Source organism: Scomber japonicus, chromosome 1 (genome assembly GCF_027409825.1).
Source record: "Scomber japonicus isolate fScoJap1 chromosome 1, fScoJap1.pri, whole genome shotgun sequence".
In the NCBI taxonomy this organism is placed as follows: Eukaryota; Metazoa; Chordata; class Actinopteri; order Scombriformes; family Scombridae; genus Scomber; species Scomber japonicus.
In genome coordinates, this window is record NC_070578.1 from 38,427,713 (window position 1) to 38,492,383 (window position 64,671).

Genomic DNA, 64,671 nt, shown 5'->3' on the forward strand with positions numbered 1-64,671 from the left:
GCTGGGTAAAATCCTCGGCCAGGAAATGGAGAAACGATAATGATTCAACTTCATGTCCTTCATCAAGGCGATGTCATCCTAAAAAAAAACAGACAAACAGGAAATGTGTTGAAAATCATGCATCGTTCCAGTCGGTGATAAAAAGACAAATTAAAAGCCAAAACTACCACAATCAGACTTTCTAAACAGCTGTTTTACGATATATAATTTAGCATATAAACTACTTCCTATAACTGAAAAATCTAATTTAACATCTCAGTGATTGATCGTACTATAACTGTAATTATCAGCATCATCATGTCTATATATGGACTTATCATATGATACATGGACATGACCTTTGACCTCAGTATTGCCACACTTCACATTAGCAGCTAAGAGGCTATTCATGTCACATTGGCTAAGTGAGTAGTGTCCTCCATTCCAATCATCATCTCCAGAGTGTCTTCATATTGGTCTTACTGGTTCAGTCTCTAGAATATAGATATTAAATGTCTTTCAGCACTGATGTTGTTTAACTCTCCTGTTGTCCTCGAGTCAAGAAAGGAAGGGAGGAAGAAGGAAGGAAAGGAGAAAGAAGGGAGGAAAGGAAAAGAAAGACGGAAGGGAGGAAGGAAGGAAAGGGGGAAAGGAAAGAAGGAAGGGAGGAAGGAAGGAAGGAAGGAAGGAAGGAAGAAGGGAAGGACGGAAGGGTGGAAAGGAAAGAAGGAAGGGAGGATGGAAAGGAAGGAAGGAAGGAAGAAAGGAAGGAAGGAAGGAAGGAAAGAAGAAAGAAGGGAAGGAGAGAGAAAGGAAGGAAGGAAGGAAAGAAGGAAGGGAGGAAGGTAGGGGGGAGGAAAGAAAGAGAGAAGGAGGGAGGGAGGAAGGAAAGGAAGGAAGGAAGGAAGGAAGGCAAGAAGGAGGGAGGGAGGAATGAAGGACAGAAGGAAGGAAGGATGAAAGACAGAGAGAAGGAGGAAGGAAGGAAGGAAAGAAGGAAAGAAGGAAGGAACAGTAAAAACAGACAGTATTAGAAAGTAAATGGTAAATAAATGGATATAAAGGCTTCATTCCACATCTTCTGAATTTGGATGCATGATAAAAGAAATCACCTTAAAACTTAATATAACTTATAATTTTTCTGCTGGTCACCTTGAATTTGTAGTAGCCTTCACACGAGGAGTCTCCCGTATCGTTGGAGAAGATTTTCCCCTTTTTGTGAGCGAACGTGTCCCAGATGCTCATTCCTTTCCCATCGATGTTCCACGCTCCTTCGGTCTGATAGGCGGAGCTGCCGGCTCCCCACGAGAAACCTGCACAGGAGGACAAAACTCAGTGGACTGTGCATCAGACAACACTTATATATAATCATGATGGTTATTTCATTGGTGTTTTATTAAGCCGTAATTAAAATAATCATTAGTTGTGGCTCTATTATCCATACAATGTATATTACAGTATATTATTATTATTCTTATGATTATACAGTTTATTCTCAGTATATATTGGAGTTAACATCACAGTCCCATCTATATTCTCCATTCTCTTAGTTTCTATTTTATTAGATTATATATTTTTTATGTTTTTTTAAAGTGTATTTTATTGTATTTATTGGTCTCATCTATCTCAGATTGTGATTAGTGTTAAGTGGCTGCTGCTGTTACCATTTTAACTTTTGGGATTAATAAAGTTCATCCATCCTAAATCAAATATATCACAATATTTTTGATGAAATACGGCAAAACTCCAACGCCACTAATGCAGCCTTTAAAACCAGGAAAATACTTATACCCTATCACAATATTATGATATCTCATATCATGACATCAATATAATATTTATATATTACTCAGAACTGATTTTAAGGTCCTTTTAATTACATATGAAGCTCTAAATGCTATAGCACAGTCATATATCTGAATTTTTAATATCCTATAAGTGAGTAATGTGTTTAACCTTAATGTTTATTTTAACTTGCTGTACTTGTTTGAGCTTGTTTTATTACTTCAAATATAAAAATAAAAGACTTTGAGCTGCATTTAATGTATGAAAGCTGCTATATAAATAAAATTACTATTATTATTATTATTATCATTAATTCGGCAAAACTCTAATGTAGCCTTTCAAACCATGAAAAGACACTTACAGTATACTATATCACAATATTATGATATCAATATAATATTTATATATTACTCTGAACTGATTTTAAGGTCTTTTTAACTTACTACAAAGCTCTAAATGGTAATATAGCTGCATTTTTAATATCCTATAAACCAAAGAAAGCTCTGAGTGAGTAATGTGTTTAACATATACTGTTGATTTTAACTTCCTGTATTTGTTTGCTCTTGTTTTATTACTTCAAATATTTTAAAAAAAGCACTTTGAGCTGAATTTAATGTATGAAAGCTGCTATATAAATACAGTTATTAGTATTATTATTATTCGGCAAAACTCTAATGCAGCCTTTCAAACCACGAAAAGACACTTACAGTATACCATATCACAATACTACGATATCTCATATTGTGATATATCGATATATTTATATATTACTTTGAACTGATTTTAAGGCCCTTTTAAATACCTATGAAGCTATAAATGCTATAACACAGTCATATATCTAAATTTTTGATATCCTATAAACCACATAAAGCCCTGAGTGAGTAATGCAAAACTCCATATGTGGATAAAGATCATGTTAAATGATCTAAAGCTTCAGAAAAGCAACCAAACAGGCCTTCTGGTGAAACTATTTAACTTTCTAGCTCAATCAAACCCATATTTTCCAGCTATATTAGAGTGTATTTTGATATGAATAGTGTCAGTATGAGGACTGTTTTCTTATTAAACTTTGTGCCGTACCGGTGGGGAAGGTGCCATAGTAGAAAGACGACTTCTCGTTCTTGGTCCAGTCGAAGTCTTCACTGGCCGAGACGCACAGCAGCAGTGTGAGCACACGGCACACGCTCAGGACGCAGCGCTGCAGCAGCATTATGATCTCTGTCTTCAGTTACACCTGCACACACACACACACACACACACACACACACACACACACACACACACAGATAAATATACTTTATTGATCCAGCAGCATCATTACACACAGTGATAATAACAACATATAATATAAGAATATAAAGAAACAAACTATACATCATAAAATAGCAAATATACATATACATACACACACACACACACACACATATACACAGCCACACACACACAGACACACACACACACACACACATACACATACATACACACATATATATACACACACACGTACACACACATACACACACACATATATACACACACACATACACACACACTCACATGCATGCGCACACACACACACACACATACACATACATACACACATATACATACACACACACGTACACACACATACACACACACATATATACACACACACATACACACACACTCACATGCATGCGCACACACACACACACATATACACACAGCCACACACACGTACACACACATACACACACACACACAGCCACACACACATACAGCCACACACACACACACACACATACACACACAGCCACACATACACAAATACACATGCACACAAACATACACACACACAGACACATATAGACATAGACAGTCACACACACACAGAAATCATTAAAAACACTGATGATGTAAAAAAGGAATAATCACACATTAAAAAAAAAAAAAAAAAAAAAAAAAAAGCTCCTTAACCTTAAAATGTGCAACTTTTATTCTCTCAGGTCAATTTTAACTCTTAATAAATCATAAAGTATAAATCATCTCCCAAATATGTGTTTTAGTCATTTTACAGTATTTTAGTTTTCTCTGTTTTAGTCAACTTTAGTAAAACTTTACTCTTATTTTTTGGGGATTTTTTGGTTAAGCTTCATTTAACCTTTAAAACAGACCGGAGTGGAACATTTTTATTTACTTTGATTTTACTAATTATCTCATTTACACCTTAATAAACATTTCCACAAATAACTTTAAACATATCTTGTATATTTTAGATTGTATGAGTTTTTAAAACCAGGATATGTTGCTCTTATTAAGGTATAAAAAACCCTTAAACAGGCAACATGCAGCAGGATAAACAAACATATATACATTATTTAAATACCTTAATAGGAGCAATGTTTCCTAAAGTGGAGATACAACTCATAAAATCTAAAATATACAAAATATTTTTAAAATTATTTGTGGAAATGTGAAGTTTTTAGATGCAAATGAGATAAACTAGTAAGATCAAAATAAAAAAAAAAAAAAAAAAAAAAGAATAATTTTCACATCTAATTTTGGCACTCTTGGCTGTTTAAGGGTTAAGTTTAGGAGTTAAATGAGATTTTAGCTCATTTTAAGTTAAAAATAAAGAAAAAAAAAGGAATTATTTTAACTAAATTATTGAGTTTAGTGAGGATACAGTATTAAAACCAAGTTAAATATTTGAACGGCAGCATTTAATCACAGCTGCTGTTTATAATAAAGCATAAAGTATAAATTATCACCTGATTCAATGAAAGCAAAGAATATATAATATGCATGTGATTTCCAGACAATGCAATTAAATAAATCCACATTATATATACATTATAAAAAGACTAAACTCTAAACTTTCTAATTTTAAGGGTTAAGTTTAGGATTTAAATGAGATTTTTGCTCATTTTAAGTTAAAAAAAAAAAAAAAAGGAATTATTTTAACTAAATTATTGAGTTTAGTGAGGATACAGCATTTAATCACAGCTGCTGTCTGATTTGACTGATTATAATAAAGTATAAATTATCACCTGATTCAATGAAAGCAAAGAATATAATATGCATGTGATTTTCAGGCAATGCAATATTAAATAAATCCACATTTCTGGCATAAAAACACTAAACTCTAAACTTTAAACTTTCTAATTTTGGCACTGCTGGCTGTTTAAGGGTTAAGTTTAGGAGTTAAATGAGATTTTAGCTCATTTTGAGTTAAAAATAAAGAGAAAAAAGGAATTATTTAAACTAAATTATTGAGTTTAGAGAGGATACAGTATTAAAACCATCTTAAATGACAGCATTTAATCACAGCTGCTGTCTGATTTGACTGATTATAATAAAGCATAAAGTATAAATGATCACCTAATTCAATGAAAGCAGTGATAGAAGGAAAGAATATAATATGCAAGTGATTTTCAGGCAATGCAATATTAAATAAATCCACATTTCTGGCATAAATACTCTAAACTCTAAACTTTAAATTGGAGGAAATGATTAGAAACTATTGAGATAAATCAGAATAAAGTGAATCATTCAGTAACTCACTCCGAAGCGTCAGGTGTCCAACCATCCTAACTCAACCCCCAAAAAATCTCAGGAGTCATTTCTTCAAATATCCTCTTTTTTCTTTTTTTTTCTTTTTTTTTAAACAAAAACAACAAAAACACCAAAAACAACCAACAAACCAACAGTCAAGAGTCTCAGTTTCTTTTCATCCAGCCGTAAGACACACTGACACAGAACGCTATGAGAGACAGGAAATAAGCCAGCTTGTCCAACGCAGTCAGGATCAGCGACATTTCAATGAATCAGGGAATCAAAAAAAAATCAAAAAAATGGGTTAAAATTTTTTTCCTTATGAGTCAAATGAGAAAAAAAAGCTCTGTGCTGTTTCTGTTTCTTCCCTTTATCGCTTTATCGCTTTATCTCTTTATCTCTTTATCATCTGCCCCCCTCTTCCTCTTCTTCTTTTTTTTTTTTCCTCTCTAAATTTTTTTTTTTTTTTTTTTTTTTTTGTCGCTGCTGCTCAGTCTCCGTCCCAGTCCCCCGTCTCTCCGTCTCCGTCTCAGCCCCCCACCGCCGACACAACCAACACATATAGATGATAGTCTGACCTGCTGCTCGCGTCCCTGCATTTGTCTCCTCTCCGCTTTACGAAACTGCTCCAAAATACAAGAAAGGTCCCCAAGCTTCTGGACCTGGTTCACGCTCACCGCTGTCACCAGCTGGGCCCGTGCCAACCTTACAGAAACAAAACACAGTGAAGCATCCAGGACATTTACTGCTATTCATCAACCCACACACACACACACACACACACACACACACACACACACATAGACACACACACACATAGACACACACACACACACATACCAAATACCCCTCCATTTGAACTCAGTGAAGTGTGAGGGTAAATTTGCTGGGGCAATCAGATCTTTTGGAACAAGGAGAGGGATTTTGACACTGTAAGCAAAGTGAATGTGAGTGAGTGAAGCCCCCCCCCCCCCCCCAACCCCCCCTCCCCTGCCTGGTGTATTTGCATTTGGGTCAGGGGTCGGGGGGGTCTCGTAACACTTTAAAAACTGTTAAAAAGCTTTGTTGCAGGGTTGATAACTGTACAGGCCAGGGAGAGAGAGAGAGAGATAATAATAATGATAGGGTTCATGTGTAGCAGACGAGTTAAGAATGAAAGGATTAAAACTGTTCCAGAAAACAAGAGCAGCAGATGACCTGCACATTAAACACCTGGACACACTTATATAACCCTAAATATATATATACTGACTGTACACTGTTATATAACCCTAAATATATATATACTGACTGTACACTGTTATATAACCCTAAATATATATATATACTGACTGTACACACTTATATAACCCTAAATATATATATATATACTGACTCTACACTGTTATATAACCCTAAATATATATATACTGACTGTACACACTTATATAAGACAATATAATAACCCTAAATATATATATACTGACTCTACACACTTATATAAGACACTATAATAACCCTAAATATATATATACTGACTCTACACTGTTATATAAGACAATATAATAACCCTAAATATATATATACTGACTCTACACACTTATATAAGACAATATAATAACCTTAAATATATATATACTGACTGTACACTGTTATATAAGACAATATAATAACCCTAAATATATATATACTGACTGTACACACTTATATAACTAATATAATAACCCTAAATATATATCTACTGATTGTACACTGTTATATAAGACAATATAATAACCTTAAATATATATATACTGACTGTACACACTTATATAAGACAATATAATAACCTTAAATATATATATACTGACTGTACACACTTATATAAGACAATATAATAACCCTAAATATAAATATATATATATATATACTCAATATTTTACCTTTGTGATATTTTAAATGTTGGATTATTTAGTTGATAAATGTGATTTTCGTCCCTGACAGTTGATAAAATTATACGATTTTTCTTTAAATTGTAATTTTAAATGATCTAAATTGACGATGTATGAACCACAAACACATTAATATATATTTCAATACATCTGGATTTTAAACTAGGGCTGCAATTAATTATATATTAATGATAATAATTTATTAGTCAAGTCAAGCTTTACTTATAAACTGCTGCACAGTTATTAAAATAATATAATATAATCATACACAAATATAATAATACATAAAAACAATAAAGGAATAGTAAGAGCTCAATTTAAAAAACTAAAATTAGAATAAAAAGTAATTATTATTAGTTGTTTGGTCCCTAAAATGTTTCCGAAAATACAAAGTAATGGTTTAAAATGTCTTGTTTTGATAAGTGAATCAGTTTATTGTCACAGAAAACTAAAGAAACAGGAAATATTCATGTTTAAGAAGCTGGAATTAAAGAATTAGGAGTTTCTCTCTTTAAAAAAAGTCAATTAACTAATTATCAAAATATCAATTAATCAATTAATGGACTAATCGTTGCAGTTCTAGTTTAGTTGCAGTGGAAGAGTGAATATAAAACATATTATAGAGTATAATATAAATCATAATTATAGTTATCATAGACACTAATGCACTAAAATAAATAATAATAGAAGTTATCCTACAACCAGGTTAATACAGCTGCAGATAACAATTGTTTTAAATAAAGAATAATCTGTTTATTTTGTGTCTCAGTTAATCATTTTGTTTATATAATATAAGTTACAGTTAAAAAAAAAGCATATGATGATAAACCTTCATTGTTTCAGTGTTACAATGTTTAGTTTTATCCAAAGTTATCCAAATATATTCAGTTTAATATCACATATGAGAGAGAAAAGTATTAAATCCACATGAGAGATGCTGGAAACATTCATTTTTGGGGCATTTTTGCTTAAAAAATATAAAACATTATTTTATTATTGAAAATATCTGCAGATTAATTTTCTGCCAAACAACTTAATGATTAATAACTGCAGGAAATCTAGCAGAAAACATCATTATATGTTATTTATAAATCCTTTATTATCAAGATTTATATAACTTTTTTTCAGGAGCCTCTTTATTTAATCACTTAAAGGGAAATTGCACAGATTTTACCATCAGCATGTGCATCAGAGGTTTAGGAGAACTACAATAAAGGAGTATTATAAAGTCTTTAATGTGCTGTGTGATAAATAATCTGATAAATGACTCTGCTTCAACATCAACAAGTTTAACAGTTTAAAGTCTGGAGGTGTGAAGTTAGCTCATCTCTGCTGGAAGCTACATCAGCTGCTACTAGCATCACACACCAGCATGTCTGACATTAAAGTGTAATTGAATTATGGGTAATGTAGGCACCGTGTTAGTGACAATGAAGAGGAATAAAATAAACAATATATTTGATGTTTCTGCATCAATTTACATCCTTTTTCTTTCTTAAACTTTGAGTTAGACTTTAAATATTATAATACTAATAGTTTATTGTTGGATTAAACATCTCTGCCGGATTATAGCAAAGCTGATAACTTGCATCCGTAGTCCCTTATATATTATATTAGTTATTATATAGTTTTGGGAGAGCTTTTCCTACTGTGTCATATATTCACATTGTAAAGCCTCCTAAGGTGATTTTCTAATTTTGGGCTATATATATATAATACATTTACTTGACTTAACTCTCAGACAACATTGTATTAAACAGTATTTAGTGTTTGTAGAAACTAGAGGGATTCATTCATTCAGCTCTCTGGGAAGTATCAGGTTAATTAATTCCTAAATACTTTATTTACATTTGGAAGGAAGCGAGCATTTAAGAGACCAATATTGGGTCAAAATCCTCCTTTTTAAATCTGCTTTTAATATTTAATTGTTTTTATTTTGTTAGTTTTCTTTCCTTTCTTTGATTTTCTAATTTTGGGCTATATAATAAATGTATTTGACTTAACTCAACATTGTATTAAACAGTATGTAGTGTTTTGAGTATACAGACTTTCTGGAGGGATTCATTCATTCAGCTCTATGTGAAATATCAGGTTAATTAATTCCTAAATCTTTTATTTACATTTGGAAAGAAGCGAGCATTTAAGAGACCAATATTGGGTCAAAATCCTCCTTTTTTAAAAGTATATTTTTGGGGCTTTTTGCCTTTATTATACAGGTTAGAAGATCCTCCTTTTCAAATCTGCTTTTAATGTTTGATTATTCTTATTTTATTAGTTTTCTTTCCTTTCTTTGTTTTCTGTGATCTAAAAACAACAACTCCCAACATACAGTACAGACTCTCTTTTGCTTTAACTTTTTACTCCTTAATTCTGAGGAAATTGTTTTATATTGTATTATTTTTACCGATAAAACTAAATAAAACACATTTTTAAAAAAGCAGTATATTGGTTTTATGAATACATTTAAATCACTTAGACTTAAATTCAAACCCAGACCATCAGAAGCTGGTTAGCAGTGACACTGATGTGCAGCAGCCGCGTCTAATTCCTACGTTCAGGTTCACAGAGGTGAAACAGACATTTGTTTCTATAGTGGAAGCCCCCCTATCTGTCCCTCTATCTGCCCCCCCCCCCCCCGCTCTCTGTCAGTACAGCCCCCCCCACCCCTCCCTCCCCCCCTCCCTCTCTCCCATCGGGGTCACGACCTCTGCTAGTGAATACAGTGTGCTGGAGCCACAAAGCATGAATACAACCCAGTAGCACCAGTATCATAAGGTGCATTGTTTACTGACTATTGTTGTAAAAAAGAAAAAAAGAGAAAAAAAGAAAAAAAGAAAAAAAAGAAAAAAAATGCTGAATTGTTTAAAAGCTAAAACTGTTGGCACTGCACTCTCTGCTCGGGTCCACACATTTACATGTTAGTGTGCAGTTTGTGTGTGTGTGTGTGTGTGTGTGCAGAAACTGTCTCTCTCTCTCTCTCTCTCTCTCTCTCTCTCTCTCTCTCCTTGTGTGTGTATATTTTGCATGCACACACCTATTTCTATTCTATTGCATGTACATGTGTGTATTTTTTCTTTTTGTGCACTACATGCGGTTACAGTGTTTTGCAGCACCCCCCCCCCCCCCGCCCCCCCCCCCTTCCTCCCCCTCCTATGATGATGCATGTGTAGAAGTGTGTATGTGTGTTTTTGTGTGTGTTTAGCATATGAATGGGGACTGTAGCAGAAGCAGTGTGAGCTTTCTAGTACCTGTGGGCTCACCTCACCTCACCTGCTCTGTATTTAAGGGGATTTCTTGTGGCGTCGCAGAGCTGACATGAACATCTTTACTAAGGTCCCAGGATTAGCCCAACAAACCAGGTATGTTTTGAGAGCGCCGTGCACCAGCCGAGGGTGTGTGTGTGGAGGTTGGGTCGGGGTGTGTGTAGGTGGGTGGCTCCAAATCCCACCATCACCATCACCACCTCCTCCTCTTCCTCCTCCTCCTCCTCTTCCTCCTCTTGCTGCTGCTGCTGCTGCTGCTCGTTCTCCTCTCTCTCTCTCCAATGCCAGTTTCCCCCAAAAATCATCTGGATACAGTGATGATGGTTGTAGGAGACATGCACACATACATTTTAGGTGCAATAATGATGTTTTTTTTAAATTTTAAGAGATTGAAAGCACTGAAATACTTCTGTGCAGAGACTCTTTAACATCATGTTAGGAGCATGATTGGTTAATGTGGTTGTTTAATTGTATATATGTGCCTTTTCCTTTTTTTTAATTAGTTGAAAAATGGTATAAAAGTAGTATGATTGAAGCTTTATACTTATAAAGTCAGTTTTGAAACTAGTATATGTGATATTAATGACTAGGGAAAACAATAATGTATCACTTTACTTTATCAAAGCATTTAAATTTGACCATTATGACCATTTTATACCTTAATAGGAGCAACTTTTCCTAACCCTAAACCCATAAAATCCAAAATATACAAATTATTTTCCACATGTCATTTCCCACTCCTGCTTGCTTAAGGGTTAAAACAGTATTATTTCTAATGTATAGCAGCTGGGAATAGACAATTACATGAAAATTAACTCAACAAAAGCTTCAATTTCACTTCCACACATGATTTAAATATGAACATTAGTGGGAGAATTCATTCCTTTTAAGTTTCTTTGTGGTTTCCATCTATATGTATATATATGTATTTTACTTATTGCATGGTGTATTTAGGGTATTTACATTATAAATGCTTCTATATCTACAGCAAGCTGGGGTCTGTGCTCCAACGTGCCTTCTACGGGTCCAGTGGGAGGGTGAGTCTCATCACTATGTAGAGATGTTTACTTTTATTTACCTGAACAGATGATATTTTTACTGTGTGGAGCTGAACTGTGAATATATATTAAGGGAGTTGTAGATGAGTAAATTAGAGGTGTATAGAAATGATTCTCATGATAGTAAAAACAGGCATAATAGCGAATTTAATTATGATTTAAAGCAGATTTATACACACAAACGATAGCTGGAAAGCACAGTTTTTAAGGTAGTAGATCCATTTAATGATGCTTTAAGATTTAAGATGAGATTTAACATTAAGAAATAAATATTCAGTCTGGTTTTCACTCTAGTTTTTTCTACTTCTACTGTCCTTATAACATTTACAAATGATGTACGTTCATCCCTAGACCAAGATTATTTAACCAAGATTTTCAAACTGTCTGACTGTTATATTCTTATGATAAACTTTATGCTATCAGTGTCTCTAAAAAGTCATTATTTAGGTTTAATATTTACCTCTATAATACATAATTAACTGTTAAAGTAGGCGTACCTCAAGGATCTATTATAGGATCTTTACTTTTCTCTATTTTTATTAACTTTCTGTTCTGTTATATGCAGACGACGCCATTATATACATCTGATTCTGATATAACTCAAATTCAAAGCTCTTCACCTCAATTCAGATGGAAATATTCTTTTTACCTTACACATGTATTAGGTTTCAGTTTGAGATTGAACATGAAGAAAAAACATGATAATCTTATAAATATTCAGTCTAGTTTTCGTTGTAATTTTTCTAATGATGTAATCTCATGGCTAGAGAAAGGTCAATTTCATGCTATCAGTGTCTCTTTCAAACTAATTTACTTTAACTATGCCTAAAACTTGTGACCTCAGTGTTTAGTTGGTGTCTATGAGTTATTAGCAGTTCAACCAAAACAGTATTTTACCCTCTAAACATCTCGCATGGTTTCAAAATACCAGTTTGAGGCCCAAATACATCAAATTATTAAGTATTTTTTACGATATCTGGAGGGTTAACCCACAGTAAGTAAGTGAGTGAGTAACGCAGGTACCAGGTCAAAGGTCAGGTTTACTATTTGACTGTAGTTATTGGCATTAAAGAAACATTAAGATCTAAAGAGTGAAGACCAGAACAAATGGATAGAAAAGCTCTAAATTAAAAGTATACAAGTAAAAGCTCAGATCTTACTAGAGTTGCGTTAAGTTGGTTAGAAACACAACCGACCACAAACCTTCTTTAAATCCCAGAGAGTGTAAAACTTCTTCTGGTAGTGAAGAATAAACGTTAAAAAGGTTGGATTTTGTGCAGGTCAATGCCAAATTGTGTATATATCTTCAGCACAAGATGAAAGGGGAAGCTTTCCACATACTGAAATTTGCAAACACCAACAATTTTATTGCAGCATTTTGTAAAACGTTGCATTAAAAGCTTGCAAACTTAAATGTATGAACAACCTTTTTCCATCTTTAACCCTCGTGTCATCCTCCCGGGTCAAATTGACCCCATCATCTTTCCTCCCTTCCTTCCTTTCATCTGTACTTCCTCCACCCCCCTTTCTTCCCTCCTTCTTTCCTTCCTTCCTCAGTCTCTCCTCTCTTTCTTTCCTCTGTCCTTCTTTCCTACCTTCATCCCTCCCTTCTTTCCTGTCCTCCCTCCCTCCTTCCTTCCCTTCCTTCTTCCTTCCTCCCTCCCTTCCTTCTTTCCTTCCTCCCTCCCTTCCTCCCTCCCTTCCTCCCTCCCTCCCTCCCTCTCTCCCTTGACTCGAGGACAACAGGAGGGATAAACTTGCACTTTCATTTAAAACACCAGCTCTCTTCTTTATACTCATCATTGTTCTTCTGCTTACCGTATATCTCAGGTGACCCTTTTCGAGCAGAGGAACTTCGCTGGCAGGCGGCTGGACCTGAGTTCTGACTGCTCCAGGCTCAGTGAAAAGAACTTCCCAGAAAGATGCAACTCTGTGCAGGTGGAGAGCGGAGCGTAAGTCAACACCGCCACCTAAAGGAGACGACAAGCCACTGCAACACAGAGAAGGGGAAAAGTTAACAGTTATAGTATCTGTAGTCTTCATATGACCAGAATGAACTAAAAGCTGTAAAAGTAGATTTAATTAATACATCAGACTTTAAATCCAGGCTGATTTAATTGGTTTCTATCCTGCTGTTCAGTCTAATAAAGAGCAGATTGAACTCTAAATTAGTTTATATGAAGTTTTAATGATCAGATTAACTTTAGGCTAAGAAATCATAGCGATCCTAACGAGGGATTCTCCTCAAAAAGACAGTTTTAACAGTCTTGACTCATTATTTAATTAGGTGATTTGCAGGTGAAACAGTTTCTCAGCATCAAAGTAAAAACTGGATTTAATTTAAAGGTGCACGGTTGCTTTTATTTTCTCCTTAAAGAGAGAAATAGATGAAGCAGCTGCAGAAAAAACAGACATATAACAAAAAACACTACATATAATTTGCATAAACACACTTAATTGTAGTTTTTTTGTAACTTTGATGTCCAAAAAATGTCACTTATCAACCAGATTTGGTCCAGTTTTAACAAGACGGAAGGAAAGGAGGAAGGAAGGGAGAAAGAAGGAAGGAAGGATGGAAGGGAGGAAGAGGGAAGGAAGGATGGAAGGGAGGAAGAAGGGAGGAGGGAAGGACATAATAAAGAATGAAGGAGGGAAGGAAAGGAAAGAAGGACTCAAGGAAGGAAGGAGGGATGGAAAGAAGGACAGAAGGAAGGAAGGAGGGAAGGACATAAGGAAGGAAAGAGGGATGGAAAGAAGGACATAAGGAAGGAAGGAGGGAAGGAAAGGACATAAGGAAGGAAGGAGGGAAGGCCATAAGGTAGGAGGGAAGGAAAGAAGGACATAAGGAAGGGAGTAGGGAAGGAGGAAAAAAGGACAGAAGGAAGGAAGGAAGGAAGGAAAGAAGGAACAGTCAAAACAGACGGGGTCAATTTGACCCGGGAGGACAACAGGAAGGTTAAATCTTTCCTGCAGCTGTTTGCATCTGTATTTGACACCTTCTCTCTCTCTTTCTCTCTCCCTCTCTCTCTCCCTCTCTCTCTCTCTCTCTCTCTCTCTCTCTCTCTACAGATGGATCGGTTTTGAGCATGAGAACTTCCGGGGCCGTCAGTACCTGTGGGACATGTCCGACCGCGGAGAGTACAACTGCTACGATAAGTGGTGTGCTCAGATCGACCATGTCTCCTCCGTCCGTGCCGTCAAACAGGTGAAAACAGGAAGTCACATTCAGTCAGTCAGTCAGTCAGTCAGTCAGTCAGTCAGTCAGTGCAGAAAGACTGTTATGCATCATGTTAGAGACATTTGCAGAGTTTAGTACTTCTTCATTAACACACATGCATAAAGCTCAAATCTTGCAAAAATAAGCTTCTATAAGTCTGCACACATGTTTTAATTTTGATATTTTAAGGTTGCAAACATAGATTATGACTCTATTTGTGCTCAAGATGAAATAAATTTGAGCAAAGAAATGCTCAATAATCTCCAGAATCTAGAGTTATAGTTAAAAATATGGTTTAAAATCCGCAAAAATAAGTTTTTATAAGTTATAATTTAGACATTTTACGATTGCGGACTTAGATTATAGCTGATTTTGTGCTCAAGAAGTTACTTAAGCAGAAAATGCCGAATAATCTCCAGAATCTAGAGTTATAGTTAAAAATAAGGTTTAAAATCATCTTAAAATCAGACGTATATCAACAAAAGTCAGTTTTTTAAATACAGTAAAATACTCAGAAACAATCTCAGCCATCAGCTCACACTCACTAAAGGTGTATCTGTATATTTATGTGTTTTTCTTCTCAGGATAATAACCCTGCCAAAGCTCAGCTGTATGAGCGTGCCGGTTACTCTGGTAAGAAGATGGAGATCCAGGACGACATTCCCAACCTGATGAGCCGTTACAGCCTCAACAGAGTCGCCTCCATCCGCGTGCTCGGAGGAGCGTAAGTACAACATCTCTCCGGGTCACTCTGAAAAAGATCAATGAGGGAAACGTTAATACAGTGGGAGGAAGGAAGGTAGGAAGGAAGGAGGGAGGGGGGAAGGTAGCTTCCTTCCTTCCTTCCTTCCTTCCTTCCTTCCTTCCTACCTTCATTCATTCCTTCCTTCTTACCTTCCTCCCTTTCTTCCTTCCTCCCCCTTCCTCTCTTCCTTCCTCCCTTCCTTCCTTTCTTCCTACCTTCCTAATTTCCTACCTTCCTCCCTTTCTCCCTTCCTCCCTACCTTCCTTCCTCCCTCCCTTCCTTCCAACCTGCCTTCCTACCTTCCTTCCTTCCTTTCTACCTACTTACCTTCCTTCCTACCTTCCTTCCTCCCTTCCTTTCTCCCTTCCTTCCTTCCTCCCTCCCTCTCTTCCTTCCTTCCTTCCTCCCTTCCTTCCTAACCTTGTCTGTTCTGTTCTGTGTTTGATCTGCAGCTGGGCAGTTTATCAGGAGCCAAACTACAGAGGACCTCACTACATCCTGGAGAAGCGTGACTACAACAACTTCTCTGACTGGGGCAGCCAGAACAGCACCGTCGGCTCCATGCGTAGAGTCCGCTTCAACTAGACGCCCAAAAAACCAAAACAAACACGACGCCGATGCCGACGCCTCTGACCTACAGACGCCCGTAAATACGACTTCCCCTCAACGCCACACTCATGGAACCTGTCAGCTTTACACACTATAAAACCTATTTTAGTAATAAACTGTTAAAAAAACACAAACGCTTTTTGAGTTTTTATTGTTTTGAAGGAATTTAAATTGATGGAATTTTTTTAATGCTTTTTGTCGGTGAAATGTTAAATATTCTGCAAGCTGGTCAAGTTTAAGACAGTCTAGTTATGAACAGGAGTGTAGTGTAGAGTCAGGGGTGCTGGAAGGAAGGAAAGAAGGAAGGAAGGAAGGAAGGAAGGACGGAAGGAAGGGAGGATGTAAGGTAGGAAGGAAGGAAGGTAGGAAGGAAGGAAAGAAGGAAGGGAAGGAGGGAGGGAGGGAGGGAGGGAGAATGGAAGGTAGGAAAGAAGGAAGGTAGGTAGGTTTCTTCCTTACTTCCTAACATCTAAGTCCAGCTGTTTTTCATGGATACTGACATGATTTATAAGGAAGATCATTTCTTATAAAGCAACATTTGTCTCTCATTTGAAAATGTATTCATTAGTTCATGTAGATTTTGGAATATAAAATAAAGATATTTGATGAATAAAGTGGATTTAATTGATACTGTGACTCCATTTAAGCCCATGTGTGTTCCAAATAAACCCACATCATGATTTATTTAATAAATATAAACAAAAATATTGATTTCAAAGAATTAAAAACAGCAATTAATGTATTCAGTAACATGTTAAATATTAAATAATGAGGAAAAAACCCTCCTGAGTGAAATCTTAAAATTTCAGATATAACCTCCATCAGTAGGCTAACTGTAGCCTAATGTAAAGCTACTCTTACCTTTCTTGCATTTCACACACAGCACATTGAAAAGACTTGAGCAGCAACAACCCTCCTCCCTCCTTTGGTTCACTGATTGTTTGTTTAACTATAACCTGTTTATTGATTTATGTAAATCTGGCGGCATTTATAGAATTTAAACGGCAGTTATAGCACTCGTTAGCACTCGTTAGCATTATGCTAGCTTATTTCTATAACGGTCATAACGGTTTTCTGTTATCAGTGCCACAAATAGCAACAACTTATTTTATCACCATTAACACATTAATACATTACTTTGAGAGAAATTATAATGTTTATTGATGTCAATTCTTATGTTTATTTTACTATGTTTATATTATGTTAATGATTTACACGATAGCCTCCAGTTACTGTTGTATAGGCCTACCACTGTTGCCATGGTGATTAACGTTACCTTTCTGTTATATAGTTTCCAGCCACATAAACACCCAAATATCATCATATCCTCACATCATCCACCTCCAATCATCTATATACCATCACCTGTAACATCTGCTGATGAAGAATTATAATTAAATGTTCATTAAATGAAGACCTCCAGTCCCTTACTCGTTAATGGGAGTGAGTCTCTGTCCATATTACCGCTTCAACTAGTAAACAGTATAAAGTCTCCTGTTCAACCAGTAAACAGTATAAAGTGCAGAAGAGCTGCTACAGAAGTTGTATGTTAGATTATGCAAAATAAAAATACCTTTCAAGCAGAAACTCCGCGATTTCATCCCTTTTTAGCTCTGGATGAAGCTTCATCAGACTCCTCCATCACTGATGTTGATTCTTGTTTTAGCTCTTGTAGCATCGAGCTCTTTCTTTGTGGCTTTTTCTAATAAACTTTTCTTTTTCTTCCCGTGGGAGCGGCTGGAAGTGGAAGCCATGTCCCGCTTTTGTCTGTCACTGTCAGTCGTTACTGTCTGTTAACGGCTATCTCCGTGTATCATGGATGTATTAAAATGCCGTGGACCCGCAACAGACTCTCTTCCGGGTAGGGGTGCGCGCACGATTGCGTAATGCGGAAGGGTAAAACAGGCAGGTCGCTCGGCCAATCTTATCATTCGGACAGAATAATATGATTGGTCGGAGGTGGATTTCTCTAACATTTTAGAGTGCCATTACCTTATTAATAGCATTTTAACTTAAACAAACATGTAACAAGTGTAAAAATGTAACAAAGGTGAGGGTAGCTTTAATAACTAGTTACTCATAAAGTCACAATTAGCTTTAAAAGGAAACCAGCGGTGCTTATTTCGGCTTTATTGAAGCTTCTTTTCTATCTGATAAGATGATAAGAGCTGCTGAAGTCAAACAATCACATCAACATGAAATTAAATTAAACAAACATCAAACAGTACAAAAATAAAACAACCCCTAATGGAAGGCTGAGAAAGAAGCAGAAGAAGAAGAAGAAAACAGCTGCCAGGATTTAAAGGACAAGTCCGTAATATAACATTTTAATTATTGTGAACAAATCTCTTTAAAAGACCCGAATTCAGAACTAAATGTGTTTCTAAAGTGTAAGAATGAAATATATGATTATATCTGAGCATTAATCTATACAGCTTCGTCCTTTCATATTGTAAAAAACCTTTAAACTGAAATGAAGAATGAACCAAAAGTACTTTAAAGAGATTAAATCAAATGTGTGGATATGAGTTTTTTTGAAAATGTTCCTTTCAATAAAAGTCGACTAAATAAAAACTTTAAAGTCAAGTTCAGCTTATGATTCGAGTAACTCCACTTTAATTAATGTGAAAATTCCTCAAAATCTTCTTTTATAGAAGCTTTCTGCTATTTTTCCATCTACAACAGCAAAAGAAAAACCCAAAAAACAACAAACCTTTTCTCACATTCTTAACTAAAGGAGTATTTTTTATACAAACTTCATGAATCTTTTTATACAGAGAAAATAAATCACTAAAATCCCTTTATTTGTAAATTGTAAAGACAGTATCAGTCTAATAATGTTTTTTTATTTATTTAACCCTTTACATACTGTTCATATTCTGACTCATAATTAGTCTACAGTAAACAGAATGTATTATATATTTATTTATAGGGATGAAAAGACTTTTACAATCACTATTTTATGGTCTAGGAGAACATTTGATAGAATATGATGAATTATGAATGATTGTTTAATAAACACAGGTCACATTTGGACATTTACACATCCAAAAATGTGTAAAAGCTGCACAAAAATGATGCACTTTATTCCATTATGTGTATATTTAGGGTCTCATAATGAAAGTCCAGCTAAAATAAATGTGTATTTGGTGTTTTTACAGCTCTCAGATGTAAATAATGGGTCAGATTTGACTCATTTGAACATTATGTAAAGAGTTAAAATGAGCAGGTGACTAAATAAAAAGTTGAATAAATGTTTATGATAATGTAAATATTAATGTTTGACTTGCATCAGATTTTAAAAGCAGCAGAACAGAAACTAAAAAAAAAACTCAAATATTTGGTGAAATTGTTCCTGCAGATGTTTTACTGTATTTCCTCTTTTAAGTCAGGGAGGTTTAATATGAGGCCTGTGGACCAGAACAGGGCCACCGAGGAGTCCAATTTGGTTCACTTTCCTTCCATCTGTCCTTTCCTTCTTTCGTTCCTTCCTGTCTTCTCTTCCCTCCATTGTTCCTTCCTCCCTTTCATCTGTCTTTCACTCCTCCCTCCCTTTCATCTGTCCTTTCCTTCCTTCCTGTCTTCTCTTCCTTCCACCTTTCCATCTGTCCTTTCCTTCTTTCGTTCCTTCCTTCTGTCCTTCCTCGTTTTCTTCCTTCCATCTGTCCTTTGTCTTTTTTTCCCTCCATCTTTCCTTCCTCCCATCTGTCCTTTCCTTCCTTCCTGTCTTCTTTTCCTTCCCCCCTTTCTTCCTTCCATCTTTCCTTCCTGTCTTCTCATCCATCCTTCCTTCCCTCCATCTTTTTAGTAATCCTTCCCTCATCAGATCAGATTCTTCTGTATTCGGCCCTTTTAATGAATTTGACTTCCTTCCTGTTTTAAGGTGTCACCTGTTTATTGTGTTTTCTTAAGGTGGAATTTTAAAAGCTCAGAGTTTAAAATCATACAGTAGAGTTTTTAATCCTTTTTTAAATGACTGGCAGTGTTACAGAGTTTCACTTTTTATATATATATATATTTATATTTATAAAACATTATGAGACGGTCCCTTCATTTATCACCTTATTATTTATGCTGATGTGGAGACATGATGATGAGATATTTAAAAAAAGAAAGAAAAAAACAAGTTTCTTCCCCCAAATAATTAAAATAAAAAGCACCAGACAGACGGACTTTGGTCCCGTTGCAGGATGAAGAAGGAGACAAACGATGAGCCAGCGTCTCTGGCCTTAACATTTATTCTGTTGGGTTTGTGTTTTTATAAAAATCAGTTTCCGTTCTGGTTCATCTGCAGATAATCGTTGTGAAGCTTCTCCTGAGTCTCGTAGAGCTTCCGCAGCTTCTTGGTTTGTCCTTTGCTGATCTCTTTGCCCTCGGCGTCGTGAGTCGGGAAACCCTTTCAAAATAAAATACAAGATGATGCTTAGAGGCTTCGTTTAAATATGATGGTTATAAAAATAGCTTAAGCTTCCTGTCGTCCTCCCGGGTTCAAATTGACCCCGTCTGTTTTGACTGTTCCTTCCTTCCTTCCTTCCTTCCTTCCTTCTTTCCTGCCCCCTCGTTCCTTCCTTCTTTCTTTCCTTTCATTCTCCCGCCTTCCTTCTTTCCTCCCTCCCTCCTACCTTCCTTCATTCCTTCTTTCCTCTGTCCTTCTTTCTTACTTCATACCTTCCTCTTTTCCTTTCTCCCTCCCTCCCTTCATTCTACCTTCATTCCTCCGTCCATCCTTCCTTTCCTTCCTCTCTACCTTCTTTCCTTTCCTCCCGTCCTTCCTTCCCGCCTCCCTTCTTTCCTTTCCTCCTTTCCCACCTTCCTCCCTCCATCCCTTCCATCCTTCCTTCCATCCTACCTTCCTCCTTTCCTACCTTCCTTCTCCCTCCCTCCCTGCCTCCCTCCCTCCTTCCTTCTTTCCTCCATCCATCCTTCTTTCCTTTCCTTTCCTTTCTCCCTTCCTCCTTTCCTTTCCTCCTTTCCTACCGTCCTTCCATCCTCCCTCCCTTCCTTCTATCCTACCTTCCTCCCTTTCCTACCTTCCTTCTTCCTCTCTTCTTTGACTGGAGGACAACAGGAGGGTTAAAATCAATATACAGACTCATATTTTCAAAATAAAAGTCTTACCGTTTCATCAAATTTGGAATATTTGTCGGTTTCTGAGCGAAACATTTCACTTGCAGGCATCTTCATCTTAGCAAGTTTAGCCATCTGGAAGAGAAAAGAGTAAATTAACATTTTTATACTTAAATAAAACAAAAAAAAGGATTAAACTTATAATGGGAATCAGGTTTGTTGTGTTTTTTCTGACCTCCTGTTCTTGTTTCTTCCTCGCAGCTTCTTCCTTCTTCATCCTCTTCTCTTCTTCCATCTGTGGAAGAACAAAAAGATAAAAATGATTTATTTAAGATCCAATTGTTTATGTCCAGATGTTAATATTTATATACTGGTGTTGGTTTATTCTGTTTGGTTTTTATGCTTTTTTGTTGATGGAGGAACATGAATTCATGAACATGAACTTGAATTAATTATGTTAAATGTGAAGAAATGTGCACACAAACATTTTTAGAAAGGTTAATGTAGAACGTTATTATTTCCATATTTGTTGTATATTCTAGCTCATTTTGGGATAAGTCATGTTACAGTATGTGTTGTATGTACTGTAGCAGCCCGTATTGTCCAAGACAAATTTCCTTCGGGACTAAATAAAGAAATCTTGAATCTTGAATCTGAATTTCTGGCTAAAAGAGAATGTTTTTAAAAGGTGTTTTTTTCTTCTCTCAATTGTAAAGGGTTAGATTTAAAAATAGGAATAACTTCATAATGGTAATAATAATAATAATAATAATAATAACTTCTGCATCTCTTACTTTCTTCTTCTCTTCTTTCTCCTTCAGTAATGTTTCCTTGTCCACCAGTTTCACCACCGTAGGAAGACCTGCAACACAGTCACATGATATATAATAATAATAATAATAATATTAATAATAATAATAATAATAATAATAATAATAATAATAATAATAATAATAATAATAATAATAATAATAATATCACTAGTTACTCATAACCTGGTATTAAATTAACTAAACTACAATACATACATAGCACTTATTTTTCAATAGCAACAACTTTATGTTCACTAATTTAATATTTATATACACATGAAATAAAAAGGTTTATAACACACGATAATGTATTTATAAGAAGATATATTTAAGAGTTTATTAATGTAAAAGGATTTGTCTAATATTATATGTCTCCTATAAAGACGTATTTTATATTATTATAGCCGTTTTAATATAAATATAATCATTTATTGTGCATCAAACACTCATTCATTCATTAATAAGCACTTACTGATTATAACTAGATTCTATAATGTTATAAACCGTTTATTAACTGCTTATAAATGTTAAATAATGAGGTTTATAGTAAAGAGTTGAGAGTATTTTATGTTTTAAATGATGAATATTAACCTTCATGATCCTCCAGTCTAACACCGAGCTCTGGTAACGTTTCATCACGGACTACGTCACACAGCTGCAGCAGCTCCGTCACTGGAAGGGTTAAAAATAAAGACTTTAATTAAACCTTAAAGATAAACTCAGTTAAACTTTAGAAGATTTTAAAAGATAAAAGCAGAGTTATAATTATTATTATCTTTACCTTTCTTCTCTCTGGCGATTCTGCGGACTCCTTCTCTGAAGTCAGACAGCACAGAGAGGAACGGCATCACTGTGCTCTCCAGCTGCAGGAAAACAACACAAACATCTGTTTAATACTTTTAACTGAAGAGCAGCAGATGGAAAATATCAAACCTGAAAATTAAATATTTGGGGTTTTTTTTGGTTTTTTTACTATGATTGTTTTTTTTTTCAGTAAGAGGAAATCAGAGCAGCTGGAGCAGATGTGCAGGATCATTCACTTGTTCGTTAAACAGACCAAATTGCAGCTTTTTAACTAAAAATTAATGAATAAATAAATAGTGTATTAAAGATGTCTGAGATTTCTGATTATTATTATTATTATTATTATTATTATTATTATTATTATTATTATTATTATTATTATTATTATTGTCATCATCATCATCATCATCATCATTTGGTGAATAAAACATCAGAAAATTGTGAAAAAAAAGCTCTTCACAACATGCTGAAGTTTGCGGTTTGTCATATTTTGTCCAACCAACAGTCCAAAAACTCCATTTAATAGCAAAAGCCTTAACTACAGTATTCTTTAGTATAGTCTCCTTTTTTAATAGACAATAACAATAACAATAATAATAATAATAATATTATTAGGTACATTTCTCATGATCCACCAATCAGAACGACTTTAAAACTCTTTTCCTTCTTTACTCACATCGATGTTCTGACTTTGTCCTCCGACTGGGAAACCGATCGGGTCGGATCCTTCGATGGCTCCAAATATCTGAACAAACAAATAAATAAATAAATACATCAATAAATCAATGGATTTGACAGGAAACATTGAATCACTCTCCATTAACAGCTAAACTGTGTGAAGAATCAAACCACGTCTGAACTGAAACTACATTAAATAAAACACAAAATATGTATTTTATGTGTATTTATTGTCTGTAAGGGAAGCTACTACTATGCACTTTGAGTCCATGATAAGTTTCCCCTAATTCTATTCCATTCCATTCCATACCATTCTATACCATTCCATTCTGTTCTATTCCATACCATTCTATTCCACTCTATACCATTCCATACCATTCCAGTCTATACTATTCCATTCCATTCTATATCATTCCATTCTATACCATTCCATTCTATACCATTCCATTCTATTCTATTCCGTTCTACTCTACACCATTCCATTCCATTCCACACCATTCCATTCCATTCTACACCATTCCATTCCATTCCATTCCATACTATTCCATACTATTCTATTCCATTCCATTCTACACCATTCCATTCCATTCCATTCTATTCTACACCATTCCATTTTACACCATTCCATTCCATTCTACACCATTCCATTCCATTCCATACTATTCCACACTATTCTATTCCATTCCATTCTACACCATTCCATTCCATTCCATACTATTCCATACTATTCTATTCCATTCCATTCTACACCATTCCATTCCATTCTATTCTATTCTACACCATTCCATTCTACACCATTCCATTCCATTCTATTCCATTCTATTCTATACCATTCCATTCTACACCATTCCATTCCATTCTACACCATTCCATTCTACACCATTCCATTCCATTCTACACCATTCCATTCTACACCATTCCATTCTACACCATTCCATTCCATTCTATTCTATTCTATTCTACACCATTCCATTCCATTCTACACCATTCCATTCTACACCATTCCATTCCATTCCATTCTATTCTATTCTATTCTATTCTATTCTATTCCATTCTATTCCATTCTATTCCATTCTATTCAGACCTTGAGCATGTTGGTGAGGTATGCAGCGATGCTTTCCATCAGCATGCGGTTAGGTCTCAGCTTGGCGCTCTTCCTGCTGGCGATGTAACTGTTGCTCTGACCAACCAGCGTTCTCATCTCCTCCATGACGGTGCGAGTGTCCATGTTGTCACACAGAGCCTCGTGGACGGCTGACTTCCTGTCGTAGAAACTACACAACAAGGGTAACGATTAGTTTTTAAAAAGGTGTTTGTTTTAAAATGGGATTAAATGCAGTGTGTGAGGGCGAGTCGACACTGAGCATGTGCAGAAACACTTCTGTTTAATATAGGGCTGGGCGATATGACCAAAGTCTTATATCCTGATATCAATATATATTCCAATATAGCACATTCACAAGGGTGAAAATGAAAGTTTTAATAATTCAACTCAATTAAATGTGTTTTTGTATTGATTTATTAATTATGTAGAGTACTGTGTTATATTTGTATGTGAGGATAATACCTATTGTGAGAATCTGAGTAAGTTATAGTTACTATCACCAGAATGATCCTTTAAACTTGACTCCTGTTTATTGTTGTTTCCACTTACCCGTTGTTCAGCTCCATCTCTGCTGCTTCCCACTTCTCAAACTGACCGGTGATATCAGTCGGAGAGCGAAGGATGTCTTTCACATTCAGGAAAAACTCCTAATAATAAAAAAACAACCACAATAATAAGAGGTCAACATAAAACAAACTCCTCCAGATTAAAACCACTTGTTTCTGTTCTTCCACCTACGTTCATGAACTTCTCGTACTGGACGGCCGACTCCATCGTGTTGGAGGAATAATCCAGAGTGTCTTTCCAGGAATGCATCAGGAACGCCAGACGGAGCTGACGAGCTGCAGAGAGGACGGACAACAAACATTAAATACATTAAATATAAAAAGATCGGCTTATAGACAAGAAGTAAGAGGAAAGAAAGAAAGAAACAAGAAAGAAAGAAAGAAAAAAGAAAGAAAGAAAGAAAAAGGAAAAACAAGAAAGAAAGAAAGAATAAGTAGAAGGAAAGAAAGAAAGAAACAAGAAAGAAAGGAAGAAAAAGAAAGAAAGAAAAGAAAGAAAGTAACAAGAAAGAAAGAAAGAAAGAAAAAAGAAACAAGAAAGAAAGAAAAAAGAACAAGAAAGAAAGAAGGAAATAAATAAAGAAAGGAAAGAAAGAAAGAAAGGAAAGAAAGAACAAGGAGTAGAAAGAAAGAAAGAAAGAAAGAAGGAAAGAAAGAAGGAAAGAAAGAAAGAAGGAAAGAAAGAACAAGAAGTAGAAGGAAAGAAAGAAAGGAAAGAAAGAAAGAAAGAACAAGTAGACGGAAAGAAAGAAAGAAAGAAAGAAAGAAACAACAAGTAGAAGGAAGAACAAGAAGTAGAAGGAAAGAAAGAAAGAACAAGTAGAAGGAAAGAAGGTAAGAACAAGAAGTAGAAAGAAAGAAAGAACAAGAAGTAGAAAGAAAGAAAGAAGGAAAGAAAGAACAAGAAGTAGAAGGAAAGAAAGAAAGAAAGGAAAGAAAGAACAAGGAGTAGAAAGAAAGAAAGAAAGAAAGAAAGAAAGAAAGAAAAAAAGAAAGGAAAGAAAGAAAGTAAAGAAAGAAAGAAAGGAAAGAAGTGTACCGGTGTTCTTGGCCAGCGCGTCTTTAATAGTGATGAAGTTCTTCAGACTCTTGGACATCTTGCATCCAGCGATGGTCAGGTGACCCGTATGCAGGAAGTAACGAACCCAGAAGTCGTTCTCAAAGAAAGCCTGAGAGGGAAATGAAAGAGGAAGGAGACATGAAGCTTCCTGTCGTCCTCCCGGGGTCCTTCCTCCCTCCTTTTCTTCCTCCGTCCTTCCTTCCTTCCTCCCTCCCCTCTTTCCTTTCCTCCCTTTCTTCTTCTCTCCTTTCCATCCTTCCTTCCTCCCTCCCTTCTGTCCTTCCTTCCTTCCTCCTGTCCTTCCTTCTTTCCTCCATCCTTCCTTCCCTTTCCTTCCTCCCTCCCTCCTTTCTTTCCTTTCCTCCATTCTGTCCTTCCTTCCTTCCTCCCTCTCTTCCTTCTTTCCTTTCCTCCCCTCCTGTCCTCCCTTCCTCCCTTCCTCCCTCCCTCCTTTCTTTCCTTTCCTCCTTCTTTCCTCTGTCCGTCCTTCCTTCCTTCCTCCCTCCTTTCCTTCCTTCCTCCTGTCCTTCTTCCCTCCCTCCCTCCTTTCCTTCCTTCTTTCCTCTGTCCTTCCCTCCTCCTTCCTTTCCTTCCTTCTTTCCTCCGTCCTTCCCTTTCCTTCCTCCCTCCCTCCTTCCTTTCTTTCCTTTCCTCCGTCCTTCCTTCCCTTCCTCCCTTCCTTCCTCCCTCCCTCCTTTCTTTCCTTTCCTCCCTTCTGTCCTTCCTTCCTTCCTCCCTCTCTTCCTTCTTTCCTTTCCTCCCTCCTGTCCTCCCTTCCGCCCTCCCTCCTTTCTTTCCTTTCCTCCCTTCCTCTCTCCTTTCTTTCCTTTCCTCCCTTCTGTCCTTCCTTCCTTCCTCCCTCTCTTACTTCTTTCCTTTCCTTTCCTTTCCTTTCCTTTCCTCCCTTCCTTCTTTCCTTTCCTCCCTCCTGCCCCATATATCTCCTGTCTGTCCTTCCTCCCTCCCTCCTTTCCTTTCCTTCCTTCCTCCCCTCCTTCCTCCCTCCTTCCTTCCCTCCCTTCCTTCCTTTCTTCCTCCCTTCCTCCCTCCCTTCCTCCCTTGACTCGAGAACAACAGAAGTTTTAAATACTAACCAGTGAATCACATTAAACTCCATCTCTGTGTTTCTACGTCATGTTTTATTAAATCTTTACCTCGGACTGAGCCAGCTCGTTGTCGTGATGAGGGAACCGGAGATCAAACCCTCCTCCGTGGATGTCCATGGACTCTCCCAAAATAGAGCCGGCCATCGCTGAACACTCAATATGCCAGCCGGGTCGCCCCTGTTTTAACATTCAAAACAACAAATATTACATCATCATTTATTTAAACTCTAACTTCATCAAAAAGAGAATCACAAGATAAACTTTCTGCTTGTCATGAAAACTGTTTTTTTCAATTCTGTGTGCAACCAAACTGCCTTGAGTGCTGTATCACTGGACTCCCTCTTGCAAGAATAAATCAAATAAATCATTAAAAAAGCTGTAAACTACTGAAGACGTTGGATGTAACGAGTAATCTAACGTGTAAGGTCCGCAGTTTAGGTTTAGGTAAATTTTATTTTTCTGATCATTTACAAAATAAATGATTTCTGTGAATAATTTCTTGTACAGATGTTCATGCAAATTAAACAAAAAGAGAAAAATTATAGGATATATTAAAAAAAACAATTAATATATGATCTTTCTTTCCTCATCCCTATATGTTTCTCTTACTAATTATTTAACCCTTTATAGGACACTCATTGAAAGGAAGGAAGGAAGGAAGGAAGGAAGGAAGGAAGGAAGGAAGGAAGGAAGGAAGGAGGAAGGAAAGGAAGAAAGGACGGAGGAAAGAAGGAAGGAAGGAAGGAAGGTAGGGGGGAGGAAAGAAAGAGAGAAGGAGGGAGGGAGGAAGGGAAGAAAGAAGGAAGGAAGGAAGGAAGAAGAAAGGGGGATGGAGGAAGGAAAGAAGGAAGGGAGGAGAGAAGGAGGGAGGGAGGAAGAACAGATGGAAGGAAGGAAAGGAAGGATGGAGGAAGGAAAGAAGGAAGGGAGGAGAGAAGGAGGGAAGGAGGGAGGAAGGACAGATGGAAGGAAGGAAAGGAAGGAAAGACGGACGGAGGAAATAAGGAACAAGGGAGGGAGAAAGGAAAAGAGGAAGGGAAGAAAGAAGGCAGGGAGGAAGGAAAGGAAGGAAAGAAGGAAGGAAGGAAGGAAAGAAGGAAAGAAGGAAGGAAGGAAGGAAGGATATTTTGGGATATTTGCAGAAGTTACCAAATATAATTATTTGCCCAATAAAGGGTTAAACTCTCTTTTATTGTCTTTGACCGAAAAAAAAAAAACAGGTGTAGATTGAAGCTTATTTTGTCTTCACTTTTTAAAAACATGAATTCAGTAACAGCGACTTTTAAACATGACAAAGTAAAATAAATTAACAATTTAAGTTCTCATAACAAACTAAAAGCATAAATATCCAGATACTTGATTTCAACAATTCACAAATAAATCCCCATATTCACTTCTTACATAACTTTGTAATGTTTTGACTGTTCCTTCCTTCCTTCCTTCCTTCTCCCTCCTTTCCTACTTTCTTCCTCCCTTCATTCCTCCCTCCTTCCCTTCCCCCTCCCTTCCTTCCTTCCTTTCTCCTTTCCTTCCTTCTCCCTTCCTCCCTCCTTCCCTCCTTTCCTACTTTCTTCCTCCCTTCCTCCCTCCTTTCGTTCCTTCTTCCCTTCTACCTCCCTTCCATCCTTCCTTCCTCTCTTCCTTATTTCCTTCCTTCCTTCCTTCCTTCTCCCTCCTTCCCTCCCTCCTTTACTACTTTCTTCCTCCCTTCCTCCCTCCTTTCCTTCCTTCTTCCCTTCCACCTCCCTTCCATCCTTCCTTCCTTCCTTCCTTCCATCCTTCCTTCCTTTATTCCCTTGCGATTGGGAATATAAAAAAAAAAGTCTAATCAACCAAAACTTTCGCAACCCCCCTGCAGTACCTCTACGGACCCCCTAGGGGTCACGGACCCCCTGTTGAAGACCTCTGTATTCAATGAAATCATATTTTTTTACTTTCTTTCAATGGTCACAATTACTCCATAACTTCCCTCCAAACACTGACACACATCTACTCTTCATATTAGTTCTTGGCCATTTATGTAGAGTACCGTGTTATATCTGTATGTGAGGATAATGACTGTTGTGAGAGCTATGCAGTGATTTTGAGTGATTTGAATTAAGTTATAGTTGTGTTTATTAAAAGGTTTGTATTTATGTTTTATTGTTTTATTTTGAAGTCTCACCTTCCCCCACGGAGAATCCCACGAAGGCTCTCCGGGTTTGGAGGCTTTCCACAAGGCGAAGTCATTCTGGGACTTTTTCTCATTCAGTCTGTCAGCAGAGATGCTCAGATCCCCTAAAAGAGAGAAAAGGGAGAAATGAATACAGAAAACAGGAAATGAAGTTACAAACAGAAAAATATATATTCAGGTTTAATGTTAAAGCTGCAGTGCGGAGTGTCAGTCGCCCCCTGCTGGCTGTGAGAGGAAAGAGTTGATACTCAGGTTCAATCAAGGGCCAGATTATTAAAAAGAAAGAAGGAAGGAAGGAAGTAAGGAAGGGAGGAAGGAAGTAAGGAAGGAAAAGACAGGAAGGAAGGAGGGACGGAAGGAAGGAAGGAAGGAAGGAAGGAGGGAAGGAAGGGAGGAAGCAAGGAAGGAAGGAAGGAAAAGACAGGAAGGAAGGAGGGAAGGAAGGAAGGAAGGAAGGAAAAGACAGGAAGGAAGGAGGGAAGGAAGGAAGGAAGGAAAAAGAAGGAAGGAAAAAGAAGGAAGGAAGGAAGGAAGGAAGGAAGGAAGGGTTTGTAAATGTCTCGGATGGAAGGAAGGAAGGAAGGAAGGAAGGGAGGAAGGAAGGGAGGGAAAAGAAGGAAGGAAAAAGAAGGAAGGAAAAAGAAGGAATGAAGGAAGGAAGGGTTTGTAAATGTCTCTATTTGCCTTTGGCGCCTCCTAGTGGTGAGAGTAGGGAACACGTAATAACAGCGTACCTTCTCCTTCCTGTAAAGCTTTCTGGTCTCCGACGGCCTCGGGCACCAGCTTGGCGTACGAGTGCTGCGGACTGGAGTCGAACTTTGAGGTGTCGAAGTAAACCGAACCGTTTGATTCGTACCTGCGAACATCGGTAAAAAAAACACACGAAATTAGCTAATTAATCTATAAAGATGTACGATATAAGATCAAAGGCTGCTTCTTTTTTTTTTTCTTACCCGTAACCGTTGGAGATGACTTTCTTCACAAAGTCTACGATCTCAGGTACGTACTCACTGACTCGAGTGAGGACTTCAGGAGGAAGAACCTGCAGAACACAAACATCATTTAGACACAATTACAGCAGAATAACAACATATATTAACTTATATTTTTATTAGGGCTGTCAGCGTTAACGCGTTAATCGCGATTAGATTAATGCAATCCATAACGCGTTAATTTTTTTTAATCGCATTTTAATGTTGCAAGCCTTTTTGTCCCTTCTACTCCCCCGTAGACGGCTCCTCTAGCTGTAGCGCTATGCTTTGAAGTGGCCTCCTGCAGTAAACCTACCGCGCTGATGGAAAGTAAGAGAGCTACTGGACTTTTGAACGGCTTGTTTAACTTTAAAACACTTCCAGACGCTTCAGTTGACAAGTCAAAAGTAAAATGCAACCTGTGTCAAACGGAGTTTAACTACCACCGGAGTACGTGGAGTTTGAGTTAGCACCTCCACGCTAAACACCCAGGTGCAGCCAAGCCAGCCTCAGCTCCACCAAAGGACCATTTTGGAGTGTGGGAGTCGCAGCAGAGCCGTGATTGATTCCCAGTTAAGACACTCTGGTAAGAAATGCTTTACATTATGGGCTTAAAACTGCCTTCAAATGGAAAATAACAGGATTTTAAACATGCAATTCAAAACGCCATTAATCGTGATTAACTATCGAAATTCTGCGATTAATCTCGATTTAAAAAATTAATCGTTTGACAGCCCTAATTTTAACCCTTTGTGCTTCATTATTAACGTACGTTCAGAGCCTCCATGTCTTTGTGGTATTCTCCCTCCCAATACTTTGGCAGGATGGAGAAGATGGAGTTCTCCGTAACTTGACTCCCAAACTGTTTGTCCAACCAGTCGGACAGAAGATCTTTGGAGTTCGTCAACAGCGTCTAGAAAAAAGAGAAACAAGATTTTTTAAAAACACATAAATCTTTATAGTGACTAAACTTATCTGCCTTTAATATATAGTTTATTTTTTAATGTCATTGCTTTTTATGCAGGTTCATCATTTAAAGAATCTATTTAAGAAAATATCAATCAGTGCAACAAAAAAATAATGAAATAATAAAAAGATATAATTTTTTATATTGTGACTTCCTTCTTTTCTTTCCTTCCTTCCTTCTTTTCTTTTCCTTCCTTCCTTCCTGTCTTCTTTTCTTTTCCTTTCCTTTCCTTCCTTCCTTCCTTCCTCCCTCCCTCTTCCTTCCCTCCAACACTCCCTCCCTCCCTCCCTCCCTTCCACCTTTCCTTCCTTCCTCCCATTCATCTGTCCTTTCTATCCCTCCTTCCTTGCTTCTTTCCTGTCTTCTTTTCCCTCCCTTCCTTCCTTCCATCTTTACTCCCTCCCTCCCTTAACTGTCTAAACACCCCCAGGTCCGCTCATTGTTACCTGGGCCAGAGGTTGAACCACGTCGTCTGCTGCCTTGCCGTCCATGGCGGCCTGCAGCGGCTGCAGAGCGGCGGTGACGGCAGCATCCAGACGCTCCAACATCTGCTTCTTATCGGGATCTGTGGTGGAAGCCAGCGACGTCTGGAAGGGCTGGAGACAGGAAACAGGAGAATGAATAAATAAATAACATCAGGGAATATGAATGATTCTTGTTGGTGACACAAAAATGATGCTTCAGTATTTTATTTTCACTTCATTAAAAGGTTTATTTAAGGAGGTCAAACATGAGGCTTGTGGGCCAGAACCGGCCCGCAGAGGAGTCCAGTCCGGCTCACTTTCCTTACTCTCATCTTTTCTTTTTTCCTTCCTGTCTTATTTTCCTCCCTCCCTCCTTTCCTTCCTTCTTATCTTCTTTTCCTTTCCTCCCTTCCATCTTTCCTACCTCCCTCCCCTTCCTTCTTTTCCTTTCCTCTCTCCCTTCCTTCCTCCCTCCCTCCCTCGTTCTTGTCTTCTTTTCCTTCCTCCATCCCACCCTCCCTTCCTCCCTCCTTCCTTCTTGTCTTCTTTTCCTTTCCTCTCTCCCTCCTTCTCCTTCCTTTCATCCCTCCCTCTCTCCCTTCCTTCCTCCCTCCCTCCCTCTCCTTCTTTCATTCCTCCCTCCCTCCCTCGTTCTTGTCTTCTTTTCCTTCCTCCCTCCCACCCTCCCTTCCTTCCTTCCTTCCTCCCTCCTTCGTTCTTGTCTTCTTTTCCTTCCTTTCTTTTCCTCCCTCTCTCCCTCCCTTCCTCCTTTCCTCCCCCCCTCCTTCCTCCCTTCCTCCCTCCCTTGATTGCACCTGAGTGTGACCTCCTCCTTATATCAGAGTCTCACCCCTCTGGCACTCAGCACATCCTGCAGGATCTGAGCAGCTTGTGGTTGTTTCTCTTTGTACTGATCCAGCAGGTAGTTCTGCCGTGCACGCTTAATAATCTGCAGGAAGAAGAAAAAAGAAAAAACAACTTAAAGCACAAACAGGAAACTAAAAGCTCCAGCAACACCTTTCTCATGTCATATTTATTTTAATGCTTTAACCGTTTAATAATCTGCATGAAAATAAAATAACATGAAGCACAAACAGGAAACTGAGGAATAATTACAAAATAAAAGCTGCAGCAACACTTGTCTTATAGAACAACTTTATTAATAGACCAGTAATTAGACTTTAGTTTCCTTCTACAAGCACCTATTAACTCAAAAATGGGGTATAATTTCATTAAATGAGGCCTATGGCCTATATAACTTCCAAAATGTATGTATAAAACTTCTAATAAGTCAGAATGAAGTTGGATAAAAGGGTCTAACACAGATTTGGGTGATAATTTAAACCTTTATGCTTTAAAAAAACAGTCAAATCAAACCTGGGGAGGACAACAGGAGGCTTAAATTCATAGTGAAATAATCTTATATTAGAATAGAATATATCTTTATTGTCATGAGAGAAATTCAGATGCAACCCTTTATTAGTGCAAAGATAAAAACATTAATTAACCAAGCACACACCTCACATACAACATGTAATTCAAGTTATTGTGCAATCCACCAGATTATTGCGCAATCACACACATTACATTACATTCAGTGACATTATTGCTCTCAGGGGTAAAAACTGTTCTTGAACTTGTTAATTAGTATTTAATAAAAACTACAAACCTAAAAAGAGGAAGAATAAAGGATTAACACTCACTTTGTCGTCTATGTCTGTGATGTTCATGCAGTACAGGACGTCATACTTGAAGTAATCCCTCAGTATTCTCCGCAGAATATCGAAGGAGATGTACGACCTGGAACAAATGATAGAAATACAATGTTGGTATAATGTACTTTATATTAAGGCTGATTGATTATGGAGAAAATCATAATCACCATTATTTGGGTGAAAATTGAAATCACGATTATCAAAACGTGGAAGTAACTTAGAGCTGCATTCTATCAAAAGGCCACCAGGGGGCGACCGTCTCTATACAAGTCAATGGAGAATTCACCAACTTCTCACTTGATTTCTAACCTCAGTAAACGTTTTCAAAATGTGTTTATGGTCTCAATCGCTAGTTTAAAGCCTTCTTCAATGCAGTATGATGTTCATTTGGGACATTTTGGCCTCCCTGATTTTATATGTGACGATAAAGCAGGGTATGCATTAGGGGCGTGGCTACGTCCTGATTGACAGGTTGATTGACCAATGTCCTCGAGATCCAGCCCTCGTAACCATAGCAACCTCCCCGCTCCGCCCATGGCCCCACCTCATGCCCATATAAGTAGAATCCATGTTTTTATTTTTCCCAGCATGCACCTGAAATTTTCAAGATGGCGCTGCCAAGATTAGAAACTATTGGCTTCCGAGCAGCAGTCCACAAACCAATGGGTGACGTCACGGATGTTACGTCCATTTCTTTTATACAGTCTGTGCGCAGAAGATGTGCAGAGATATTAGAGCTGAGCGAGTTACCATGACGGTAGTTCACACATCACTTCCTGGTTTTTAATAATTAGTCAGTAAACTCACTTTTATTTACAGTTAAAACATTTCATGTGTTTCAGCTTCTGTCAAACTAATGGAGCTGCGGTGGCTTCCTGTCTAAGCTTTTCAAAATAAAACCTTTGTTATTGAGCACTATCTCATTACTCATGACTCTTACCTGGCGTGTCCCATGTGTGAGGCATCGTACACCGTCGGTCCGCAGCAGTACCACGTCACTTTGTTCCCATTCTGAGGGACAAAAACCTCCTAAAAAAAAATACGAAGAAGACAAACGATTACGAGCCGAGCAGAGAATTAACTCACACTAAGAAGAGTTATTTGATGCTTTGTTTTTCATTCTTGGTGGCAAAGTTGCAGATTTTTAGCTGATTTGAAGCCGTAAAGTACACAAAACTTCCACCTGAAGGTATGGTCTTAACAGTCCAAACTGATGCAGAGACTGTAAGGCTGTAAATTATTTAATAAGTAGCAGCTTTTAATACTATGATGTTATACGTGTTATATGTCTTTATTATCATTATCTCTGTATTTTATTATTAAATTTTTATTATTCTTTGTACTTTAGACTGAAGGTTATTAACTGATAGTTTAATTATAAATGTCGGTCCATTAAGAGGAAGTAAGGCTGATAATAAACAGAAGAGAGAGTTTAATAAATGTCACAGTTCACACACGACAGAGAGCATAAAAAGTAAGGACATTAGTGTTTGGTAGATTATTTATTTGTTGTAACAAAACTTCATGTTAATAAATCTTATAGTACCTTATGAACCTACTAGAACACTGCGCTCCCAGCATGCAGGCTTACTGCTGGTTCCTAGTATCTCTAAAAGTCGAATTTTTGATAAAGCTTCTAGTTAGGGCTCTTAGCTAATGCTGCTATAGGCTTAGACTGCCGGGGGACTCCCATGATGCACTGGGTCTCGGTCTCGGTCTCGGTCTCTCCCTCTCTCCCTCTCTCTCCCTCTCCCTCTCTCCCCCTCTCCCTCCCTCCCCCTCTCTCCATTAACATTCATGTTCTATTAATGCATTCAATAACCTAAACTTCTTCCCCGGAGTTGTCTGTGCTTTCTGGTCTCACAGGTAATCTGGGCCTGTAGACGTCCAGATGACAGATTCCAGTCCCGGACCTTCAATGTGCTTCTCTCTCCTCTCCTTCCTCTCTCTCTCTCTCTTCCTCTTCCTCTCTCTCCTGCTCTTCCTCTCTCTCTCTCCTCTCCTTCCTCTATCCTTCCTTTCTCTCCTCTCTACCCCAACCGGTCGAGGCAGATGTCCGCCCACTTCTGAGTCTGGTTCTGAGGGTTCTTCCTGTTAAAAGGGAGTTTTTTCTCTCCACTGTGTCTCATGTGGGAATGTTGGGTCTCTTTAAAGTTAAAACCTGAAGAGTTCGGTTTAGAACCTGCTCTATGTGGAAAGTGCTCCTCTTCCTCACCTTAGATCTGGTCAGGCTGTTGTAGAGTTTTAGTTGGGGAACATTTGTTCCTGCTGGTGGAGACCAAGGCGGCTGGACTCGCTTTCCCTTCACTGAAATAAAGAAACATATAAAAACATTAAAAAAGGAAAAATACTTCAATAAATACTTCATATGGATTTAAAGCCACTACATGCAGGTTTTAATATTCCTGACGTTTTAATATTCCTGACGTTTGTACCATTTCTCTTTTTCTTTTACACAAAACCAAACAACAAATTAAATGATGCAAATTTCACTTCATGCTTCATATTTTACACACAGTGGCTTTAAATGTATTAAACACATTAGTTTGAAGCAAAGAACAGCTGCTGACCGACTGTAATGTGAGAAATAAAGTTAATATATCTCTGAATTAATGTCCCGCTGCATCAGTAACCCTTTACTATTGATTGTTTTCATTATTGATGAGTCTTTTTGGGCTATAAAATGTCAGAAAATGGTGATAAATGCATTTTGCTTTAGGTTTTTAGTCATTTATAAACACAGAAAAAGCATCAAATCTTCATATTAAAAGACGCTGAAAGCAGCAAATGTTTGATTATTGATTATTATTAAAAATAGCTGCAGGGTAATTTTATATTGATCAATTAATTGTTGCAGCTTCTGAGTCTGTTGTTTTTATTTTCAGTTTGGTTTCGTTGCATCTAGTTTGATCTGTAAAAAGTTATAACTTGAAGAGCAGCAGATCTACTGTAGTAACATAAAACAATATAAATCCAAACTGCTTCCACACACATGATTCAAAACATGCAGAAAATAAGAAGAAGAAGGAGAAGTAGGAGAAGAAGAAGAAGGAGGAGGAGAAGAAGAAGGAGAAGAAGAAGAAGAAGAAGAAGAAGAAGGAGAAAGAGGAGGAGAAGGAGAAGAAGAAGGAGGAGAAGGAGAAGAAGGAGGAGGAGAAGAAGAAGGAGGAGAAGAAGAAGAAGAAGAAGAAGAAGGAGAAGAAGAAGGAGGAGAAGGAGGAGGAGGAGGAGGAGGAGAAGAAGAAGGAGGAGGAGGAGAAGGAGAAGGAGAAGACTCCCTTTCAGGTTTTACACAACTGTAGTGATTCTCAAAGCTTTCAAATATCAGCTCCTTCAAAATAAAACACCCAATTAATGTCTTTATAATTATTCATATTTGCAGTCAAACCTTTGCTATCAGCTGTAATATCAACTTCCTGTCTGTAATGTGAGTAAATGGAGCTTCATGTTGAACACACACAGAGAAGAAGATGCTCATTTATGTCATGAAAAAAAAAGATGAGAGAGAGAAATCATCTTTTTCTTCCTTCAGAGGAATGAAGTTAAACAATCATCAGACATAAAACAATCAGCTGTCAGAGCATCAAACACACAAACACATGCAGAGAAACATTGAGAGGAATATCACATCTAAACTTTAACCTGGGGTATTATTTAGGGGGGGCAGGTGTCTCTTTGAACATGTCGACTCATCTGAAGGTAAAACCAACAGCTGCTGTCTGTCGTCTGTTTGAACAGCGATAAACTAACTCTGCTCACAGCTGACGAGCTGAGACTCATTTTAACCTTCCTGTCGTCCTCCCGGGTCAAATTGACCCCGTCTGTTTAGACTGTTCCCTTATTTCCTTCCCTCCTTCCTTCCTTTCCTTCCTCCCTTCCTTCTTTCCTCCGTCCCTCCTTCCTTTTCTCTTTCTTTCCTCCCCCCTACTTTCCTCCCTTCCTTCTTTCCTCTGTCCTTCCTTTCCGCCCTCCCTCCTTCTTTCCTTCCTCCCTCCCTTCCTCTCTTCCTTCCTTATTTCCTCCGTCCTTCCTTTCATTCTTTCCTTTCCTCCCTCCCTCCCTTTCTTCCATCCTTTCCTCCTTTCCTCCCTTCCTCCCTTCTTCCTCCTGTCCTTCCTTGACTCGAGGACAACAGGAGGGTTAATCCAAATGCTCTTTAAAGACTTGTGAGTTCATGCACAGGGTTGGGAACCTTTTACATATGAACCGATACCGGTGGTGTATGTGGCTTTTTGTCACACACACAAAGCAAGAAAATTGAGCCATTTCTTATAAAATATCAGGTAAATAAAAAAAGCCCGTCTCACTCATTTTAATATTGGCTCAGCTTTCTTGGAACCTCGCCAGAGCAGATATTAAAAAAGCTCCAGGTATCAGCTACTATCCCTGATGGAAAAGCAAAAAAGAGCGAGTATAGTCAAACCGAGCTAGAACTGTATAATGGGAAAGCCCCATTGGACGTGAATAGTAATGACATAATTACTGACAAATCATAAAAGCACCGACCTCGGGACCCAACCCTGATTCATGCATGTGAGTGTTTGCAGAGCGGCAGGTTGGAGCTGCTTCTACTCTAACTTCCTGCCTCCCACCGTCACGCCTTAAGGCCCATTTATGCTCAACGTTAAATACAGATCTGGATACAGACGGAGCCTTCTGTCCGTGCTCTGCGTTCATTTCGTCCGTATATCTGCACGTTTCCATAAAGCTTACGGATACGGACCAAACGGAGCAGTACCACCGGAAACCACGGGGGGGCAGTGTTGCTGTCACTACTCGATACGTAGCTCTAGTGAGACCTTAACCTTTAACCTTCCTGTCGTCCTCCTTTCTCTTTCCTCCCTTCCTTGTTTCCTTCCTCCATCCCCCTTTCTTCCTTCTTTCTTTCCTCCCTCCCTACCTCTTTTCCTTTGTCCCTCCTTCCATCTTTCCTCCCTTCTTCCTTCCTCCCTCCCTCCTTTCTTCCTTCTCTCTTTCCTCCCTTCGTTCTTTCCTGTTCTTTGTTCCTTCCTCCCTTCCTTTTTTCCTTTCTGCCCCCCCCCTTTCTCCCTCCCTCCTTCCTTCCTCCCGCCATTCACTCCTTCCTTCCTTCCTTCCTTCCTCCCTCCCTCATTCCTTCCTTCTTCCTCCCTTCCTTCCTTCCTTCCTTCCTTCCTTCCTTGACTCGAGGACAACAGGAGGGTTAAACATATGGTTTTTGTCTTTTAAGCAAGAGGAACATTATCAATATCTCCTCCACAGTCGCCATGTTTGTTTTTGACTCCGTGCTGCCCCCTGGTGGATGTATTGGTTAACATCCATGCCAACGTAAAGGACGCATGGAAGTATGTGAGCAGTGACGCTAACATCGTACGGATACATTTTCGTTTTGTTGAGCATAAATGGGCCTTAAATCTGTTCATGCCTTCATTGGTCTGTCTACTCACTGCTGCTGTCTGTGGTGTCGAGGTCCGGCTGCAGGGCGGCTATGTGTCTGTACCAGCGCAGAGCGTGGACATGTTGCGGGTCTGGGGGCCTGCGGAGGAGCTTAAAGGCTTTCTGGTCGACCTGAGAGGGGCTGAAGCCAGCCAGGTAGCTGCGTGAGGCTAGGTAGTCGTTCAGGGCCGCTGCCAACGCGACTTCCTCACTTATCTGTAGCAAGAAGCCAAACTCAAAGGCTGCAGAGAACAAGAGGGTCGGTATCAGACACCAAGACTAACAAACAGCACCAGAACTCAAAGGCTGCAGAGAACACCAACGCTAAAAGGCTGATTTATGCTTCTACGAAACCTCCACGTCGTAACTACGCTGTCATGCTCCTTTCCAATTCACCACCAGAGCAGTAGGGGGATGTGCTCCTATCCTGAATGGTTTTCAGTGTCTCTAGTTGATTCTTTGTTTAGCTTCCGGCTTTTTCGGTCACAGGTAGTCGAGTGGTTGGGGCGCATGCCATGTACGAAGCCGACCCTGATTCGAGTCCGCATGTCACCCCAAAGATGTCTATGCCAAAAAAATCTTTAAAAAAAACCAACAGCAACAATGGGTCAATGAGCTTCTTCGATTAGATGCTCTTCGACCTGGTCCATGTTATATTCATACCCATATAAGTAGAATCCGTGTTTTTATTTTTCCCAGCATGCACCTGAAATTTTCAAGATGGCGCTGCCTAGATTAGAAACTATTGGCGTCCGAGCAGCAGTCCACAAACCAATGGGTGACGTCACGGATGTCACAGTCTGCATTGCCTCGATGCGTAGTTACATTTCTGGGGAGGTGGACATCAGCGGACGGTAGGGGTTGACTTGAGCTCTGCATAGGTACGGCGTCGGCTTGACATCAACCCAACATAGAAGCATAAATCAGCCTTAACAACAGCACCATTACTTCACCCAGTGGGACAACCAGTAAAACCAGTAAGACCAGTAAGACCAGTAAGACCAGTAACGGCTGTGTGACTAAACATTAAGATGAAATCCTGCAGATGATACCACGCTAAGTCACGTTAGCTACTTCTATTGGACGATATACAGGGTGTCACCAAAGTCTCTTTACAATTCAAAAGCAATCGATGAGACGTGTTAATCAGATTTGTTCTATGAGCTCAGTGGTTATCAAAGTTTTTAAATCACACTATATTTGTGTATCGTGTCTGGAACATAAGATACGGGACATCAACGACCTGAAGCTAAAGATCACTGATGCCTTTGATGATGCTCTGCTGCAGCAAACATGGCAAGAAACCGAGGAGCGATATGAGTAGACGATATGAAACAGAACGAATGACACAAAAAAAAAAGTCCATATATAGACAAGATGATGCAATAACTATTGTGACAGGCCTAGGAAGAAAAGGAAGAAAGACAGAAAGAAAGTAGGAGGGAAGGAAGGAAGGAGAAAAGAAAGGGAGGAAAGAAGGAAGGAAAGAAACAAAGAAACAAAGAAACAAAGAAAGAAAGGATGGAAGGACTCGTGATATACAAACACAGATAAATAAAAAACAATGTAATGTTTAATAAGTAGATGAATCAATTGATATTAATCAATGGAAAAGGTCAAGACTCCCTGAATAACAAATCTCTACCTATGTCTAGACAGAAAAGATGTGAGACACACACACATGACTGTCTGATGACATCAGCCCAAATGTGAAGGCAGACTCAAAGTGAAACCTAACTTCCTTTTTTCCCTCCATCCATCCAAAAAAAAAAGTCCATGTAGAGACATGATGATGATGCAATAACTATTGTGACAGGCCTAGGAAGAAAAGGAAGAAAGACAGAAAGAAAGTAGGAGGGAAGGAAGGAAGGAAGGAAGTAAGGAGAAAAGAAAGGGAGGAAAGAAGGAAGGAAGGAAAGAAAGAAAGAAAGAAAGAAAAAAAGAAAGAAAGAAAGAAGAAGGAACAAAGGATGGAAGGAAGAAAACACAGATAAATAAAAAAGTAGATGAATCAATTGATATTGAACAGTGGAAAAGGTCAAGACTCCCCGATTAACAAATCTCTACCTATGTCTAGACAGAAAAGATGTGAGAGACACACACACACACACACACACACACACAAAAAAAAACATTTGGCTGATGAAATATAACATCAGTCCAAATGTGAAGACAGACTCAAAGTGAAACCTAACTTCCTTTGTTCCCTCCCTCCATCCATCCAGGACCAATAAAACTATAAAACCTTTAATACTAAGACTGAAACTGAAAGAGAGACACACACACAGACACACACACAGACACACACACACACACAGACAGACAGACACACACACACACACAGACAGACAGACACACACAGACAGACACATGCACACACACACACACACACAGAGAGAAAGCAGCAAGTAGAGATTTAGAAATATGGCTCGAGCATAATATACAAACAATATTCAATTTAAAGCAGATTAAACTAGATGCAACTAAACCAAAGTGAAAATTAAAGTACTGCAGTATTATGAGTGATGTAGTATGCAGTATTACAGTAAAAGTACTGCAGTATTATAGTGATGTAGTATGCAGTATTGCAGTAAAAGTACTGCAGTATTATGAGTGATGTAGTATGCAGTATTACAGTAAAAGTACTGCAGTATTATAGTGATGTAGTATGCAGTATTACAGTAAAAGTACTGCAGTATTATGAGTGATGTAGTATGCAGTATTACAGTAAAAGTACTGCAGTATTATAGTGATGTAGTATGCAGTATTACAGTAAAAGTACTGCAGTATTATGAGTGATGTAGTATGCAGTATTACAGTAAAAGTACTGCAGTATTATGAGTGATGTAGTATGCAGTATTACAGTAAAAGTACTGCAGTATTATAGTGATGTAGTATGCAGTATTACAGTAAAAGTACTGCAGTATTATGAGTGATGTAGTATGCAGTATTACAGTAAAAGTACTGCAGTATTATGAGTGATGTAGTATACAGTATTACAGTAAAAGTACTGCAGTATTATAGTGATGTAGTATGCAGTATTACAGTAAAAGTACTGCAGTATTATAGTGATGTAGTATGCAGTATTACAGTAAAAGTACTGCAGTATTATGAGCGATGTAGTATGCAGTATTACAGTAAAAGTACTGCAGTATTATGAGTGATGTAGTATGCAGTATTACAGTAAAAGTACTGCAATATTATGAGTGATGTAGTATGCAGTATTACAGTAAAAGTACTGCAGTATTATAGTGATGTAGTATGCAGTATTACAGTAAAAGTACTGCAGTATTATAGTGATGTAGTATGCAGTATTACAGTAAAAGTACTGCAGTATTATAGTGATGTAGTATGCAGTATTACAGTAAAAGTACTGCAGTATTATAGTGATGTAGTATGCAGTATTACAGTAAAAGTACTGCAGTATTATAGTGATGTAGTATGCAGTATTACAGTAAAAGTACTGCAGTATTAGAGTAAAAGTACTGCAGTATTATAGTGATGTAGTATGCAGTATTACAGTAAAAGTACTGCAGTATTATAGTGATGTAGTATGCAGTATTACAGTAAAAGTACTGCAGTATTATAGTGATGTAGTATGCAGTATTACAGTAAAAGTACTGCAGTATTATAGTGATGTAGTATGCAGTATTACAGTAAAAGTACTGCAGTATTATGAGTGATGTAGTATGCAGTATTAGAGAAAAAGTACTGCAGTATTATAGTGATGTAGTATGCAGTATTACAGTAAAAGTACTGCAGTATTATGAGTGATGTAGTATGCAGTATTACAGTAAAAGTACTGCAGTATTATGAGTGATGTAGTATGCAGTATTACAGTAAAAGTACTGCAGTATTATAGTGATGTAGTATGCAGTATTAGAGTAAAAGTACTGCAGTATTATGAGTGATGTAGTATGCAGTATTACAGTAAAAGTACTGCAGTATTATAGTGATGTAGTATGCAGTATTACAGTAAAAGTACTGCAGTATTATAGTGATGTAGTATGCAGTATTAGAGTAAAAGTACTGCAGTATTATGAGTGATGTAGTATGCAGTATTACAGTAAAAGTACTGCAGTATTATAGTGATGTAGTATGCAGTATTACAGTAAAAGTACTGCAGTATTATAGTGATGTAGTATGCAGTATTACAGTAAAAGTACTGCAGTATTATGAGTGATGTAGTATGCAGTATTACAGTAAAAGTACTGCAGTATTATAGTGATGTAGTATGCAGTATTACAGTAAAAGTACTGCAGTATTATAGTGATGTAGTATGCAGTATTACAGTAAAAGTACTGTTTTGTCCCTCTGACTGATATATTATTATTATATTAGAAATATTGCATACTACTTGCCAGTATTCACTGTATATTAAAGAGTCTTTAGCAGCACATTACACTTTATTAAACACATACAGTATATATTTATTAAATAGGTATTTTAAAAAAGGGAGTTTGCCATTTTATTAACTTGTTATATTATGAATTATGTCATATTTTAATCTGAAAAGTAACTAAAGCTGCCTAATGCTGTTTAATAAGACACATATGTAGATATTTAACACATATATTAAAGAGTATGTGTGTGTCTTTAGCAACACGTTACACTTAATTAAATATATACAGTATACATATTAAATAGGTACATTTACATACAGCTGTCAAATCAATGTAGTGAAATAGAAAGTACAACATTTCCCTTTAATATGTAGAAAGTAGCATCACATAGAAATACTACAGTAAAGTAAAAACACCTCTAAATTATACTTTAACTCAGTATTTTAATAAATATAAGAGTATTTAATTGCTTTGCCCCTAATGCTGTTTAATAGGACACATATGTAGATAATTAACACATATATTAAAGAGTGTGTGCGTGTCGTTAGCAACACATTACACTTAATTAAACATATATAGTAAACATTTATATTAAATATATATCAAATAAGTATGGTTTTAAAGGGTTTAATGTTTTATTTTATTGCAGCTCTGCAGACATCAGTGAGCTAACGAGGCTAACATTAGCTTAGCTCATTAAAACGCGTTAAGACAAACTGACACGCGCGTTAAATTAATCTGTAATGTAGATTAATAAATGCTGTTTACTGTACCTGTCTCTGCTGAGGTCGACATTGCATTAACACACAGAGCCGCTGCTGGATGCTGATGCAACAATAACGTGTCCGGAAGTAGAAGCTCTCACATATATATCAGCAGGAACCAAAAGAAGCGGAACCAAAGTGTGATGAGCGGAGAGAAGGCGGAGGGAAAAGCTTTGTTTCCGGTTTAGAATTTTCAAAATAACAGTATTTGTAATATTGTTAATCGTAAGTTTCATATCCACAAAGCTAAAAACAACCCTTATCATTATTTATCGTTATTTTTAATTTAAATAAAATATTATTTTGAGTCTCTAAATAATATTTAAAAAATTAGAAAAGTAAATCTGTCATTCAAAGTGTTTTAATTGAAGATGTTTGTCACTTATACCATTTTTATTTTTTTATTTTTTTATTCTTTCTTTATTTAATTTTATATTGAAATCGTTTTATTTTTCTATTTATACTTCTTTAATATTTTATATTTGGTTATTTGTTTATTCTCTGTTTGTTCTGTTGTGAATTCTGTCCAAGAAAGAATAAAGAAATTTGACAAATAAATAAATAAATAAATAAAAAATGTGTAAATGTTGTTGTTTCCTATAAATAAAATAAAAAAGTCCATATATAGACATGATGAGGCTGATAATTAGGTTATAGTACGATAAGTCAATAACTATTGTGACAGGCCTAGGAAAGAAAGACAGAAAGAAAGTAGGAAGGAAGGAAGGAAGGAAGGAAAGAAAGAAAGAAAGAAAGAAAGAAAGAAAGAAAGAAAGAAAGAAAGAAAGAAAGAAAGAAAGAAAGAAAGAGTATATAAGTAAATAAGTAGATGAATTAATTGATATTGATTAATGGAAAAGTTCAAGACTCCCCGGATAACAAATCTCTATCTAGCCTATGTCTAGACAGAAAAGATGTAACACACACGCACACACACACACACACACACGCACACACACACGCACACGCACACGCACACACACATATGACATCAGCCCAAATGTGAAGACTGACTCAAAGTGAAACCTAACTTCCTTTGTTCCCTCCATCCATCCAGGACCAAGAAAACTATAAAACCTTTAATACTAAGACTGAAACTGAGGAGGAGGAGGAGGAAGAAAAGAGAGGAGGAGGAGGAGGAGGAGGAGGAGGAAGAGGAGAATAGAGGAGGAGGGAGAGAAGAGAGGAGGAGGAAGAGGAGAGAGGAGGAGGAAGAGGAGAAGAAACTAAACCAAACCAAAGTGAAAATAAATCTAAATGAAATGTATAGATATAAATAAATAAATAAATGAATGAATGAATGAATAATGTGTTAATGTTGTTGTTTCCTCTCAATAATTTGTTGAGAGAGACTGAAGGAAACAAATAAATAACTAATAAATACATTTGGAAAGAAAGAAGCAGGTATAGCCATTATATAACCTATATAAGTAGGAACCAAAAATAAGCGGAACTAATGTGCGTTAGAGAGGAGGAGGACGGGCAGGATATGAAACAAGGGCTCATCCGGTCGGAAGTTTGTTTTGGTTTTGCAGGAGGAGGAGCAGGTGGAGGAAGTTAAACAAGCTGATCATATATTTTTATAGTAAATAAGAAAGCGACATGTCTCCCATTAGAGAGCTGAGCGAGAAGCTACGGAAGGTTTATAGCAGCTACACCGACTATGTGAAGAAGAACCCTGCAGCCACAGCTCAGCTGGAGAGCACAGTCAGGACTCTGTCTTACCTCATAGCAGGTGAGACACACCTTTAGACTTTCATTATCACACCTTTACACTCTTATCATCACTCCTCTTTTCTTTTTTTTTCTTTTCTTTTAATTTTTTTTAGTCTAGGATGGCGACGGAATGACGCGCCATACACTCTCTGATTGGTTAGGATGGCGAGGGATAGGCCGTATAATATAATGTTATATTAACTCAAATACTGTGTTTAAGTGCAGTTTGAGGTACTTTTACTTTTACTGTAGTAGAGTTTGAGGTACTTGTACTTTTACTGTAGTAGAGTTTGAGGTACTTGTACTTTACTGTAGTAGAGTTTGAGGTACTTTTACTTTACTGTAGTGCATTTTGAGGTACTTGTACTTTACTGTAGTAGAGTTTGAGGTACTAGTACTTTACTGTAGTAGAGTTTGAGGTACTTGTACTTTACTGTAGTAGAGTTTGAGGTACTTTTACTTTACTGTAGTACAGTTGAGGTACTTGTACTTTACTGTAGTGCAATTTGAGGTACTTGTACTTTACTGTAGTGCAATTTGAGGTACTTGTACTTTACTGTAGTACGGTTTGAGGTACTTTTACTTTACTGTAGTACAGTTGAGGTACTTGTACTTTACTGTAATAGAGTTTGAGGTACTTGTACTTCACTGTAATACAATTTGAGGTACTTGTACTTTACTGTAGTACAGTTTGAGGTATTGTACTTTACTGTAGTACAGTTTGAGGTACTTGTACTTTACTGTAGTACAGTTTGAGGTACTTGTACTTTACTGTAGTGCAATTTGAGGTACTTGTACTTTACTGTAGTGCAATTTGAGGTACTTGTACTTTACTGTAGTACGGTTTGAGGTACTTTTACTTTACTGTAGTACAGTTGAGGTACTTGTACTTTACTGTAGTACAGTTGAGGTACTTGTACTTTACTGTAGTGCAATTTGAGGTACTTGTACTTTACTGTAGTGCAGTTTGAGGTACTTTTACTGTAGTACAGTTTGAGGTACTTTTACTTTACTGTAGTACAGTTTGAGGTACTTTTACTTTACTGTAGTACAGTTTGAGATACAGTTTGAGGTACTTTAACTTTACTGTAGTACAGTTTGAGGTACTTGTACTTTACTGTAATAGAGTTTGAGGTACTTGTACTTTACTGTAATACAGTTTGAGGTACTTGTACTTTACTGTAATAGAGTTTGAGGTACTTGTACTTTACTGTAGTAGAGTTTGAGGTACTTGTACTTTACTGTAATAGAGTTTGAGGTACTTGTACTTTACTGTAGTACAGTTGAGGTACTTGTACTTTACTGTAGTACAGTTGAGGTACTTGTACTTTACTGTAGTGCAGTTTGAGGTACTTTTACTGTAGTACAGTTTGAGGTACTTTTACTTTACTGTAGTACAGTTTGAGGTACTTGTTACTTTAAGCCAGGCATGTCTGAACTCCTCCATAAAGGTTTATAATAATGTGGCTGCAGAAACTCACCAGAATTGACTCATTGAATCAGCTGATCTCAGTCTTCAGACGGCTGATTGGTTGAAAGGAAACACGGCCCTCTATGAGATAGTTTGGACATAAAACCACTGGATTTAAAAAATAACCCTCTTCCTCCTCTTCCTCCTCCTCTTCTGTCCTCCTCCTCTAACCCTAACCCTCATTCTTGGTCCTCCTCCTCTATGAGATAGTTTGGACATGTCTGATTTAGGCGTCGTTACACTCAGAAAACCTCTGGATTTAAAAAATAACCCCAACCAGTCCTCCTCTGTCCTCCTCTTCCTCCTCCCTTCCTCCTCCTCTTCCTCTCCTCCCCAACCAGTCAGTCAGTGTTATAATATAACTGACATTTAGGTTGTTTATAGTATTTAACACATTGTAGAATCACCAAGAAACCATTCTCCTCCTCCTCCTCTTTCCTTCCTCCTTTCCGCCTCCTCCTCCTCTCTTCTCCTCTGTCCTCCTTCCTCCTCCTCCTCTGTTCTCCTCCTTCCTCCTTCTCTTCCTCCTCCTCCTCCTCTTCCTCCTCCTCAGTTTCAGTATTAAAGGTTTTATAGTTTTATTGGTCCTGGATGGATGGAGGGAAAAAAGGAAGTTAGGTTTCACTTTGAGTCTGTCTTCACATTTGGGCTGATGGTGTGTGTGTGTGTGTGTGTGTGTGTGTGTGTGTGTGTGTGTGTGTGTGTGTGTGTGTGTGTGTGTGTGTGTGTGTGTGTGTGTGTGTGTGTGTGTGTAGCAATATATTTTCTGTCCATACATCTTGAACTGATCCACATATGTACTTTTACTGTAATAAAGTTGCTGTTTTAGTACTTTAACTTAAATAAAGGATGTTTTGTTTTTCAGGGCGTTTTGCTGAATCTCATGAAATATCTGAACTGGGTGAGTTAAAGGTTTTTACACTAGTAGTAATAATGAGAATGATTCATTATCTCTATTTTAAATAACAGATTAATTAATTTAAAGTTAATGATGACTCTTCTTTTCTCTCTCTTCTTCCCAGTATACTCTGCCTCCAACCTGCTGGTGCTGTTTAATGACAGTATTCTGCGTAAAGGGCTGAGATGTGCTCTGCATGTGGTGAGCTGCTACTGGAAAACACACACACACACAGCCACACAGCCACACACACACAGTCACAGACACACACACACAGTCACACACACACACACACACACACACACACACACACACACACACACATAAATTATCCTTTTATTAATGTTTAGATGGTGAAGGAAACTGAGAGTTTATTGTGTGTGTGTGTGTGTGTGTGTGTGTGTGTGTGTGTGTGTGTGTGACTGTGTGTGTGTGTGTGTGTGTGTGTGACTGTGTGTGTCTGACTGACTGACTGTGTGTGTCTGACTCTGTGTGTGTGTGTGTGTGCATGCGTGCATGCGTGCATGCGTGCGTGCGTGTGTGTGTGTGTGTGTGTGTGTGCGTGTGTCTGACTCTGTGTGTGTGTGTGTGTGTGTGTGTGTGTGTGTGTATATATATGTGTGTGTGTGTGTGTCTGACTCTGTGTGTGTGTGTGTGTGTGTGTGTCTGACTGTGTGTGTGTGTGTCTGACTGTGTGTGTGTGTGTGTGACTGTTTGTGTGTGTGTATGTGTGTGTGACTGTGCGCGTGTGTGACTGTATGTGTGTGTGTGTGTGTGTGTGTGTGTGTGTGTCTGACTGTGTGTGTGTGTCTGACTGTGTGTGTGTGTCTGTGTGTGTGTGTGTGTGTGTGTGTGTGTGTGTGTGTGTCTGACTGTGTGTGTGTGTCTGACTGTGTGTGTCTGACTGTGTCTGTGTGTGTGTGTGTCTGTGTGTGTGTGTGTCTGACTGTGTGTGTGTGTCTGACTGTGTGTGTCTGACTGTGTCTGTGTGTGTGTGTGTGTGTGTATGTGTATGTGTGCGTATGCGTATGTGTGTGTGTGTCTGTGTGTGTGACTGTGTTACTGTGTGTGTGTGTGTGTCTGACTGTGTGTGTCTGACTGACTGTGTGTGTGTGTGTGTGTGTGTGTGTGTGTGTGTGTGTGTGTGTGTGTGTGTGTGTGACTGTGTGTCTGACTGTGTGTGTGTGTGTGTGTGTGTGTGTGTGTGTGTGTGTGTGTGTGTGTGTGTGTGTGTGTGTGTGTGTGTAGTCTGTCTCCCAGCAGAGGCTCCTCACATGGCTCTCTGTTCTGGAGTACGTGGAGGTGTTTCTGGAGATGGGATCCTGCAAGCTGTGGGGAGACACCGGCCGCTGGATGGTCATAGGACTCATCCAGATCTTCAAGTATGACTCCTCCTACTCCTCCTACTCCTCCTACTCCTCCTCCTCCTTCTCCTCCTTCTCCTCTCTTCCTCCTCTTCTTCCTCTCTTCCTCCTCTCCTGCTCCATTTTCCTTCTCTTCCTCTTCCTCCTCGCCCTCCTCTTTCCTCCTCCTTTGTCCTCTTTCTCCTTCCTCTTTCTTCTCCTCCTCCATCTCCTCCTCTTCTGTCCTCTTCTTCCTCCTCTTCTCCTCCTCCTCCTCCTCCCTTCCTCCTACTCTTCCTCCTCCTTCTCCTCTTCTTCCTCCTCTCTTCTCCTCCTCCTACTCCTCCTCTTTCCTCCTCTGTCCTCTACCTCCTCTCTTCTCCTCCTCCAGATTTTCAAGTATGACTCCTTCCACCTCCTCCTCCTCGTCTCCTCTCCTTCTTCTCCTCCTCCTCCTCCTCTTCCTCTTCTTCCTCCTCTCCTATTCCTCTTCTGTCCTCCTCTACCTCCTCTCTTCTCCTCTCTTCTCCTCTCTTCTCCTCCTCATCCTCTTCCTCATCCTCCCTTCTCCTTCTCCTCCTCCTCTCTTCCTCCTCCTTTCTTCTCCTCCTCCTCCTCCTCCTCTTTCCTCTTCTCCTCCTCCTCTCGTCCTCCTCCTCCTTTTCCTCCTCCTCCACTAAACTGCACTGTGTAATAAAGTGTTGAAGTAAAGAAAGAGAAGAATCTCATCCTTCCTCTTTCTCCTCCTCTCCTCTTTCTCCTCCTCTCTCCTCCTCCTCTCTTCTTCTCTTCTCACTCTCATCATCAGGGCCATTTTCCGCATCGTGCTTCTTCTGTGGTACAAATCTGGCATCCAGACTTCACCTCCCATAATCCCGCTGGACAGAGGAGCAGACTTCAGCGGGGAAGGTCAGTGATTTTCATCTTTGTCTCCCCTTCAAAATAAAATGGTGGAGGAGAAGGAGGAAAGGAGGGGGAGATGGAAGAGGAGGAGGAGAAGGGGGAGGAGGAGAGAGAAGAAGGAGAAGAGAGGAGAAGGAGGAAGGGAGGGGGAGATGGAAGAGGAGGAGGAGAAGGAGAAGGAGAAGGAGGAGAGAGAAGAAGGAGAAGAGAGGAGAAGGAGGAAGGGAAGGGGGAGATGGAAGAGGAGGAGAAGAAGAGAGGAGGAAGTAGAGGAGGAGGAGAAGAGAGGAGGAAGTAGAGGAGAAGGAGAAGAGAAGAGGAGAAGTAGGAGGAAGGGAGGAGGAGGAAGAAGGAGGGGGAAAGAGGAGGAGGAGAAAGAGAAGAGGAGGACAGAGGAGAAGAAAGGAGGATGAAGGAAGAGGAGGATGAAGAGAGGAGGAGAAGGTGAAGGAGGAGGACAGAAGATGAGGAAGAGGAGGAGGAGTAGGAGAAAGGGATGAGGAGGAGGAGGAGGAGAAGAGAGGAGGAGGGGGAAGGGAGGAGGAGGAAAAGGACGAAGAAGGAGGAGGAAGAGAGCAGGAAGAAGAGGAGGACATGAGGAGAGGGAAGAGGAGGAGGGAAATTGAGGAGGAAGAGATTTGACTGTGTTAACTTCCTTTTTCTCCACAGATGAAGACGAGACGGAGCAAGATGAAAGCTGCTTTGTGGGTCAGAGGTCAGGACGAGTCATCAGGCAGCTCGGCAGCAGTAAGACTCAGAGCTCACACATTCAGAGTTATTATAGTTTAAATAAAAACCACACTGAGCAACGTCTCTACTGTTAATGAGACATTTTGACATGTTATAGTAAAAAAAAGCCCAGCTGTAAATTATGACACTAATTGAAACTATTTAAAACAATCTTGAGGTGATCCTGAGTTACGACCATAGACTGTATAAAAGAAATGGACGTAACATCCGTGACGTCACCCATTGGTTTGTGGACTGCTGCTTGGAAGCCAATAGTTTCTAATCTAGGCAGCGCCATCTTGAAAATTTCAGGTGCATGCTGGGAAAAATAAAAATATGGATTCTACTTATATGGGCATGAGACGGGGACATGGGCGGAGCGGGGAGGTTGCTATGGTTTCAAGGGCTGGATCTCGAGGACATTGGTCAATCAACCTGTCAATCAGGACGTAGCCACGCCCTAATGCATACCCTGCTTTATCGTCACATATAAAATCAGGGAGGCCAAAATGTCCCAAATGAACATCATACTGCATTGAAGAAGGCTTTAAACTAGCGATTGAGACCATAAACACATTTTGAAAACGTTTACTGAGGTTAGAAATCAAGTGAGAAGTTGGTGAATTCTCCATTGACTTGTATAGAGACGGTCGCCCCCTGGTGGCCTTTTGATAGAATGCAGCTCTAAGTTACTTCCTGGTTGGCTTCATTTCAGAGGACCAGAACTCCCCACCTGGTTAAGACAGACTCTGTATATTATCCATCCTCACTTCTTCCTCCTCCTCCTCCCCCTCCTCTTCCTCCTCCTCCTCCTCTTCCTCCTCCTCTTCTTCTCTATGACGCTGCAGCTCCCTCCCTGCAGTCCCGGCTGTGGGGAGCACCAAGTCAGAGGAAGACGAGGAGCAGCTTAAAGGAGGAGCGGCTCCACAGCAAACCGACTCACCTCGGCCTCCAGGAAACCATCGCAGAGTCCATCAACATCGGACGGCCGCTCGTTCACTGTATCCTTCACTTTTTAAAAGTCACTACAGTACTTCCTGTTTCAATCAAAGGCAACATACAGACAAATATGATCTGATGTGGGCCGAACTAGTAAAAGGATGGAGGGAAGAAGGAAAGGAAGGAAGGAAGGAAGGGGAGAGAGAGAAAGAGAGAAAGAAAGAAAAAGGAAGGAAAGAAAGAAAGATAGGAAGGAAAGATGGAAGGAAGGGAGGAAAAGACGACCTAAAGGAAGGAAGGATGGAAGAAAGAAAGAAAAAGGAAGGAAAAGAAGTCAGGAAGAAAAGATGGAAGGAAGGAAAAGGAGACAGGAAGGAAGGAAGGATGGATGGAAGAAAGAAAGAAAAAAGAAAGAGAAGAAAAAGAAGACTGAAAGGAAGGAAGGAAGGAAGGGAGGAAGGGAGGGAGGAGAGAAAGAGAGAAAGAAAAAGGAAGGAAAAGAAGATAGGAAGAAAAGATGAAAGGAAGGAAAAGGAGACAGGATGGAAGGAAGGATGGAAGGAAAGAAAGATAAAGGAAGGAAGGATAGAAGAAAGGGAGGAAGGAAGAAAGAAAGAAAAAGGAGATAGGGCGAAAGGAAGGAAAGTGGGCCGGATTGGACCCCTCAGCCGCCCTTTCTGTCCCACGGGCCTCATATTTGACCCCCTCTGCTCTACAGTATCAGTGATATTAAAGGAGCAATCAACTCTAAATGTTCCCTATAATGTAATCAGGATTATTAAAGGCTGATCAGGTGAAAATGTTTTCTCATACTTTAGTTTGTTGTTTCTCAGCAGCGGTTCTTTGTCTTCATGTTCTCACTAAAGTAAAACTCTCTCTGAGCTATAATTAAACCTGCCGAGCAACAACATGCCGATTATATGATGCATGAGAACGATGTGACATTCAGCTGCAGCTCATCAGCATGCTGTAATCATCATAATAATAATAATAATAATTATTAAAATTATTAAAAAGTTACATTTATTTAGCGCCTTTCACAAACCTAAGGATGCTTTACAAGGAGAGAGAAAAAAAGAAAAAAGAAAAATAATCTAAACTGACAGACTCCTCTGACTCTGCACTAATTGAGGTTTTAATTGTATGTTTTAATGTTTGGGTTTTATTTTTATTTCTCAAATTGCATTTTTTTATGTTTTTATGTTTTTTGTTTCCAGTTCTTACAGTTAAATGTTTGTTTTATGTAAAGCACATTGAGTTCCCATTGTAAAGCTGCCTTGCCTTTGTTGCAGTACCGCCGCTGAACACTAGATGGAGCTGTGAGTCACTCTGTCGACACTGATGGACGGCTGTGATTCCTTTATGTGAGCTGAGAGAAAATATATAATATGGATACCCCTAAAAATATATATATATATTTATATATATATATATATAAAATATATATTTTCATTTAACCCTCCTGTTGTCCTTGAGTCAAAGAAGGAAAGGAGGGAGGAAGGGAGGAAAGGAGGAAGGGGGGAAGGAAAGGAAGGAAGAAAGGAGGGAGGGAGGGAGGGAGGGAGGCAGGAAGGAAGAAAGGAGGGAGGAAGGGAGGAAAGGAAAGACGGGAGGGAGAAAGGAAAAGAGGAAGGAAGGAAAGAAGGACAGAGTAAAGAAGGTAGGGGGGAGGAAAGAAAGAGAAGAAAGGAAGGAAGGACAGAGTACAGAAGTGCGGGGGGAAAGAAAGAGAGAAGGAAGGAAAGGAAGGAAGGAAGGAGGGAGGGAGGGAGGAAGGAGGAAAGAGGAAGGAAGGAATGAAGGAAGGAGGGAGGAAAAGAGGAAGGAAGGAAGGAACGAACAGTAAAAACAGACAGGAAGGTTAAGATGAGTTCACTTCCCCCCAAAAAATAACCAAACTGCAACCACGTGATGAATCATCATATTTAAATGAAACCTTCTGACTCATTAAAGCTCATTTAAGTGTTTTAGGTTTTTATTTTTATCATTTTATTACTTTATATTTTTCAATCCAAAGCTTTGAACCTTAACAGAAACCTTCCTGACCTCAGTACTCTGTCTCGGACTGTGTGGGAAACAGTCCTGGAAGCCGTGGCTCGTCTCCGGAGTCCTCGAACTCTCCAGGTGACACACACCCATCGCTTCTAATTATACAGTAGATGCATTAATTTCACTTTTAATAATTTATTTTTCTTATTCTCATTTATTTTATTCTATATTAGATTTTTATTATAGATCCTTTCAGTCTGGCTTTTGATTAACCCTTAAACAGACCTTGGTAGTTATGTCATTTGCACCTCAAGTAAGGAAGGAATGAAGGAAAGGAGGAAGGAAGGGAAGCAAGGGAGGAAGAAGGAAGGAAAGGAAGGAGGGAGGAAGGAAGGAAGGTAGGAAGGAAGGGAGGAAGAAGGAAGGAAAGGAGGGAAGAAGGAAGGAAAGGAGGGAGGAAGGGAAGGAAGGGAGGAAGAAGGAAGGAAAGGAAGGAGGGAGGAAGGAAGGAAGGTAGGAAGGAAAGGAGGGAAGAAGGAAGGAAAGGAGGGAGGAAGGGAAGGAAGGGAGGGAGGAAGAAGGAAGGAAGGAAGGACAGATGAAGGAAGGAAGAAAGGACAGAAGGAGGGAACATTTACCCTAACAGCTGAACTTAGGTCTGAGGAAGGAAGGAAGGAAGGAAGGAAGGACAGATGAAGGAAGGAAGGAAGGAAGGAAGGACGGACAGACGAAGGAAGGAAGGAAGGAAGGAAGGAAGGACAGATGAAGGAAGGAAGGAAGGAAGGAAGGAAGGAAGGACAGAGGAAGGACCCGGGAGGACAACAGGAAGGTTAAAGAGTCTGTATCTCCTGGTGCACGTTATCTGTTTAAGGGTTAAGAATGGTTTATAGTCTTTTTATTCTATATTTAATTTATGTTTTGAGGTTTTAAAATACTATTCTACTTTATTTTATTAACCCTTTATAGGACACTCATTGAAAGGAAGGGAGGAAGGAAAGGAAGGAATGACAGAGGAAAGAAGGAAGAAAGGAAGGTGGGGGAGGAAAGAAAGAGAGAAGGAGGGAGGGAGGAAGGGAAGAAGGAAGGAAGGAAGAAGAAAGGAAGGTGGAGGAAGGAAAGAAGGAAGGGAGGAGAGAAGGAGGGAGGGAGGAAAGACAGATGGAAGGAAGGATGGAGGAAATAAGGAACAAGGGAGGGAGAAAGGAAAAGAGGAAGGGAAGGAAAGAAGGCAGGAAGGAAGGAAGGATATTTGGGGATATTTACAGAAGTTACCAAATATGATTATTTGCCCAATAAAGGGTTAATAGCGTTTTATATATTTTGTCTTTTTAGTCACTTTTAACCTCGTTTCACTCTTATATTTAATAAAGTTTTCTCTCTTATTCTCTTCCTACATTTTTATAATTCTTATTTTCTCTTGCGTGCGTCGGTCTCTTTGGTCTCAGGTTGTTTGTTGTTTTTTGTTCTCTTCTCTCTGCACTCTGTCCTCGGTCTTATTATCAGCTTGTCAATCAGCTGTGAAACACTTTGAATCCGTACAAAAGGTGCTGTATAAATAAGGTTTGATGGGTTGTCACACTAGACTGAACCTCTTGTCTCATTTTGGGTGTGTGAGGACCAGTCACTGTCTCGGTTTGCTGTCGGGTTCGTTGAGTTTCTCAGTTACTCCACACGTGTGAGGAACGACCATACTGTTGCTTTTATTCTTCTTTTCTTCACTTCCTGTTGAGTTGTTGTTCTTCCACAAAGGTCCAGATGGAGTGCACACAACATTTAAAGGTGTTTGTGCTCCTTCTCTTGGGCCTGGACACTAGTTGGTACATTATCAGCTCAGTAGTGAAGAGTTATGATGAGTCCTAGTCAAAGAGTTTCTTATATACTCTGATACGTAGGCTCCTTTCCTCTTTAGTGCATACGACACAGTTCAGTTGTTCCTCACTCTTGATATTACTGAGTTAATGTGTTTTCTGAAGGCTTTTATACTTTTATTTGTGGGTTTAAATGTTGACCCATGTCTAGAGCTGGGTATCATTTAAAACATTACAGCACCATTACCAACCAAGAACCCTTAAACCCTTTCTATGTCTGCTCAGCCGTTTAGTAGAAGTCACTTTGTGTCACGATATCTGGTCAAAAACTAAAATCTATTGAACCCATTTAACTTTTAGCTCAATCTTTACCACTTGTATGAGGAATGTAATGCACAGACAGACCATCAGATTGTGTTATGTTTGCTATAGATACAGGTTGTTCTATGGTTGCTATAGAAACAGGTTGTTCTATGGTTGCTATAGATACAGGTTGCTCTATGGTTGCTATAGATACAGGTTGTTCTATGGTTGCTATAGATACAGGTTGCTCTATGGTTGCTATAGATACGGGTTGCTCTATGGTTGCTATAGATACAGGTTGTGCTATGGTTGCTACAGATACAGGTTGTTCTATGGTTGCTATAGATACAGGTTGTTCTATGGTTGCTATAGATACAGGTTGTTCTATGGTTGCTATAGATACAGGCTGCTCTATGGTTGCTATAGATACAGGTTGTTCTATGGTTGCTATAGCTACGGGTTGTTCTATGGTTGCTATGGATACAGGTTGTTCTATGGTCGCTACAGATACAGGGTGTTCTATGGTTGCTATAGATACGGGTTGTTTTATGGTTGCTATAGATACAGGTTGTTTTATGGTTGCTATAGATACAGGTTGCTCTATGGTTGCTATAGATACAGGTTGCTCTATGGTTGCTATAGATACAGGTTGCTCTACGGTTGTTATAGATACAGGTTGTGCTATGGTTGCTATAGATACAGGTTGTTCTATGGTTGCTATAGATACAGGTTGTTCTATGGTTGCTATAGATACGGGTTGTTCTATGGTTACTATAGATACAGGTTGTGCTATGGTTGCTATAGATACAGGATTATGAATCTTATTAATCACCCTTTTGCCGACGATACTGTAATTTATTCTATCGACTGCTCCGGTTGCTCAAGTCTTGCCTCGTAGATTTTATAGATTTTATAGATTTTTGGCCATTTATACTTTACTCAGTCTTAATTTAAGTGTTGTATGAGGTGCTTGTTTTAATCCTGCTGCTTTGTTTGACCTGTTGGTTTTAATTCGGTTTAGAAAAATGCTCTATAAATCCATCCATCCATCCTCTTCCGCTTATCCGGGGTCGGGTCGCGGGGGCAGCAGCCTAAGCAGGAAGCCCAGACTTCCCTCTCCCCAGCCACTTCGTCCAGCTCTTCCAGGGGGACCCCGAGGCGTTCCCAGGCCAGCCGAGAGACATAGTCTCTCCAGCGTGTCCTGGGTCTTCCTCGGGGTCTCCTACCGGTGGGACGTGCCCTGAACACCTCACCAGGGAGGCGTCCGGGAGGCATCCTGATTAGATGCCCGAACCACCTCATCTGGCTCCTCTTGACACGGAGGAGCAGCGGGTCTACTCCGAGCTCCCTCCGGATAACTGAATATAAATAAAGATTATTATTATTTCCGCTCTAATTGTGTTTAGAAAGGAGTGTAACTATCTATAGGAAGATGAATGGTAGATAAGAGTTTTAGGAGTGTTGTAAATAACTGAGTGGATGCTGCTGATAACGAAGCTGAGGGCGGCTCCGGCACATTCACGGCATGTTTGTGTGTTTTTAAGAGATTTCTATCAGACGTCGTCGAGTGAGCGTGAGACTTTACGATGTCAGTGAAAACAGTATATCACAGATAAGAAGACGTATTGTTATCTCTTCCACAGAACGTCGGCAGCCACTGTGACAGTAAAAGTGTTTTTGAAGATGAAGTGAAGTGATTATTTTTCTCTTTCCTGTTCTTCCAGCTTCGCCGTGCTCAGCGATAAAAAGTTCGGCAACCGATGGGAGCGGACGGAGATGAGGAGGAGGACGTTCCTTCTGCTGTACTACCTCCTCCGCTCACCTTTCTACGACAAATACTCCGAGTAAGTGTCAATCAATCAATCTTTATTTGTATATCACCAAATCACAACTTTAAGTTTTAACTTTAAAGAGACCCAACATTCCCACGTGAGCAACAGTGGAGAGAAAAAACTCCCTTTTAACAGGAAGAACCCTCAGAACCAGACTCAGAGTGGGAGAACATCTGCCGAGAGAGAGGGAGAGAGAGAGAGAGAGAGAGAGAAGAGGAGAGAGAGAAGAGGAGGGAGAGAGAGAGAAAAGGAGGGAGAGAGAGAGAGAGAGAGAAAAGGAGAGAGAGAGGGAGAGAGGGAGAGAGAGAGAGAGAGAGAGAGGAAGAAGAGGAGAGAGAGGAGAGGAGGAGAGGGGAAGAGAGAGAGGAAGAGGAGGAGAGAGAGAGGAAGAGAAGGAGAGGAGAGAGAGGAAGGAGAGGAAGAGGAGGAGAGAGGAAGGAGAGGAGAGAGCAGAGAGTAAGTGTCTGTCCATTCAGATTATTGCATTCAAGAGGAGATCATCTATTTAATTATTGCTCCAATTAACAATTAACATTAACAGGCAGCAAAATGAACCACTTCTAGTTTCATTATTGGAGCTGAAATTAATGTAGAATTTAGCTATTTGATTAATTAGTCAATTAAAACTTCAATTAATCAATTAATTATTTAGTCAGATAATTAATAAACATGTAAAAAAGTCAGAAAATTGTGGAGAAAAGCTCATAAAAGTTATTCCTGTCGTCCTCCCGGGTCAAATTGACCCTGTCTGTTTTGACTGTTCCTTCCTTCCTTCCTTCCTTCCTTCCTCCTGTCCTTTTTTCTTTCCTTCCTTCCTTCCTTCCTCCTGTCCTTTTTTCTTTCCTTCCTTCCTTCCTCCTGTCCTTTTTTTCTTTCCTTCCTTCCTTCCTTCCTTCCTTCCTTCCGTCCTACCTTCCTCCCTCCATCCTTCTCTTTTTCCTTCCTCCCCACCCTCCCTCCTTCTTTTTTCCTCCCTTCCTTCCTTTTCTCCCTCTTTCCTTCTGTCCTTCTTTCCTTCCTTCCTTTCCTTCCTCCCTTCCTTCTGTCCTTCTTTCCTTCCTTCCCTCCTTCCTTCCTCCTTTCCTTGACTGAGGACAACAGGAGGGTTAATTAACCCAAATTCAGTCAGTGTCATCTTAAAACCTTTGTGATGATAAGTTATTAAAATCTAACCCTAACCCTCACCATGAAGCAGGAAGTAGCTGTAACTTTAACAGACCTGCTCCAATCTGCACCAAATGTCTCATGATAGTCTTTTAGTCATAGCGCCACCGACTGGACACAGGAAGTCAGCCTTACGTGACAAACATGGTGTGTTCTCCCGGTGGGCCGATCAATAATGGGCCGATGGCTGCCCGTTTTTTACAGGGGGGGCAAGGGCCCATTCATCGCTGCTTGCAGCTTTAATTATTATTATTATTTAATGAGTGTTGTCTAACAGCTGTGATTGTTCCTTCGTCTGCAGGGAAAAGATTCTCTTCCTGCTCCGACTTCTGGCCGATCACGTTCCAGGAGTCGGCCTCGTTGCTCGTAAGTTTGTTTCATTGTCTCCACTTTTTTAGGGTTAGATTTTTAGATTTTAACCCTTTACTCCATCCCCCTTTATTCCTTCCATCCTTTCTTTCTTCCCTCCTCCCTCCCTCCTTCTTTCCTTCCTTCCCTTCCTACCTCCTTTCTTTCCTTCCTTCCTTCCTTCCTTCCTTCCTTCTTTCCTCCCTCCCTCCCCCTTCCTTCCTTCCTTCCTTCCTTTTTTCCTCCCTCCCTCCCCCCTTCCTCCCTCTTTTCCTTCCTTCCTCCCTTCCTTCTTTCTTTCCTCCATCCCCCTTCCTTCCTTCCTTCCTTCCTTCCTCCCTCCTTTCCTTCCTCCTTCGTTCCTTCTTTCCTTCCTTCCTCCCTCCTCCTTTCCTTCCTTCTTCCTCCCTCGCTTCCTTTCCTTCCTTCTTCCTCCTCCTCCTCTTTCATCCTTCCTCCCTTCCTTCCTCCGTGCTACCGTCCTTCCATCCTTCTTTCCCCTCCCTTCTTCCTTCCTTCCTTCTTTCCTTCCTTCTTCCTTCCTCCTTCCTTCCTCCCTCCCTCCCTCCCTCCCTTCCTCCCTCCCTCCTACCTTCCCTTCCTCCCTCCTACCTTTCCTTCCTTCCTTCCTCCCTCCCTTCCTCTTTTCCTCCCTGCCTCCCTTCCTCCCTCCTTCCTTCCTCCATCCCCCTTCCTCCCTCCCTTCCTTCCTCCTTTCTTCCTTCCTTCCTAATCATTTCCAATCATAAAACACTGACGCTGACTTCCTTCCCGTCTGTGTTTCCTGTCTCAGGTCCTCTGATGGATTATCTTCCCTCCTGGCAGAAGATCTATTTCTATAACTGGGGATAAAACCAACCAGCAGCTTCGGAGCTTCGGATCTTCGATGGATCTTTGGATGATTGCAGGTGGACAGGAAGAGGAAGTGACTGCAGGACCAGAGGACAAGAGACACTTCGCCTTATCCCCCCCCCCCCCCCCCAACGGATCAAATCAACAGGAAGTGGAGAGCGAACTTCCTCTACTAATAGAAACTGATACAGAAATGATTTTTTGGGGATTCTTAAACCAATCACGTGATTTATGTTTTTCTTTCTCTTGTAGTTTTTCTCTTTAACTTTTTTTTTTCTGATTTCTCTCCGTCTGGAGGAAACGTGCCTCACTAGTCAGTTTAACTTCCTGCACATGACAAGTTTACTTCCTGTCGGCCTCCCGGGTCAAATTGACCCCGTCTGTTTGACTGTTCCTCCGAAGAAGGAAGTTCTTTCCTCTGTCCTTCTTGTCTTCCATCCTCCCTCCTACCTTCCTTCCTTCCTCTTTTCCTTTCTCCTTCCTTCCTTCTTTCCTCTGTCCTTCCTTCCTTCCTTCTTTTCCTTCCTCCCTCCTTCTCTCTTTCTTTCCTCTGTCCTTCTTGCCTTCCTTCCTCCCTTCCTTTCTTTTTGTAGAAGTACAAATAATTTTCATCCTTTCAGTCCACACAGTTTGTTTCCTTTTTTGTCCCTCCCTCCCTCCTACCTTCCTTCCCTTTCTTTCTCCCTCCTTCCCTCCTACCTTCCTTCCCTTTCTCCCTCCCTCCTACCTTCCTTCCCTTTCTTTCTCCCTCCCTCCTCCTACCTTCCTTCCCTTTCTCCCTCCCTCCCTCCATCCTACCTTCCTTCCCTTTCTTTCTCCCTCCCTCCTACCTTCCTTCCCTTTCTCCCTCCCTCCATCCTACCTTCCTTCCCTTTCTTTCTCCCTCCCTCCTACCTTCCTTCCCTTTCTCCCTCCCTCCTACCTTCCTTCCTCCCTTTCTCCCTCCTTCCTCCCTCCCTTCCTTCTTTCCTCTGTCCTTCTTTTCTTCCTTCCTCTTTTCCTTTCTCCCTCTCTCTCTCATTCCTTCCTTCCTTCCTCCTAACTTCCTTCCTTTCCTTCTTTCCTACCTTCATTCTTTTCTATCCGTCTGGATTTGTGTGAAAAAGACGAAACGAAAGAACAAGTGAGATTTTTTTTTTCAATCTTTATTAACATACTGAATAAGTTCCTCTTTTTTTTTTGTAGCCTACAAATAAATAATTTTCATCCTTTCAGTCCACATCCTTTTTTTTTTTTAGTTGTTGTTGTATACTTTTAAATCGGAGGTGTTGATGTTGATGGGTGGGACATACACAGGCGTGGCCACTTTAGGAAAAGAAAAAAAAAAAAAAAAAAAGGACGACACCTCTTATCTATTAAAAGTAAAATTTACAAACCGCTCTCTCTCTCTAGTTTTTTATTAGAGAGATCCTTTTTTTAAATTTTTAATTAAACTCGTTGAATGTAAAGTCTGCTGGAAAACAAAAAGGGTTGGAGCTTCAATCACAAACAGGAAACAGATAGACGGAGAGGTGTGTGTGTGTGTGTGTGTGTGTGTAGAAGCTGCAAACACCGAGCGAAAAGGTTCATACGAGACAATTTTTAAGGTTTATTTAATTATTTATTTATTTGCATGCTGTTCCGTCTGGTGGTCCTGGTTTATTATAATAATAAAAAAAATTAAAATAAAAAAAAGAAAAGAAAAAGAAAGAGAGGAAGGTCTTTGTCTCTCAGGATCAACTTTTAAAGAGTCACAACCTTCCAACCTTCAATGTGCCTTGAATGAATGAATGTGAGGAATATATATATATTTTCATCTGCCAAAATAAAAGTCTGAAACTACAAAATAAAAGACTGTAAACTAGGGCCGGGTATCGATACGTGCAGTCGATCCTTTTATTTTTGCACCAGAGCTTTATATAGAAAATATATGCTCACAACCCTTTATCTGGGCTCTTAGTAAATCAGGACCTTAGATGCCCCCTAAACGTCTGTAACATCGGATAAAAGACAAGAGCACTAAATGTGGAATGAGATTATAATGAAGGACTCTAATTGGTATCGGTGTCACTTTAATTAAAAGGGGTACTTGGATTGGTACGATACCCAGGGAGGAGGGGAGTCCCCTCTCTTATACTGTAAACTGAAGATGTCAGCTTTTCAAAATAAAGGGTCCTTTAATTAAAGGGTACTTGGATTGGTACAATACCCAGCCCCCCCCCCCTCTCTTATACTATAAACTGAAGATGTCAGCCTTTCAAAATAAAAGGGTACTTTAATTAAAGGGTATTTGGATTGGTACGATACCCAGCCACCCCTCCTCCCTCCTCCCTCCTCCTCCTCCCTCCTCCCCTCTCTTATAATGTAAACTGAAGATGTCAGCCTTTCAAAATAAAAGGTTAAAAACTGCAGAGAGCGTGAGAGACAAAAAAATAAAAGGCAGAATCGACATGAAACGTCGTCTTCTTCTTCGAGGCAGACTTCAGATTCAACCAGCTGAGAAACATAAAACGTTAAAATGAAACCAAAAAAAAAAAAAAAAAAAACCCTAAATAAAAGAAATAAAAGGAGATGCATAGTCGACACATATTTATTGTATTTTTTATGAGCTGGGAGTTCACATGATCTATCTGAGTCAGTGTTGAGACTTTAAAATGTCTTTTAAAAACCCTTTATAGGACACTCATTGAAAGGAAGGGAGGAAGGAAGGGATGAAGGAAGGAAGGAAGGATGAAAGAAGGAGGGAGGAAGGAAGGAAGGGAAGGAAGGGGGGGAGGAAGGAAAGGAAGGAAGGACAGAGGAAAGAAGGAAGGAAGGAAGGTAGGGGGAGGAAAGAAAGAGAGAAGGAGGGAGAAAGGGAAGAAAGAAGGAAGGAAGAAGAAAGGAGGATGGAGGAAGGAAAGAAGGAAGGGGAGGAGAGAAGGAGGGAGGGAGGAAGGACAGATGGAAGTAAAGAAAGGAAGGAGGATGGAGGAAGGAAAGAAGGAAGGGAGGAGAGAAGGAGGGAGGGAGGAAGAACAGATGGAAGTAAGGAAAGGAAGGAAGGAAGGACGGAGGAAGGAAAGAAGGAAGGGAGGAGAGAAGGAGGGAGGGAGGAAGGACAGACGGAGGAAATAAGGAACGAGGGAGGGAGAAAGGAAAAGAGGAAGGGAAGAAAGAAGGCAGGGAGGAAGGAAAGGAAGGAAGGAAGGAAGGAAGGAAGGAAAGGAAGGATATTTTAGGATATTTACAGAAGTTACCAAATATAATTATTTGCCCAATAAAGGGTTAATCCCTAATTTTAGATTCCTCTAATTCTCCCTTTGATGCGTCTTTTTAAAGGTTTTAACTACTTAAATAAAAACTACATGAATAAAAACATAGCAGCTAATAAAAGACATCCATTATTATTTTAATCTCTTAATATCCATAATACATATTTTATTATAACACCGTCAGACAGAAATGTTTTAAACCCGAGCTCACAAATGAAGTCTGAAGTCTTCAACGTAAATGAGACAAAATAAAAGAAACCCCATAAAAGTGAGCAGCAGTGAACTTAATGTGGATCCTTTCAAATTAAAAGTTGAAAATATATATATATACTGGTTTGTTTGTTTTTTTTAATAATATCACAATAAAATAAAACAAAGACAAAAGCATTAAGTGTTTGAGAATATGATTCAAAAAAAGAAAAAAAAGAAAACCATTGATTTATGTTTTAAGGCAGAGGTGTCAAACTCATAAGAAGGGAAGGAAGGGAAGACAGGTTAAAAGAAGGAGGGAAGAAAGGTAGGAAGGACAGAAGGAAGAAAGGATAGAAGAAAGGAAGGACAGATGGAAGGAAGGACAGAAGGTAGAAAGGTAGGAAGGAAGGAAGAAATGGAGGAAGGACAGATGGAAGAAAGGATAGATGGAAGAAAGGATAGAAAGAAAGGGAGGAAGGACAGATGGAAGGAAGGGAGGAAGGACAGAAGGAAGAAAGGGAGGAAGGACAGATGGAAGGAAGGGAGGAAGGACAGACAGATGGAAGGAAGGGAGGAAGGAAGGAAGAAACGGAGGAAGGACAGATGGAAGGAAGGGAGGAAGGAAGGAAGGAAGGAAGGAAGAAACAGAGGAAGGGAGGAAGGAAGGACAGATGGAAGAAAGGGAGGAAGGAAGGGAGGAAGGACAGATGGAAGGAGGGACAGATGGAAGAAAGGGAGGAAGGACAGATGGAAGGAAGGGAGGAAGGAGGGACAGATGGAAGGAAGGGAGGAAGGAGGGACAGATGGAAGGAAGGGAGAAAGGACAGAAGGACAGATG

At 39.2% G+C, this 64,671-nt stretch overlaps 4 protein-coding genes across 5 annotated transcripts in view; 2 read left to right on the forward strand and 2 right to left on the reverse strand.

The window, feature by feature from the left end:
• Positions 1-2,974, reverse strand: part of lctla (lactase-like a) — a 15,428-nt gene extending 12,454 nt beyond the window's left edge. Inside the window, exons 1-3 of the mRNA XM_053326939.1 lie at positions 2,845-2,974; positions 1,132-1,292; positions 1-78 (exon numbers count right to left, since the gene is read on the reverse strand). The exon at positions 1-78 is cut by the window's left edge and continues 10 nt beyond it. Coding sequence (XP_053182914.1) covers positions 1-78; positions 1,132-1,292; positions 2,845-2,974 — 369 coding nt within the window. The remainder of the gene's footprint in view (positions 79-1,131; positions 1,293-2,844) is intronic.
• Positions 2,975-10,526: 7,552 nt separating this feature from the next.
• Positions 10,527-16,079, forward strand: crybgx (crystallin beta gamma X). The gene is made up of 6 exons (XM_053315295.1): positions 10,527-10,570; positions 11,463-11,511; positions 13,363-13,484; positions 14,602-14,737; positions 15,334-15,473; positions 15,947-16,079. Exons 1-6 carry the CDS (start codon positions 10,527-10,529, stop codon positions 16,077-16,079), a joined length of 624 nt encoding a protein of 207 aa, XP_053171270.1.
• A 3,971-nt stretch (positions 16,080-20,050) lies between these two features.
• Positions 20,051-44,206, reverse strand: cars1 (cysteinyl-tRNA synthetase 1). Of its 2 annotated transcripts, XM_053313975.1 has the most exons (23): positions 44,123-44,201; positions 39,018-39,248; positions 35,807-35,898; positions 34,532-34,620; positions 33,580-33,676; positions 32,727-32,825; positions 31,859-32,008; positions 31,218-31,358; positions 30,428-30,516; positions 30,209-30,330; positions 29,466-29,578; positions 27,350-27,478; positions 26,175-26,304; positions 25,308-25,411; positions 25,119-25,216; positions 24,549-24,738; positions 23,463-23,531; positions 22,764-22,845; positions 22,574-22,654; positions 21,965-22,032; positions 21,406-21,465; positions 21,222-21,305; positions 20,051-20,499 (listed from the first exon to the last, which is right to left on the reverse strand). In XM_053313975.1, exons 1-23 carry the CDS (start codon positions 44,142-44,144, stop codon positions 20,371-20,373), a joined length of 2,469 nt encoding a protein of 822 aa, XP_053169950.1. In that variant the 5' UTR covers positions 44,145-44,201; the 3' UTR covers positions 20,051-20,370. The 2 variants fall into 2 exon arrangements, with proteins under 2 accessions (XP_053169950.1, XP_053169879.1); XM_053313904.1 differs by lacking the exon at positions 39,018-39,248 and having other exon boundaries at positions 44,123-44,206.
• Positions 44,207-45,675: 1,469 nt separating this feature from the next.
• pex16 (peroxisomal biogenesis factor 16) lies at positions 45,676-60,699 on the forward strand. The gene is made up of 11 exons (XM_053315144.1): positions 45,676-45,848; positions 48,166-48,201; positions 48,323-48,399; positions 49,447-49,580; positions 50,350-50,450; positions 51,114-51,191; positions 52,022-52,174; positions 54,164-54,236; positions 57,937-58,056; positions 59,510-59,574; positions 60,350-60,699. The coding sequence occupies exons 1-11, from the start codon at positions 45,716-45,718 to the stop codon at positions 60,406-60,408; spliced, it is 1,029 nt and encodes a 342-aa protein (XP_053171119.1). The 5' UTR covers positions 45,676-45,715; the 3' UTR covers positions 60,409-60,699.
• The last annotated feature ends 3,972 nt before the right edge of the window (positions 60,700-64,671 follow it).

Bases quoted from the DNA above. Each gene is read 5' to 3' on its own strand.
- crybgx (XM_053315295.1), top strand. From the start codon at position 10,527: ATGAACATCTTTACTAAGGTCCCAGGATTAGCCCAACAAACCAG. The intron at 11,512-13,362 runs GTGAGTCTCATC...CGTATATCTCAG, and splicing joins TCTACGGGTCCAGTGGGAGG to GTGACCCTTTTCGAGCAGAG. The intron at 15,474-15,946 runs GTAAGTACAACA...TTTGATCTGCAG, and splicing joins ATCCGCGTGCTCGGAGGAGC to CTGGGCAGTTTATCAGGAGC.
- cars1 (XM_053313975.1), bottom strand. From the start codon at position 44,144: ATGTCGACCTCAGCAGAGACAG. The intron at 39,249-44,122 runs GTACAGTAAACA...TGTTCTCTGCAG, and splicing joins GTCGACCTCAGCAGAGACAG to CCTTTGAGTTTGGCTTCTTG. The intron at 26,305-27,349 runs GTAAAGATTTAA...TTTCCCTCTCAG, and splicing joins ACGAGCTGGCTCAGTCCGAG to GCTTTCTTTGAGAACGACTT.
- pex16 (XM_053315144.1), top strand. From the start codon at position 45,716: ATGTCTCCCATTAGAGAGCTGAGCGAGAAGCTACGGAAGGTTTATAGC. The intron at 50,451-51,113 runs GTCAGTGATTTT...TTTTCTCCACAG, and splicing joins AGCAGACTTCAGCGGGGAAG to ATGAAGACGAGACGGAGCAA. The intron at 59,575-60,349 runs GTAAGTTTGTTT...TTCCTGTCTCAG, and splicing joins AGGAGTCGGCCTCGTTGCTC to GTCCTCTGATGGATTATCTT.